This window comes from Cibotium barometz, chromosome 3 (genome assembly GCF_041138505.1).
Source record: "Cibotium barometz isolate CiBa-2024 chromosome 3, ASM4113850v1, whole genome shotgun sequence".
Lineage (NCBI taxonomy): Eukaryota > Viridiplantae > Streptophyta > Polypodiopsida > Cyatheales > Cibotiaceae > Cibotium > Cibotium barometz.
This window is the reverse complement of record NC_141048.1, coordinates 35,700,105-35,772,193: the sequence shown is the minus strand read 5'-3', so window position 1 is coordinate 35,772,193 and position 72,089 is coordinate 35,700,105. Positions and strand designations below refer to the sequence as shown.

The 72,089-nt window shown below is 42.5% G+C and overlaps 1 protein-coding gene across 1 annotated transcript; it reads left to right on the top strand.

The window, feature by feature from the left end:
- Nucleotides 1-24,498: 24,498 nt before the first annotated feature.
- On the top strand, nucleotides 24,499-67,001 carry LOC147640006 (ELF3-like protein 2). Its single transcript, XM_086776229.1, has 5 exons — nucleotides 24,499-25,268; nucleotides 26,461-27,395; nucleotides 64,992-65,043; nucleotides 65,152-66,398; nucleotides 66,741-67,001. Exons 1-4 carry the CDS (start codon nucleotides 25,086-25,088, stop codon nucleotides 66,394-66,396), a joined length of 2,415 nt encoding a protein of 804 aa, XP_086632355.1. The 5' UTR covers nucleotides 24,499-25,085; the 3' UTR covers nucleotides 66,397-66,398; nucleotides 66,741-67,001.
- Nucleotides 67,002-72,089: the final 5,088 nt, after the last annotated feature.

Genomic DNA, 72,089 nt, shown 5'->3' with positions numbered 1-72,089 from the left:
GCAGAAGTAGCACTTCTTGCGCGGGACAAGGTCCCACACTCGAGGCCTCACCCACGGATATTCGGACAAGAGACTAATCCATCACTACTTCCAAATCCGAATCCAGAAAAACTTCCCTTGCCCGGAAAGCACGGGCGATTCCTCTAGGATAACTTGTCTCTAACGTACTCAAAAGCCTGAACTAACTGAACTGATCTGACCAAACCCGTAAGTCCCATAGTCAGATCAGGGAAAAGATTGTACTTGGATCATAGAGACCAACGCTTTTTTCCTCATTGAGAGGCACAGTCATTGATTCTTTTCCATAGAATAATTTTTATCCAGGATTTACCTCATCTATCGTACTATACAAAAATTGAGTCTCGTTTTATGGATCCATTAACCCCATCCAGTCCCATGGGTTAGCCAACCGCCCAACCACTGTAGTGATGGGATCCAATTAGGAATTTGGTTAGGTTTTGTCCCGGCTACCAGGGAGGAAAAGAGTTCCTAGGACCCCTAGCCGGATATTCATACAAACATAAAACTAGTCACACCACTTACACACCCAATATGAACTTGCCTTTTTCACAGATTCAACAATCTTTAAAACAATCATTTAATAAAACCATAGTGTCACTGATCATAATCCTTTAATTATCCAATTGAATCCTTATTTCCAAACATTCCTTCATCGGTGTACCTATCGCATCATTGGCAACCAGAACGCTCACCACCTATTCACTCAGGGGATAGTTCCTAGCTCATAGTAACCGACAATATATTCATATATCAAAATGGAATCTTCGTTGAAGATTAGCAAGATCAACTAACGGATCCATATAAAAGAGCCATGGACTCATCCGTTGAGGACCAGCAAGGTCAACCAACCAGATCCATGCCCGAATTCAGAAAACAACTCTTACTCCTTGTTCCAAAATCTTCCCCGACGTACGTGTGGGTATCTTCGAGGACCCAGAGCCCGAGCACCATATGGTCAGCACCCTCTAGAATCTGGTCAAGACCTCTGCTGACAATGCTACACGAGTCATCCTCCAGTGACTCTCCGTTCACAGCAGTTGCAACTTTAACAGATAGGTCTCCACGACCTTATTCACAAGACGGTCAAAATGCTTCCCCAGCATTCTTGACATAAAACAGTCATTTAAAAACAGATTTCACATACAAATACAGTTCCAACAATATTTCCATCTTTTCTCATTCCTCCATCCTTTCACATTAGTCCCCATCCTTTCTCATCTTCCCACAATTTTTATTTCTTCATTGATCCCTATCACATCACATCATTCCCACATCAAATCACATCCAATTGCATCATCCACGCATCAGTCCACATCATCCATATATCCATCCACATCATCCACATCAACCCACATCAATCCACATCATCCATGCATCTATCTACATCAATCCACATTATCCACACATCGATCCACATCATCCATACATCCATCCACATCAATCCACATTATCCACACATCAATCCACATCATCCATACATCCATCTACATCAATCCACATTATCCACATCATCCACATCATCCATACATCCATCTACATCAATCCACATTATTTACTCATTTTTGGGGGGGATTTTCTTTATTTCTTCAATTTATCTCCTCCCTACATTTGGATGAATCTGATTGGTCCCTCAGAACCTTAATTTAAAATTTTTCAAAAATCTGGACCCTTAGGATAAGGCCTTTTGAACAGATTATAATTGATTTCTAATGCACCTTCTGAAAATCTTTTTGAACTTCTGTTTTTGGGGAATTTATTTTAATAAGAAGAGATATATTTTCATCCAAAAATATCTAAAAATTGAATAACCTCTCTCTAGGCCAAAACAGGATAAAACAGGATCTTTCTTTTATTTCAGAGAGAGGAATAATAAACACGACATGTCCTCATTTTGCAAAATTAGAGGAGAACTCTTTTCCTTAAGATCCAACTCATTTTGGGGTTCCTTATAGTCTGGTGAACCCAACAGAATCCTGGGATAAAGATCCCTTATATAAAATTCATCTCATCAGATAATAATTCACTCACATCGTAACATTCAAATCCTTATCACAATAATGGTCCATTAGACCGAATTTTCTATCTGAATAGTCCTTCATGGAAATTTTCAATTTTACAAATTTTTAATTTGACACCCCTTAACTTGATCCACTGGGTCAAGTGTTAACAGTAGCAATCTGCCAGCACAATCCACTAATCTCATAGTGATTTACTGAAGTCATTAACGTCATTCCAGCTACGAACATTATCACAGGGACTCGTCCCATTCATCCTCATTGTGGTTTTGCTTAGTTTATTACATTTCAACCAAAATTCAGGAATCTTCATTTTTCAATCAGAATCCAAATCAACTCATCAGTTCTCAACCAGAATTTAAAATCATATCAACCACATTCGAATTCATCATCTGGATAGTATTAATGCTTATAATTTCAAGTCTTAGATTTACTCGTATATACTGCCAGTAAAGTGATGCAGTTATATCCTTGGTATATACCGGTAGTTCACAATCCTTGGAACTATAAGGTAAATACCATCATGTCTAGGCTTCAAGCAAGTCAGGGATTCCATAAAATTGCGGTACTTCCATACGAAGACCCACTTACCGATTTATGAATTTCAGTTTGAATATCAATTTGTATGAATTTTATCACACAATTACAACCTTTTACTGCTTCTTCATAAATTTTTAACATTTTCGGCTTCTCGGTTGATCCTCATTAGCCAATTTGCTCTGATACCAGCTGTAAGATCCATCCCCACCGCGCAACGAATTCAGGGGTGCTAGTAGCAAAAGTAGCACTTCTTGCACGGGGCAGGGTCCCACACTCCGGACCTCGCCTACTACGGATATCTGGACAAGAGACTAATCCATCGATTCTTCCAAATCCGAATCCGGAAAAACTTTCCTTGCCCGGAAAGCACGGGCAATTCCTCTAGGATAACTTTTCTCTAACGTAGTTAAAAGCCTGAACTAACTGAACTGATCTAACCGAACCCGTAAGTCCCATAGTCAGATCATGGAAAAGATTATACTTGGATCATAGAGACCAACGCTTTTTTCCTCATTGAGATGCACATCCGTTGATTCTTTTCCATAGAACAATTTTTATCCAGGATTTACCTCATCTATCGTACTATAAAGAAATTGAGTCTCGTTTTACGGATCCATCAGTCCAGCCTAACTCCATCTAGTCCCATGGGTTAGCCAACTGCCCAACCACTAGAGTGATGGGATCCAATTAGGAATTTGGTTAGGTTTTGTCCCGGGTACCAGGGAAAAGAGTTCCCAGGCCCCCTAGCTGGATATTCATACAGACATAAAACTAATCACACCACTTACACACCTAATATGAACTTGCCTTTTTCACAGATTCAACCATCTTTAAAACAATCATTTAATGAAACCAAGGTGTCGCTGATCATAATCCTTTAATTATCCAGTTGAATCCTTATTTGCAAACATTCCTTGATCGGTGTACCTATGGCATCATTGGCAACCAGAACGTTCACCACTTGTTCACTCAGGGGCCTTTTCGATAGTTCCTAGCTCATAGTAACCGGCAATATATTCACATATCAAAATAGAATCTCCGTTGAAGATTAGCAAGATCAACTAACGGATCCATATAAAAGAGCCATGGACTCATCCGTTGAGGACCAGCAAGGTCCAACTCTTACTCCTTGTTCCAAAATCTTCCCCGACGTACATGTGGGTATCTTTGGTGACCCAAAGCCTGAGCACCATATGGTCAACACCCTCTAGGATCCTTCGCACGTCACCTAACACTTCACTCATAGGTTGCTTCCTTGGTCCCTCATCCACTGTACCGGAAGCTCACCATTTAAATCAAACCGAGGCGGAGGCTGGTCAAGTCGGCCGACCTTGCTACACGAGACGTCCTCCGATGACTCTGTTAGCATTTGCAACTTTAACAGATAGGTCTCCACGACCTTATTCACAAGACAGTCAAAATGCTTCCTCAGCATTCTTGACATAAAACAGTTATTTAAAAATAGATTTCACATACAAATATAGTTCCAACAATATTTCCATCTTTTCTCATTACTCCACATCCTTTCACATTAGTCTCCATCTTTTCTCATCTTCCCACAATTTTATTTTCTTCATCGATCCCTATCACATCACATCATTCCCACATCAAATCACATCCAATCGCATCATCCACGCATCAGTCCACATCATCCATACATCCATCCACATCATCCACATCATCCATACATCTACATCAATCCACATTATCCACACATCGATCCACATCGTCCATACATCCATCCACATCAATCCATATTATATCCACACATCAATCCACATCATCCATACATCCATCCACATCAATCCATATTATATCCACACATCAATCCACATCATCCATACATCCATCTACATCAATCCACATTATCCACATCATCCACATCATCCATACATCCATCTACATCAATCCACATTATCCACACATCGATCCACATCATCCATACATCCATCCACATCAATCCACATTATCCACAATCCACATCATCCATACATCCATCTACATCAATCCACATTATCCACACATCGATCCACATCATCCATACATCCATCCACATTATCCACACATCAATCCACATCATCCATACATCCATCTACATCAATCCACATTATCCACACAACACATCAATCCACATTCATTTCATAAGTATTCCCATTCTCTTCTAATCACATCTTTTTCTATCTCATCACTTATTTTCTCATTTATCTCATCACTTATTTCCTCATTCATTTCATAAGTATTCCCATTCTCTTCTAATCACATCTTTTTCTATCTCATCACTTATTTCCTCATTTATCCTCATCAGATATCTCATCCACTTGCATCTACCCATATATCTCATCACTTCACATACATTAACATCTATCCAGTTTACATCGCATCTTATCACATTCATTTCACATCACATCTCATTCATTTTCACATCCCGATTCACAAGCTAACACATTCATTTACGTCTCTTATCGTTCGTTCACATCTTGATTCACATCACATCACATCTATTCACATCCCTTATCATTCATTCACATCCCGATTCACATGCTATCACATTTATTTATGTCCCTTATCGTTCATTCACATCCCAATTCACATCACATCACATCTATTCACATCCCTTATCATTCATTCACATCCCGATTCTTCACATGCTATCACATTTATTCACATCCTGATTCACATGCTAACACATTCATTCACATCCTATATCATTCATTCACATCCTGATTCACATGCTAACACATTCATTCACATCCTGATTCACATGCTAACACATTCATCCACATCCTATATCATTCATTCACATTTATCTGATTCACATCACATCTCATCACATCCTATATCATTCATTCACATTTATCTGATTCACATCACATCTCATCACATCTATTTACCTCTCATCCTCATCACATCTATTCTCATCACATCCATTCTCTTTTTATTCCCATCTATTTGATTTGCATCCCATCTCATCACACCTATTTACCTCTCATTCTCATCACTTCTATTCCCATCACATCCATTCTCTATTTATTCTCGTCTATCTGATTTATATCACATATCATCACATCTATCTACCCCTCATTCTCATTACTTCTTTTCTCATCACATCCATTCTCTATTCATTCTCATCTATCTGATTCATATCACATATCACCACATCTATTTACCTCTCATTCTCATTACTTCGATTCTCATCACATCCATTTATAGAGTATAAGAGGATTCTTATTTTTGATATAAAGATTCTTTACACATCTATTTATGCATAAGAACAACTTCAGTGGGAAATAACACTTGTATAAAAATTTGTTTATGCATCGAATTATGCATAAATTCAATTTTAAGGAGAATAACACTTTCGAGATAAAAATACATCTTTTATGCATCTTTCTATGCATAAATTCAATTTTAATGACAATAACTCTTTTGAAATAAAAATAGATTTCTTTATGCATCTTTCTATGCATTAAATCAAAATTGATGAGAATAACTCTTTTGAAATAAAAATAAATTTCTTTATGCATCTTTCTATGTTTTAAATCAAAATTGATGAGAATAACTCTTTTGAAATAAAAATAAATTTCTTTATGCATCTTTCTATGCATAAAATCAAAGTTGATGAGAATAACTCTTTTGAAACAAAAAATAAATTTCTTTATGCATCTTTCTATGCATAAAATCAAAATTGATGAGAATAACTCTTTTGAAATAAAAATAAATTTCTTTATGCATCTTTCTATGCATAAATCAGAATTAGATGAACGGAATGCTTTTGTAATTTTTTAAAAAAATTCTTTTATGCATCTTTTTATGCATAAATTTAATTTTAATGAAAGCAACACTTTTATAATTTAAAAAAATATTTTATGCATCTATTTATGTATAAAAATCAATTTTGATGAAAGTAACACTTTTATAATCGAAATATTCCCAATATGCATCTTTCTATGCATAGAAATTAATTTTAATGGAAATAACACTTTTATAATAAAAATATTTCTACTATGCATTTTTCTATGCATAGAATGAAAATAACACTTTTAGAATACACAAACGGTGGGGATTACTCTTTTTGAATAATAAAAGATAAAACTTATTTTATAAAATTTAAGAAAATTTTGCCATAACCTCCTTTGTATGGCTGACCATTTTTCAATTTTTCCTATCCTTAAGTTACTTAAAAATTATCCCCAAATGGTTTAAAGCATTCTAAACTAATCAAATTCCACTTTTAAAAGAGAAATAATATGAAAAATTTAATTCCAACAATTAGATTACTTATCTAGGATAAAGAAGGATGAATTTCAGAAAGAAGAGAGGGGGAAAGCCTTTCCAACAAGGCATAGCATCATTAAGGCAACTGATCATGTCATTAAGAATTGCCCTAAGCTAAAGGCTAAAGAGGCAAAGAAGAAAAAGTCAAACGCAGCCACAATAGCGGATGCTTCTACAAATGCAGATTTTGCAAATGTTGTGCAGGATACAGAATGGGTGTTTAGCGTGTATTGCCAATATAACCCATCTGTACATGATGCATGTTTGGCAGTTTCTGTTGACTCTGATGTATGGTATTTTGATAGTGGAATTACAAAGCACATTACCTCGCATCGTGATATATTCACTTGTCTTGAGGCTGTCCCTAATGGGAATACTGTCACATGTGCCAATAATGCTTCTTACCCAGTGAAGGGCATTGGTAAAATTATGCTTACTGCTACAAATGACAGCGCTTTCACACTTTCAGATGCTTTGTATGTGCCAGGGATAAAGAAAAACCTATTGTCTGTCTCTGCGCTTGCTAGACTTGGACTTGTAGTCAAATTTGTGGATGACAGATGTACTGTTCATGATTTGACTTCTGGTGATACGATTATTGTATCTGGCACCTTGTTTCATGGGCTATATAGGCTCAATTCTTATGACAAGTGTGTGGAAGATTCAGCAAATGCAGTTTCTGATGAAAACGTAAATTTTAGATGGGCATGCTCGTTTTGGTCATCTGAACTTTACTAGTTTGCCGCGTTTGCAGAAATTTGATATGGTTGCTTTATTGCCCCCTCTTGAGGCACCATTGAAACATGTTTGTGAAGGCTGTATTTTGGGCAAAATGCAGCGTTCTGCATTTCCAAAGGATGGTTCTATGCGGGCCACTTGCAAGGGCCACTCGCAAATTGCAACTTGTACATAGTGATGTATGTGGGCCTATGCAAACTCTGTCATTTGGTAAACACTTGTACTTCGTGAATTTCATTGATGATTACTCAAGGCATACATGAGTATATCCACTGAAGGCAAAGTCCAAAGTGTTTTTGTGCTTCAAACAATTTTTGCTTATGGTTGAAAATGTATCCAATTATACTGTGGGCACCCTCCGTTCTGATCGAGGGGAGGGGGGGAGTACATGTCTAAAGAGTTTAATGCATTTCTGGCTAGTCGTGGGATAAAACACCAATGTACAGTGCCGTATACCCCTCAGCAAAATGGTGTTGCTGAGAGGAAAAACAGGTCACTTATGGAGATGGCACAATGTATGGTCAAGAGCCAAGCTTTGCCACATGCGTTTTGGCTTGAAGCTATCATGTGTGCTGCATATGTACTCAACAGGTGTCCCACTAAGGCCTTGCAGTCTATTACTCCATACGAAGCTTGGTATGGCAGGAAGCCTTCTATTGGTCACTTGCGTGTCTTTGGTTGCTTGGCCTATGCTTTTGTGCCTGTGCAACAACATAGAAAATTGGATGATAAGGCTGTCAAATGCATTTTTGTTGGTTACAGTGCTGAGAGCAAGGGTTGCAGATTGTATCATCCGTAGTCAAAGTGTATCTTGATTAGTCGAGATGTTGTTTTTGTGAAAGATGCTGTGCACCCTTTGTTATCATGTACCAAAGAGACAGGTGTGAGCTCACTAGATATATTTGATACGTTGTTGCCTTTGTTTACAGGTGGGAATTCAAATGTAAGTCCTAATGAGGCAAATATTCAGCCTATGCAGATTTCAAACGACATCATAGATCAGCCTATTTCTGATGCGGATTTACAGGATGTAATTTATGAGGATAGGGCTGAAAATGAGCAGGCTAGAGGTATGCCTAAATGGTTGGTGCAAACCTTGCGTGATAGTAAAATTGATGCACCTATGTCTAGTCGTACTCGTTCAGGTTTTCAGCATGCCTCTTATGCATCAGATTGTTATGCTTTAGCTGTGTCTAGTATGTATAAAGAGGAAGAACCTCTTTCATTTGATGAGACACAAAAATCAAAAAATTGATTGGCTGCAATGCAAAGTGAATATGATGCTATTATGTCAAACAAAGTATATTGAGACATTGTTGCGGAGATTTGGCCTTGAAGACTGCAAGCCTATTGCTAGAGACAGGTTTGAAGTTGTTGAGTCTTCATGATGCTGGAGATCACTTTGATGTTTAGATAGCTGTTGGTTGCCTCATTTATGTATACATTACGAGGCCGAACATTCAGTTTGCAGTCTCACAGGTGAGCAGGTTTATGCATAGCCCAGGGTCTCAGCATTGGAAGGCAGTTAAACGCATCTTTCACTACTTGAGTGGCACCATACATCTTGGGTTGTTTTATCCCAAGGGGGGATCGTTGCCGCCAAATTTACATGCTTTTTCAGACTCAGATTGGGCTGGTTGCTATGACACAAGAGTGTCCACAAGTGGTTTTTGTTTCATGCTCGGTAGCTCATACATATCTTGGTTGAGTAAGAAGCAACCTACTGTGGCCACTTCTAGTTGTGAAGCTGAGTACAGGGCAGCTTTCACAGCTACAGTTGAGTGTGTGTGGCTCAGACGGCTTATGGCTGACTTGGGTGTTGACAGGAGTCTGCCACCTCTATCTACAACACTGACAGTCAGAGCGCATTGGCAGTTGCGAGAAACCCAATTTTTCATACTCGCACAAAGCACATTGAGGTGCATTATCACTATGTTAGGGAGAGACTCTCAGCAGGAGAGATCAGCTTGGCCTACTGTGGCCACTTCTAGTTGTGAAGCTGAGTACAGGGCAGATTTCACAGCTACGGTTGAGTGTGTGTGGCTCAGACAGCTTATGGCTGACTTGGGTGTTGGACAAGAGTCTGCCACCTCTATCTACACTGACAGTCAGAGTGCATTGGCAGTTGCGAGAAACCTAGTTTTTCATGCTCGCACAAAGCACATTGAGGTGCATTATCACTATGTCATGGAGAGACTCTCAGCAGGAGAGATCAGCTTGGTCTATGTGCCAACACAGGACAACCTCGCCGATCTTTTCACAAAGGCGCTTCCTCGTGAGAAGTTCGAAGCCTTCCGCAAAGCTTTGGGCTTGCTCCCCTTTGTGGATTGATTTACTTAGGGCATGGCACTTCCCTATACATGAGTGCCAGCTCTCGTTCACACCATCACTCCCAGGGGAGATTTGTTGCCATATATATAGGCAGTGATGTGTGTGAACACACTTAGCACCGCCGGGGCACTTTTTCTCTCTTTAGGAGGTTTTTTCCCCCGGCTTGTATATACGCCCATCACTCTAGGGCTATCTTTATCTTTTGTACATTGACACAATCTAATACACTTTGTGTTGTGTGCATTCTTGTTTCTTCTTCTCCAAGCTTTGTGTGCTTTTCTACAACCCTAATTCCAATGCAGTGATGTGTATGAACACACTTAGGACCGTCGGGGCACTTTTTTCCTCTTTAGGAGGATTTTTCCCCCGGCTTGTATATACGCTCATCACTCTAGGGCTATCTTTATCTTTTGTACATTAACACAATCTAATACACTTTGTGTTGTGTGCATTCTTGCTTCTTCTTCTCCAAGCTTTGTGTGCTTTTCTGCAACCCTAATTCCAACAATTATAGGATCATAAGGGGAGGTTCTTACACCTGCACACCTCAAAAGCTGGAGGGAGGAATCTTACAAATGCAAGGCTAGAGCAAGCAAAGGAGTAGATACAAAAGGAGATAGCTCACACACAGGGCCTAACAACAAGGCATGCTAAGGAAATGCAAGAATACCAAGAGAGCACATAGCTATGCTTCGACAACAAATAGAGCTCCTCACAGCCAACCTCAAAGAAGAACAAGAAAGAGTACAAGGACTACAATAGGAAATGAGAGCAAGTTAGCAAAGCGCATGCAGAAAGACTCAAGGCTCTCAATGAAATAATCATCACCAACCAAACAGAGGTGCAAAAAGAAGCCAAGAGACAATATCACAACTAGAAAACCAATTACATGATGCACAAAGACTGGCAACACAACATGTAACTCAAATTACTGAAGCCAATCAAAGAGAAGCTACTGCGAGAAGAGCACAAGAAGTGGCAACAAGAAGATTCGAAGCGTTGGATGCTGAGCGCGGATGATCAGAGAAACAACCATTTCTATAGAGCTCAGCAACGCTAATATCCGCATGCAAGAACTGGCCCGCCAACTTGTTGAGAGATGTAATCGCGGTGTTGTGTGTATGTGGGAAAGCACCCTAAAGGTGCAAGATATTGTGGCAAGATAAGAATGCCACATGTAATATTGAATGGTGTGTGAGTGTTGACCAAAAGAAGTGAAAAAGGGAGTGCCACATGGATGGTGACATGTAAAGTGGGATAAGGCTAAAGAGCCTATATTATTGTATGGTTCATTTGAGATATGCAATAGAATTGAGTGTTGAGTGTGCAATCTCTCTCTCTCTCTTATGGAGTTCTTAGTGTGGTTTAATCCACTTTAATTATGTTGCTTAATCTATGTCCTTCACCATGATCAATCCCATTTTTGGATTGATCATTTTTTAATGAGACGAGGCAACTAGAGCAGAAGCTAAGAAAAATTGTTAAGATGTCCTCTATGTACCTCAAATCAAGAGGGATTAATCTGCTATATCAATTTACTGCAAGATGAGATGATAGATCGTAGGCTAAAAGTACACTAAAAACTAAAACAAAAATTCTAAATGATGCCAAAAAGTTATTCGAAAAAGGAGTAAGGTGTAATAATGTGTATAAGTTGAGTGCCAACCAGCTGTGGATAAGTTGAGTGCCAACCAGCTGTGGATAAGAGCACGAGCAGGCTTTAGCATGAGCGATTTAGTCACATCGGATTTGCATTACTGAGGGAGGTGTAGAAAAAGGGAATGGTGAGCTATTCTTCTACATTTTTTGAATTGTAGAAACCATATGAGGCTTGCATATGATAGGCAAGCAACACAACACAAGGCATTTCCACACGAGAGTAGCATAGCAAAGACTCCTCTAGAACTCGTACATGCTGATCTCTGTGGTAAGATGTCTAGTACTGCATTGGGGGGATCTTCTTAATTTATGTTGTTAGTTGATGATTTGGCAAGTTTAAACAGTGGCATAATCTTATGGAGAATGGGACAAGAAAGAAGGTGAAAAATTTTTGTACTACAAATTGAGAAGAAGAATTTCTTCTAATAAAATTTAATAACTACCACAAGGAGAATGGCATCAACTCACCACACCACTACTACACACCTCAGCAAAGCAATGTTGTAGAATGTCATAATCAGACCATCGTGGAGATGGCTTGATGTATGCTAAAAGAGAAAAGGTTACAAGGCACTTTCTAGGCTAAAACAGTAAGCACAGTATTAGTTTACGTCCTTAATCAGAGCTACACAAAGGTGCTCAAAAGTATCACACCCACAAGAGACCTACTCTGCTAAAAGAAACCTTTAGTGTCTTATTTGAGAACATTTGGCTGTGAATATTATGTGCATATATCAGATACATCTAGGAAGAAACTTGAAACAAAAAGCAAGAGGTGTATCTTTCTTGGATATAGTCAAGAGTCAAAGCCTTTTATCAACTCTATGATCCAAAGGTGAAGAAGATAATCACTTCAATTCCAATAACAGACCAGTTGTCCCTTACCCAGCTCCTTAAGAACTCAACAAGGGGCCTAGGACCAAACAACAATCCTACCAAACATCTAGCTGAGTAATCCTTTTCCAAATAATGTACCATGTCTGGGGGCAAGTAGACATGGTATGTTGGAAGGAGGATTACCTGATGGGGGGGGGGCTTTTGACCTTTGGGGGCACCATATTGAAAGCCTCATTCTTATCATCCATTTGTTTCTGTAGTAGTAGCAACAAGTTCAACTCCTCGACTTTGGCTCGAGTCCTCCAACTGCTTCTTCGTTTCCATGAAGTCCTCGACCATTTTGACGTACCTCGTTAGTGCATATCTTGGGTTCCATTGCTGGAAGCCATAGAGGGACCTGTTGGTGAGAGGGTAGGTGCTCACTTCTGAAACCCTGGGGATCTACACTATTGCGGCGTTGGGGCTAGCGCCTTTTGCCAACAACAGTGTTGGGGTACCCCTCCACTTGTTGCCCATGCACCTAGAGGGGGCGGGGGGTGTTGCTTGCTTGATTAGACAGGTGAAAACCCTAAAGAGAGATATAGAGAGAGGAGGAGGATAGAACTTCTCCTAAACCCTAGTCGCCATAGCAGGAACCAAAACGGCAACTATTTTTGTTCGTTGTCTCCTCTTACCCAACGTAAACCTGTATCTTCTCTGCGTTGAATTTATTTCATTTTTGTTTACTCCCACGCAATAGGATTTCATTGATATGTCTCTTTTATAAAAAGTGTTGTCCTATGTTAATTCAATGACAATGAATAAACTTAGTCCAAAGATTGCGAGATGTGGTGTTTGTGGAGAGCAGCCACACTCAATGGAGGAGATACGTCCATCCACTTTATCATTATCCAGAGAAATAATCCCCAACCCACCAGCTAGATTTTCCCTTATGGAGGAGCAAGAGTTTTCAAAGGAGGAAGACTCTCACACATCACACGAGCCTACTACACCACATGAAAAGCCACTTCCAAAGTGGGCACAATAGCTCTTTGATGAGCGCAACCCAATACTTGAGATGCCAAAATTTTCACTGAATGGACCATGCATATTAAGGAGAATGGAGATGCAAAGAAGAGCATATGATCTCATTGTCGACATGGTCTTAATGGGCTTAGATAATGGGAATAGTGAAGGAGCCATCCACCTTGGACGAAACCTTAGCACATCCAAGGTGGAAAGCTGTGATGCAATCTATCATCATAAAAAATAACAACTAGGAGCTAGTTGACTGACCACCAACAAAGAAAAAGGTAATTGGTACCAAAGGGTTCGGGAAGCTAAGTATAAGGGTGATGGCTCACTTGAAAATTACAAATCTAGGTTAGTTACATAGGGAATTTCATAGGTGGAGAGTTTTGACTTTGTCAAAACCTTTGTTCCTACAACTATAATGACAACTATTAGGGTGGTACTTACCTTGGCTACTCATAAACAGTGGCCAATTCTTTGCATAGATGTTAAATCAACATTTCTAAATGGACATCTTAAGGAGGAGGTATATGTGTAGCTAAGCCACTAGGTTTTGAGATGCCTAGATCAGAAAACAAAGTTTGCAAGATGAAGAAGGCATTAGATGGACTGAAACAAAACCCAAGGGCATGGTATCATAGGATAGACCAATTTTTCAAAAATATTAGGTTTACTAAAAGTTCTTCTGATGCTAGTTTATATGTTTGAAAAGGCATGACATGATTTCTTTGGTTTTTATGTATGTAGATGACTTCAACATCATAGGTGAAGAAATGATCCGGCACAATAAATAATCGATAATATGTTGAGCCGTGAGTTTGAAATGACAAACTTGGATCTTATGCATTTCTGTTTGGGGAGTGAGGTCGAGTAGAAGTCAGGCAAGATCTTTTATATCATAGCAGCAAAGCTTGGGCGATTCACATAGCATTTGGGATGACTAACTATAAACTTGTGTCAATGTCTATGAAGGTGAAAGTGAAGCTTTCTGATTCTTCACCATTACTAGACATCAAGAAGTACAGGAAGCTAAAGCTAGTGGAGTTTAACTATTCTCACTAACACGACTTGATATCAGCTTCATTTTCCAACAAGCCATGGGAGGGTCATTAGAAGCAAGGGATGTGAGTACTTAGGTACATCAAAGGTACTCTTGAGTACAGCATCACTTACAGTGTGGGTGACACTCTTATGGGTTACTATGATTCAGATTGGGCAGGAGATTGTGATTCTAAGAAATCAATTTCTGGGTATTGTTTTTTGCTTAGTTTTGGTGTTTTCTCTTGGATGAGCTCTACAGTGGCACTTTCTTCTATAGATGCTAAGTACAAGGTAGCTTGTTTTGCTGCTTGTGAAGTAGTATGGTTGAGGAGCATTTTAGTAAACATGAGAATTCATATTAATGGGGCTACATCCTTGTAATGCGACAAGAAGAGTTACATGGCGATTTCCAAGAACCCTATGTTTCATGCTCGCACAAAGCACATTAAGATTCAGCATCATTATGTGCGAGCACTAATTGAGGATGAAATAGTGGAGCTGAAGTACTATTCTATGAACCAGAACTGCACCAACATCTTCACCAAGGCTCTTGGAAAGGATTAACTCACTTGGAATATTTATTGACTTGGCATTAGGCCAAGAACATAATCTATCTTTGGATAAACATTAAGGGGGGGTGTTAGTATACACTCCCAATGCCCACCTTTCAACATGTATCCTGACATCTATGTTTGGTGCACATTTGTAAAGGCTCCCATTATGAGGAAAAGCCATTAGCACACGTGTTTGAATAGGTGATTATGATACACGACAATCCACATCCAGAAATGACTTCTTTATTGGTAACTCATGCATCTCCTAACTAAGCAAAGCAACCAATTATGGCAACGTCATCCTATGAAGATGAATACATAGCAACATTTCACTATTACAATTGAATGTGTATGGTTGAGAAGATTGATAAAAGATCTTTGTGTCCCTTTATTCACACCTACTCCAATTTGCGCTGCCAATCAAAGTGTAATGGTGGAAGTAGCCAAGAATCTTGTCTTTCATGCTAGGGACAAGCACATTAAAGTGCACTACCACTATATGTTAGAGAGAGACTCCATGCAAGTGAGATCAACCTGATCTAGTGCACATTGAAGTGCAGTCTACTACACATTGAAGTGTACTGCCACTATGTCAGAGAGAGACTCCATGTAGGTGAGATCAACCTAATCTACTGCAATACACATGACAATGTGGTAGATCTTTTGCAAAGATTTGGGCCTCCCTTTTAGAGACTAACCTACAATCTCTGTAAACCTCATATTCAAGTGATATAACCGTGTGGTCTAACCAGTAGTAATATGATTCCTTGTTAGAAAGCAAGAAGTTTTTTATATGAACAAATGGCACTATTATCGTGGGGTATCAAGCTCGTCTTGGTGGAGGTAAGGAAGTAGAGTTATCTTTCTATTCAAAAATCTTCTAATTTTTCCTACTCTATCTTTCCCTTGGATGAAATTCCTTGGTTAATTATTGAGGAAACATTTTTTAATGTAGGCTTGGAGTTGCATACTAGAGTGATTGGTTGTGTGGTTGGAGTGATTAGGTGTGGATTTGTGTGATTAGAATTAGTTTTGAAGATTTCATCATGACTATGAGCATTAGCTAAGAATTAGCCTTAGATTAACTGTACGGCATTAGTGTACATTCATTCTAGATTAGCTCAATCAAGGCATTAACCTTAGTAAGTGTTGTTTTGAATTCAATTAAGTTGTTAAAGATGACATTAAAGTGTTGCTTGCTGTGCAACCATATCATGTCAAAAAACCTTTAAAAAAACATTCATAAAAAGCCTGAAAAATAAAAAAACTATAAAAAATACATATTTTGCTCTCTAGAATTTTTAGATCGCCTATCAAGATCCAAATCATCTCGCATAAGAATAAAAACCATGAAAAATAACAAATCTACAAAAATTTGCAATTTTTGCTCTCTTGAATTGTTAGATCATCCTAATCTGAGTCACCACGCATAAGCCTACAAATCACGGTGAGAGCCTAAAAATATTTAATTTGTGGTACTCTATGGTAAATTGCCTTCAATGCCACATGTTTGAGCATAAGTTCTGGGAACTGACAAAGTAATTGATATATTCTCTCTTATAAGAGGGAATAAAGGTGAGTAAAGGTACCAACATAACTGAAAACGATGTTGAAGTTGGAGCCAATTGCCATCTTTAGTGTGCTTTTTGGATGGTCAATCTCAAATTCAAATCGTGATCCAATTTTAAATCACTAGATCGCAATTGCCCCAGTCTTCGATCATGAGAGTTCACTCTCTTCAATCACGATCAGCCCGATTTTCGATCATCAAGATTGCCCAGTGACCAATCATCAGGATCGCAATTCTCTGACTTCTGATCATGGTGAGGATCACCCAAAATCTGATCGTTGCCAGGATCGTGGTCGTCTAGATTCAATCGTCGTCAAACTTATTTTTGATCTCACCAGGCCTAGTTTTTTATATGTCAGGATCATGGTCTCGCCTAGTTTTTGATCATCATGGTCACCCAAAGCCTAATCACCAGTATCATGATTGTCCAGTGTCATTAGACAGGTCTAGACATTGCTGAATGTCATAAGGGGAGGATGTGAAAAACAAGTATCTAGGAAATTCAAATTCATTAAAGCATCCTATTATTGATTGTGAAATTGGTATGTTTAGAGGGAAAAAGTTTGGTGAATTTAGAAATTACTACACACACACCCCATCTTTACAAGACATCACCTCAAGCAGCCAACATCAAGGTTTAAACTTGCAACCTCATGCATGGATTTCAAACACCCTAACAACTAGGCTATGCGCTTAGTGGCAACTCTCATGTTTCATTTTCTATATTGGATGGAAAATTTGTTTACTATTTACAAGGGAAATTTCATATGTCTTTGAGAAAATAGTAGTATAGAAACCATTTTCTTTCACTATAAATGGATTTAACTTTTACATGCCATTTCCAAGTGCCATATTTAATTTTCTTAAGTAAATGGAAATTTTGATTATCAAACTTCAAAAAGAAGAAGAAGGATTCAAGACATTTGTAACCAAGCTTATTTGAGAAACAACAATTTTACTGGTAGTTTCCGAAGTTGTCATTTCTTTTCCTCTTAAAGCATATAAACATTTAAATACCACATCCAAGTCTCATTTCTCATTCTTTCATGTGAACATAAATTATAGTTGTTATTTCCTTCTATGATGATGAAAGAAAACACATTTTAATCATGATTTCTATCTCTAAGTGGGCTATAAAGCAAATGGATGTATTCATATGTGGGGAATGGCAATTTGGGAGACTAGGTACCATTTACCGCTACAACTTTATACGACGATAATAGTGAAAAACAACTTCTAGTGCATTCCAAAGGGGTAGAGAGTAGTAACTTGAGAAAGGAAATAATTTGCTAATGTAGAACTCTCATCAAGCTTAGATGATATATGTTTTATGTAGTTTTTTCACATGTCCAATTTTACACAAAAAAATAATAACAAACTATTGGAAGCATAATTGTACCATTAGTAAAAGAACATGGTTTCTTTTCTTTTTTCCAAACTTGTAATCATCAAAATTATCATCCTAATAGTTATTTTATTTTAATTTCTTTTCATTAAAAGATTAGTTTGGGATCTCAGATCTCTTTTTATCTGCATACTGCTTTTGCCTGTCTTGGGCTGCCTTTATATCTTTACGGATTGATTGCATCTGCTGGTCCATGTCATCTTTGATTAATTAATGTCTTAATTTTGTCTCTTAGCAATGATGATACTACTCTTATAGTTTCAATTTGTTACAAAATCCACATCTTTGAAATTGTGTCGAAAGGCACACCTACTATTATAGAGAATTTTTTCTTAAATTCGATAGTAAGGCTAAAATAAGTAGAATGCTGAAAGAGCATGTCGCAAGTTCTAGTTGAGAACAATAGTAGTACTCCAAGCTTCCTATATTTTTTGGTTTATTTGAAACCCATTGCAACAAAGGAGATACACTGGGGATAGATTCAATCCCATCCTCTATCCTCCCCCCTCTCTCCACATTGCAACCTTGATGGTTGTTTTGATATGTTTTGCGCGACTCTCATCAGCCCCGCCATCGCTTAGATGATAAGATTCAGGAGAGGGATAGCGTGGCGATGTTTAATTTTCTTAAAGTTTGATTCTCTAATCTATTGTACATGTGCGAAGGTGTTAAAAGCATAAGGTTTCACCTTAATTAATTAAATGTTTTTAAATTTATTGATCGTTGCCTCCTATTGACAATAACTAAACGTTGACAAAAAAAGCCATACATGTGTAAGAGAGTATTTGTACATATTTAGGCCTATCAACCCCGTCCATGTCCTCCACCCACATGCTTGTACCAAGAAGAGAGGGAGGAAGAGGAGCAACATAGTGATGTGCTAAAAGGGGCAACATGGTGATGCGGTAAAAGGGGCAAGGAGAGGGGGCCTCTAGATGCCTTATTAAAGTAAGGTTTCATAAGGTTGAATTCTAAGTAGGGTGTATGCTTTTTTATAAGAAAATTGCCATGATTTTACCTAGCACACTCTTTATTCCACATGCTTCGTTAGAGTGTAGGGGATGAGTGAGTCAAGAAGTGTAGAAAAATATTACAGGTATATATTTATTCATATTTTTGATGAATTAATAATTTTTTAAAAATATGTTTAATTTAATTTGTGCAGGATTCAATTTAATGGAATATGCAAGTGGGCACAAGATTAATGTATAGGTGTAAATGTGCACATAGTCATTTTATGTAACAAGGCCCACTAGCAATTTTATTTGGGCAAAGGTTTTTATATGTATAAACCTTAGGAGACTTCATATAGTTAAAAATGTGTAAAGCAATACACCAAAAATGGGAAAAGGAAGCCCAATTTGTACGCTCACCTATTCTTAGCTCCTTGGGCTATTTTTATGAAATAAAATTCTCTAAATACTCATGTCGTGGAAGTGGGAGATTGCACCCAATCTTGTCTTGATGGTGATGTTATTTTCTTTCCTTTGTATTTGTCTCTTCACCTCTTTGTCCACAAGTTTTTGACCACCTTCAAGAAGATTAAATTAAACCAAAGTTCTGATACCACTGTCATACGGGACCCTTTAATCTTCTTGAAGAAATAATTAAATACTCACAAAATACATTTAAAAATTTAAAACAAACACTTGAATTAAATTAAAATTAATTAACATAGCATAACACAAAAACAAAGGAAAGAAAATAACATCACCCCATCAAGACAAGATTGGGTGTAATCTCCTCCTCTATGCCGTGTAGCTTCACTTCCACGACATGAGTATTTAGAGAATTTTATTTCATAAAAATAGCCCAAGGAGCTAAGAATAGGTGAGTGTGCAAATTGGGCTTCCTTTTTCCACTTTTGGGGTATTGCTTTATACATTTTTAACCATATGAAGTCTCCTAAGTTTTATACATATAAAAACCTTTGCCCAAATAAATTTGCTAGTGGGCCTTGTTACATAAAATGACTATGTGCACATTTACACCTTATGCCCCCTTGCATATTCCAATCTTGCACAAATTAAATTAAACATATTTTTATAAGATTATTAATTCATAAAAAATATGAATAAATATATACCTTTTGGTAAAATTTTTGAATTTAAACTGAAGACGAACATGTTTATGGATTTATGTTTATGCATGGTTGAAAGAAGGCTTGTTTTTAACCATTGGATAACCAATCTCCATCAATCTATTGTCCAAAAGGTAAAACTAAGTGGAAACCATTAGTGGGTTTCCCAAAACCACATAACCACCTTCCTCAACATTAATCCTCCTGATAATCTGTTCAGATTGATTGAAAGAGGGAGGAGAGAAGCATGGAGAGCCATAGCCAAGTTGCCAAACCGTTGAGGGAGGAAGGAACCTAAAATGGACGATGTACAAGTCTCTAAGAGTCAATTTATGGAGAATATACATTGTGGGAAAAAATTTAGAAATTAGACTTTTGACTAATTATAATATTTTTCTATCTTATTTTCCTTTTCCACTCACGGCTATGAATTATCAAATTCAAGGGTTTTTTTTCTTCTCTCCTCAACTCCACGATGGCCGACTGCTGCTGGCGCTACACGTTCAGAGAAGAAGAAGGTGGGTGTAAACAGCGTTGTGAATTCAGGAAGAGACGGGCCGGGCCGTACGCCAATTGCTTCTTCTAAGCTTTTATTAAGCTTGTGAGATTAAGCTGCGTTTTGACTAACTCATAATCTTAATTTAGTAAGCTTAATTAAAATCTTTAATTAATAAAGCTTACAAATTCTTTATTAATTAAAAGCTTAATTAAAAGCTTTATAAGCTTTAATGAATAAAGCTCTGCTTTATTAAAGCAAGGGGTTGCGCACAGGGCTATTTCTTTTTCCAAAAGCCTATTAAGCTTTGATTAAATCTACATTTTCAAAGCTTTACTAAAGCATTATAAGCTTTAGTAAAAGAGCTTTCTAAAGCTTTGATAAACCCCTTTTATATATATATATATATATACACACACTTTATCCCATTACCATTTACCTCTCTCTCTCCTTTTGGATGCATTCTTGTGTCCAAAAATTCGAAGAGAGAAAACCCATAACCTCTTTAAAGCAATTTTTTGCTAAAGGACTTCAGAATTTTTCTAAAGCCTATTCTTATTCCTTCAAAAGAAAAACTTATGAGAAAAACTCATCTCCCCACAAAAGGCAACAATTCAACAAGAAATTCAGAACTCTCAAATCTTTTAGAGACGAAAGTGAACCCATCATTTCGTTGACTGATTTATAAGCTAAAACTATCTGTCTTAATTTAGTTGCGAATGACTGCTTTACCCATTTCACCACGGTTCAAGAACAAATCTTAGCGCTTCAAGAACAAATTGCCAATGAATGAGAACTCCGATGCAAATTAGAGTGTCAAGTCAAGCGTAACAAACGCAAACGCGATGCTTCTAATTCTTCCGACTCAGATGAAGAGGAAAGCGATCAAGTTAGACGCACTGTTAAAGCTACATTGCGTGTTCAAAATTATAAGAAAGACTCACGAGTCAGTTGAAAGGCATTAACTTTCTAAAATTATGATGGCAAGAAGGATGCACAAGTTCTCATTGCTTGGATTAGCCAACTAGATGATTATTTCTCTGACAAAAAATTCTCAAAAAAGGATAAAATTAAATGTGATCGAAAGTGCCGCCTTATGGGTGGAATGTGATCAAACAAGGTGAACATAGACCTTCAACATGGAAAAAGTTTCAAAAACTTTTAAAGAAACATTTTCTACCTTCATAATACAAAGCTAAGACTTGACAATGATGGTCTACCTTTAGACAGCTTAACACAGAAAATGTATCAACTTATGTGGATAGGTTTTAGCAAACTTTATTACAAATGCAGGTAATCAAGAAGGTTCGCACCAAGGATCAAAGAAGCTACAATTCAATTTGAGGTAAATATGTTTCCACCACATTCTCTTAGCTCAGCTATTTCTCTAGCTTTGAGTTATGAAAAGAAAAATGTTTTTTCTAAGAAAACAATGAATCCTCAAACCTCAGCATCAGCATCTTTGAACCCTAAAACCTCTCCAAAATCATTTGACACATCTCTTAATGACCATAACATAGATATTAACACTAAGATAGATAATTCACAAAAAGCTAATAAACATGATTCCAGGAAGTGATACAGGTGTAATGAAATTGGACACATCGCATCAAATTGTCCATGGAAGTCAAAGTTTATTTCATTAGGACTCAATATGATCAATGAAGATGAAGAAGAAGAATACCACGACGACTACTTAGACTCTTAGGTAACATATTTATTGCATTTGATTACTTAACACTTTTTGGTAAACTCAAGGAGAGTTTATATGCATCAAAAGTAGAACTTCTTGAAGGAATTGGCCCTTTTATCTTGAATTATACTTTATGAATTTTTCACTATGTATTAATCTTGTGGTATGGGACACGAGATTAATCCTGTGTGAAGGATTCCAATGCATACTTATCTCTACATTTGTGTGGGATAATTTTTGGTGGTATGGGACACTAGAATTTATTACACATACAAGTCCTTGATATAATGTATTTTGTTAGGGTTGTACGAGGACGTCGGCAGACACTAGTGTGCCATCGTAGTGAATTGGTATCGTGGGTGAATCCACATTAAATATTGATCTAGTGGTATTGGCATAGCTTGAGACCATGCTTGACATGAGTATGTTGTTAAAGTGTAACAAGTAGTGCCATGCTTGACAACTATACTGTGGTCAAGTGAAACAAGTGGACTATGCTTGACAACTGCACACGGTCGAAGTGAAACAAGTGGTTTATGCAACTGATGTGCCATGCTCATTGGAGTGTAACAAGTGGCAGCTCACACCATGCTACATGATGTGTACATATGATGTGTACATAGTGATACTCTCATCATAGTGAAACAAGTGGGGATATATGGTATGTTTGTGCTTATCAATGTATCATATTGGGATTAATTGTACACTGGACAATTAATTGGGATATGTTTACAGAAATAGGTGATGAGCAATGTGTGTGTGTCACACATAAGGAATCTTGTCTATATCATATTATTTTTTATTATTTGTGATTTGATGATGGTGCGAGCATCACCAATTTTGGTGTCGCACGAGATTTTTCAGTTTAATGGAATATGCAAGTGGGCACAAGATTAATATATAGGTGTAAATGTGCACATAGTCATTTTATGTAACAAGGCCCACTAGCAATTTTATTTGGGCAAAGGTTTTTAAATGTATAAACCTTAGGAGACTTTCTATGGTTAAAAATGTGTAAAAAGCAATACCCCAAAAGTGGGAAAAGGAAGCCCAATTTGTACGCTCACCTATTCTTAGCTCCTCGGGCTATTTTTATGAAATAAAATTCTTCTAAATACTCATGTCGTGAAAGTGGAGGTACACGGCATGGGGGGGCGAGATTGCACCCAATCTTGTCTTTATGGTGATGTTATTTTCTTTCTTTTGTTTTTGTGTTATGCTATGTTAATTAATTTCATTTTAATTCAAGTGTTTGTTTTAATTTTTTTGATGTATTTTGTGAGTATTTAATTATTTTGATATATTTTGTGAGTATTTAATTATTTCTTCTCAAGAAGATTAAAGGGTCGCATGACAAAAAATCTCTGGCCTCCCCTTACTTATCCCTCTTACGCATCCATACCAAATCTTCCTCTTGTTCCTCTTCCTCCGCTCCCGTCTCTAGCCTACTACCCTCGACCTTTCTCTTGTGTTGGACTCGTGTGTGTGTGTGTGTGTGTGAGAGAGAGAGAGAGAGAGAGAGAGAGAGAGAGGTACTCGCCCTTGCTTGCAAGTTGCTGTCATCTTTGAGAGAAAGAAAAAGTAACCCCTTATCCTCTGCTTGTGCAAGACAGAGAGAGACATCGAGAATTGTATTTAACACTATGTTAAGACCCTAAGGTATATAGTGACAAACCAGAGAAAGATGGATCAAACCACCCCTTGATCTTTAAAGGCCTACACATGAAGGTTGCCACGCATCCTTCTCTTTCCATTTAGGGGATTTTCAAAGACATCCTTAGTACAAAACCTTGTCTTTATTAATTGGGTATAATATTTTAGGGGTTGAAACTTAGAAATGTATCCTGTAGATCTTAATATATTGATAAATTATTGTTCCCAAAAAAGAAATGTATCCTTCATATATTATCGTCGTGTATATATATATATATATATATATAATAAAGCACCCCTGACCCTGGTAAGGGTCGTATGGTATTAAATAATAAATGGTAAAAACTTGGGTCATATACATACGGAAAGGGACGGCTGCGATGCGACTTGGCACGATCCTGAAATTTTAAAATGGACACGTGGACTACGGTGACCATCGAATTGGATCGAGGTATAATTGTATACGATGCAGGTTGATCCAAAGCTAGCATCTTATTGGAGGACTGGACTATGGTCACGTGGCCGGCTGGGCCACAGTGCTGAAGCACACTTCAAAGTTCCAAACGGGTGACGTCACTTATAGTGAAATGATACCTTTAGGCTTTTGCTGTCGTGGATACATCCGTACAGAAAGACGTACAACTTTGCCAGCGTGGCGTAAGCACACTGCGTACATAGTACACAGTACACTACTACACGCTTGACGAGTAATGCCTTTGCCTTTGAAGTTTGCCTTTGCCTTGCCTTACAAAAGCCAAGTCTTTTTGTTTTGCTTGCGAGTAATGCCTACTCAAATGCCTTCGTGGTGTTAGCCCCGTAGCGGCCACATCATAAGCATGCTCCCACGTGGTGCTACTTGGTACCCATTTAGACGATCTACATGGATACGTGGCGTCATCTCGTTGGTGATTTCACCTGCCATGTTGGCATGACTCCATGGTTGTGCTGTGCCACGATGTCATTCCTTTTTGGCGTCTCTCTTTCGTCTCGAATCAAACCTGAGCGCAAGCGTTCGCGGTTTGTTTTTCGATTCTCGGATATCAAACGTCTAGGTTGTGCAAACTTTCACTGGGCTCACCCACCTGAACAAACCCTAGCAGCCATGGAGTCCTTCACTACGGAAAAACACAGAAATGGGTACATGAAGGCATGACTGTGCGGACAGGATGATGCAAATTCAAGCAGAGGCTGAGAGCCACGGTGGAGCTCTCTTTCCCCGGGTCCATGTGAGTGAAACTAGGGTTTCTGGTCCACGAGCCCCTCCCCGCAACAAGATGGCTTTGTTCGAACAGTTCACCATAACCCCTCATCGGTTCGTACCACCCCCTGCGCAGCACATTTCTCATCAGGTGTGTTTTCTTCGTAGGGGTAAAAGGGGGTTTGGGGGGGAGCAGCATTTTTGGAACCCTAGATTAAGTATCAGTAAACCTTTTTTTTTCTGGCATTTGTGTTATAGCCACCAGCATTTAGGGGCTAAATTGTGAATTTTGGGCATATATGTTTATTTCTTATGAAATTTACCGGCTAATACCTAGCTTGCTACGGTTGTTATTCTTGAAAAGCAAACTATGAAGGCATTTGTTAGACCATTATGAACTTGGTCCTTATGTTGAGACCTCATGCCCTACCCTAAATTGTTTAAGATCCCGTCATGGTTATGGGAAAGGGAAATAGAAACAGGAAGTTTGGGGCGAACTTTAACAAGGAAATACCACATCACCAAGGGAGATGCAAAATAAGGGGGAGGGAGCAGAAGGAGGAGACACGACACACACACAGATGTAAGAAAATAGGAGAGGATATGAAGGGAAAACTAGGGGAAAGGAGATTGGTGCGATGAAGAGAAACTAATATTAGCTGGAAATTGGGGTTTTCTAGGGGAAAGGGCAGCTGTTGTTGGGGAAATGGATGAAATGGCGGGGGTAGGAAATGGAAACGACAAAAACAGCTGAGATTTCATTTTGGACCTTTGGAAACGGCAAAACACAAGAATGGCCTAAAAATCCGGTGTATCAGATGATATGGATTCTTTACATCAGCAAGCATGTGAGTATATGTCACATTGCAATATATAATGCCCCTAGTGAATGGTTCAATGTTTCATGCATTAATGCCAGAGAGGTGACATGGGGAGGCATGATGCACTTGTGAAGTAGTTCAATGGCTCGCTTACTACCAAGAATGTGAATCATGATTACAGATAGGTTTGACGTTGACCAACAAGCAAGCACAGCAGAGGTTTTGTGCTATTTTGTTATCATTGACAGCTTCTCCTTCCCTGAATACTTATTCTCTGAACTACTAACTGATGCCATGCCGTCTTTGAGCCACAGTTGCAAGCAATATCTCCATTGCATGTTATGGGCCCACAAATTGATTGCCATTAAATTAGTCTGTTTCGTCTTTTACATATTTCTAATTCCAGTCTCTTAACGCTTGTGCTCTGGCTAGGAAACTTGCTATCAAAAATTTCTGCAAGCTTTACTTTGGGGGATTTTGTTTGCTTTTGATCAACTTTGAAAGACTGTTTAATGTGTACAGGAATTCTCAAGTGGCGGAAGATTCGACACCACCTCACACTACGTCAAGCCAACAACAGGCTCTAATGTCCAGCATCAGAAGGCAGGGCAGGTGAAACGGAGACAGCTGAGTGCTGCTAAAAGCAGTGGCAGTGATGAAAAACATGAAGCTTCCAGTGGGTCTGTTATCAAAGCAAAACTTTGTTTCTCTGGTGTAACCTCAAATAGTACAGCAGCTCTTGCTTTCGGTAGCAGGGATTGTGATCCAGAGATTGTCGATGATTCCATACCAGCTAATTTATTGAAGAAAAAGTGTTGCCAAGGCTCTGCATTAGTGTCTGCTGAAATTAATCCTGTTCATCAATGGCACCCTTGGACAGACATTCGAACACCACACTGCAAGGTTGAGAGTAGACAAACCTTCACATTTCCTTCATCTAAGGACACGATGACCAACTTGAGCAGTGGCCATATAGAGGTGGAGGAGGCTTCTAATGCTGGATTGCAATCTGCTTTGACTGATGCAGTTGTGGAGAAGTGCTGGAACAGTTCACCTGGAGCATCTAATGGCAATGGAGTTAAAGATTTTGAAGTGTTTGTGAGCTCAGCAGCTTCAAGTGATTGGTCTGTCGAAAGATCACCAGGGATTGAGGCCTGTGGAAGAAAAACCGTGTTGCCAGTAGAAAGGGGTTCACATGAGCATGAAGGGGCAAATGATACAACTGATTGTGTGCCAGAGAAGCCATGCAGTGAACATATTGACAACACACAATATCTTAGTGACAGGAGCTCTGAAATAGCTGGGAGTATTGTATCAGAGAAGCACCACTGCACACCTATTCAAAACTCTGATCTGGTCAGTAAGAGTCCAGTTTTTTCGCGAAAAATCATTCCCAAACATGTGATTGGTGTCATTGGTCAGCGAGAGTTTTGGGAGGCTCGGAAAACAATTGTGCAGTATGTTCTCTTACTTTTTTCTTCCATCCCTAGTTGCACACTTTACTTGCCTGCTGTGTTGAAAGTCCCACGGCATTGGAATTTGTATGAACTCTGCATGGAGATTGCATGTGTGCATGAGAAAGAAAGAAAGAAACTTATATTAACATCTATAGAGAAGACCCCAAGGGCCCATGAGACCAAAAGTAGTACAATGGTACCATGGATATATTGAGCATGAAAGAAAAAACATCTGACAGTACATGTGATCAACAGATGATCCGGTGTAGAGTTAGATATGGTGTGATCAGCTAATGATGATACCCACCTAGGCCAGAACCGATCTGATGGTGGAGTGAATGTCGGCCTCTTTGATGGGAGCGTGTCATGTCGGCGGAGAACCTCACGAATCTGTCTCTGTGTGGTGGAGGGACCTGATGCTTTGGGTCAGGGATGTCTGGCTCGCAGAATGGATCGAGCTCTCATGCTAAGAACTCTGGGGCGTAGAGCTGGAGCGTGGGTACGGGTGGTGGGCTCTGATGTTGTAGTAGAGGAATTGTTGTGGGCAGTGGATTCCGATGTGGATGTGTGTACCACAAAGAAATATCTGATGGATCTATGTGAGGTGTCCTGTTGGAGCCGGGGCTATCTCTCAGCATGCTGCATGCTGCCTCAACACTACATCCTTGTGTCGTTTGAGCTCCATCAAGTTCATGCCCAAGCACCTTTGATCCTCAAACTGTATCACCCGTGTGAGTGGTCCGAATCCCTCTCAGAAGAGGCTATGGAATCTCCCCCGTATCTTGTAGTAAGCCGGGCAACTGAACATATAATGGGTCTCATGCTCTACTGCTCCTATGGTGCATACTGTGCACGTCCTCTCCTCATGTGGGATATCCTCAGCTCTTCGAGTCTCTACTTTGAGGCGGTGGGAGGATACCTTGAGCTGGCTGATCGTGATATGCATAGCATGTGACATGTGTATCTGTATGTGTCCCGAGATCTCAAAGAATCCATCCTCGTAGAGTCTCAAGAAGTGATATTTGTAGAACTCACACTTCTTACCAATCTCTGATGGAGACACCCATGTTTGGTCAATGTGTAGCCCGAGTAGATCTAACGGGATGATCCAGGTGATCTCCTATCGTGAGAGATCAAGGTAGGGGGAATCGAGGCTATATTGAAACGCGGGGAGACGGTCCATTTGTATGCCATGTGCATGAAACCACTCGACTACCTCAGAGTACCATGCATTTGTCGGTAATGGTGGTGGCCGTGCTAGTGCTAGTCATGGGAGGCCTCAGGCGATCTCTGTCAATCGTGTGTATACATGCTGAATGTAAGTGAGTCTGAAAAAGGACATCTGTAACAAGTGGGGCCACCAAAAACTCTGCATGTAGAATGTCATGTGGTACAGATGGCTTACTCCTGATCATGTGTGACACCATCATCACCTGTAGCCTCTCTATGCTCCTCCAGTGATCCTTCCCTAGGCTTGTCCCCAAAAGGCTGCACCATACATAGCCGTTGGCCGTACTAGAGTATCAAAGAGCCAGCACTTAAGTGCGAGGTTCTTGGAAATGTGCCTGGAAACATGGTCTCCCCATACGGGCTAGGGAGGCATGCCCCCTCGCAAGCCGGTCGCCTCTGTGATGGGAGCATGACATGTCGGCGGAGAACCTCACGAATCCGTCTCTGTGTGGTGGAGGGTCTTGATGCTCTGGGTCGGGGACGTCTAGCTCGCAGAATGGATAAAGCTCTCTCACGAAGAACTCCTCTAGGGCGTGGGTACAGGTGTGGTGGGCTCTGATGTCGTAGTAGAGGAACTGTTGTGGGCCGTAGATTCCGATGTGGATGTATATACCACAAAGAAATCTGTGATGGCTCTCTATGAGGTGTCCTGTCGGAACCGGGGCTGTCTCTTAGCATGCTGCCTCAACACTACATCCGTATGTCGTCTGAGCTCCATCAAGTACATGCCCAAGCACCTCTGATCCTCAAACTGTATCACCCGTGTGAGTGGTTTGAATCCCTCTCGGAAGAGGCAATGGAATCTCCCCCGTATCTCATAGTAAGCTGGGCAATTGAGCATATAATGGGCCTCGTCCTCTACTTCTCCTGTGATGCATACTGTGTAACATGCAGCGGAAGTATTTGTATTGGAGGATCCTGTCACACAAATGCTCACACCGTCTTCTGTATCCCGAGTTTCGTGAGTTTAGCAATCCACTTTAATACTTCAAATTTATAGAGATATGAGAGAGAGAGATGAGAACTGCACACCGTATGGGGTCCCGAATTACCCACTGAAGTGTTAGACATCATCCCCTACTTGTTGGCTTCCTATTTGGTGTCCTATTTTAGTCTCTAGGACTGACCATGTTAGTTTGAGGGGCTGGTCACCCCTCACATATATTTTCCCATATTTTTCTCCATTTATTGTCCTGGGTATTTTCCCCAGTCGTGGAGGTCTTTTGCTCTAGTCGGCTGCCTACATGTAGGCACAGCGGAAGACTAACGCACGTAGGAGACGCACCACCATCGAGCACCATGAACACCCCCAACGGGCACTGCAGCATCCCTCCACCGGGCTCCCATCTCCCGGTGAGCTGCCTCCCAAAACACCGGCCGGAGGAGATGATTATGACAATGTGCCACTCTAGCCTATATATGGCTCTTCAACTTCCAAGTTCCCATGCTTCCACTTATGGGATAATCCAAGGCACCTTCTAGCCATAGATCACACGCTCGAAATCGCCAACCTTCCAACACCCTCCCTCGATTCGAGCTCCGCAAGCCACCGAGGCGCGAGGGGTCGCCCAGGACTACACACGCCTGACCCGCCACCGGGCTCCCATCTCCCGGTGAACTACCTCCCAAAACACCGGCCGGAGGAGATGATCATGACAAGGTGCCACTCTAGCCTATATATGGCTCTTCAACTTCCCATGCTTCCACTTATGGGATAATCCAAGGCACCTTCTAGCCATAGATCACACGCTTGAAATCGCCAACCTTCCAATAGTAGTATATATAGCCAGCATGCCTCCCTCATATTTCCACTTTCCCTTCTTCCGCTGCACATTCTATCTATCAGAGCGCCGGTGATCTTCAGTGTTGGATGCTCCCTCCTCTCCCTCCTGCGCTTTTGTGTTTTCAGCAAGGTGGACAGATCTGCGTTTTTTTTCTCAGAAGTGCTGCTGGCCGCCTGCTTCTTCTAGGCATTTCTTCTCAGCAGCCCGTGGTCCTTCTTCATCAGTTTGACCTCTGGAACACCTATTTTCTGCACTGTTTTCAGGGCAGCAACACATAGGTTGCTGCGTTTTTCTACAGGTGGCTGTCTACAGCAGTTTTGCAGCAGTTTTCAGATTCATCTACCCTTGTAGTGCAGGCGGCCTGTTCTGTGCAGGACAGCAGCCATACATGTGCTGCGTTTTCTTCTCCTACAGGTTTTCTAATGCTGTTTGCTGATCTGAGGGTTGGTGGTGCCCTATTTCGTCTACATTTCTAGATTCAGCCCTTTCTACTGCCCCGAATACCTCTGCGTTTTCAGATTTGCAGCCATAGTTGCTGCGTTTTTCTGAATAGATCGTGCTGGTAGCTCTCCCTTCACTTAGGCTTCATCTATTGGACCCGAAGGTACCCTCTCTTCAACGTTTTTCCTCATAGGAGGTGTGGACACTGTTTGACCTGAATTTTCAGGTTTGTAGCCCTTGTTTGGCTGCGTTTTCTTCTCCAGTGGACACAGATCACTTGTAGAGGGGGTTTCTTGTTTGGATTGTGGCTTTGGAGGTAGTTTGGTACTTGAGGAGGATTTTGAATTTCTGATTTCAGTCAACGTTTTGCTGATTTTGGAGCATCTATACCTGTGTTTTGTTCCTGGCCTACACGGTTTCCCAGTTTCTTCCCATAGGAGTTTTCTACACTCAGAGCGGGCCTTTCACTAGCTACTTCACTTGAGGACCAGTTTCGGGAGCTGTGTTGTATCTATGGAGACTTTCTTCTTTGACAGGAGTTTACAGTTATTTGGAGGAGAGCAGTGATCTTTTCAGAGATCCTGAGCAGAGTTTATTTTGTCCGAGCTTGTGTTCTTTGCAGTATTTGCAGAACAAGGAGGGTGTTTTGTCCTTTTGCTGTGTGATCCTTTCACATGGATCCTTTATTTGTTGCAGATTCTTGGGATCTGGTTCTACTTCTGGAACAGTCTTGTGCTATCTGTGATGCTTTTGAGGACTTCTGTCACCATTTGGCCACCCAATTGGTCCACCCGTGCTTTCTTATCATGTATGTACATTGGACTGGTGTCCATGGCAGTTGTTTATGCCGGGGATTGATGCTACTCATGTGATACTGTAGACTTGGCTTTCCGTGGGACTTGTGCCTCCGTGTACATGCCCGGAAATGCTTGGTGGATTGGTGTTCCATTGGGTCTGGTACCTCGTGTACTTGCCTGGAGCACATCTATTTTGGTATAGTCTCATGAACGGGGATTGTCCATACCAATGCTACATTGCATAGCATCTTTTTGTGCTTGCTTGCAATTGAAATTGCATTGCATGCTGTTTTCATGCTTGATTGACCAATGTGTAGTTCCGGGTAAGGGGATGCCTGCCCGTGAACCGTGCGTGTGAAACTGTCTGCTAACATGGTTGTGTGGCATGTGAACAGGTGGTAAGTATTACCCAATCTAGGCTCAAATAGCCCTTAGGACTTAGCCAATATTTATAAGTGAGTGCGTTTCCACTTCATTAAAGTTTGGGCTCCCAAAAGTCACTTATAAATTATGACCGCTTCCAAGTTTACACTCACTGAAGTCCCGAGGCGGACAAGACTCAATGTCCAGGACCTGATCCTCCCCTTTTACTCATAAATGGGCATCTCCCCATGTCCCTTCACCTGGTTGGACCCCAATTCACTTACTTATTAAGAGAAAATTCGTGTTTTCTCTTTATGAAGATTTTTGGAGGTTGAAAACTTTGTTTTTCAACCATTTCTCTTCATTTTCAAGCTCTCCATAGCCATACCCAACTTGCTAGGGTGTTTTCCAAGCTTTCAAGAGTGTTTCCAAGTGCTAATGACTCTCCTACGCACTCCCAATGACTGAAATTCAGCAAAACAACTCTCATTTTTGCTGAAAATCCTAAGTTCTTTCTCAAGTTGAATCATAGGGGAAGCTTTCCCAAGGTTCCCTTCATCCTCTTGGAGACTTTCAATCTTTCTTTCTCAAGTTGAATCATAGGGGAAGCTTTTCCAAGGTTCCCTTCATCCTCTTGGAGACTTTTGTCGCGAAGAAAGGCGACAAATTAAAGATCTCAACACTCCAAAGACTTCCATCACGAAGACTTCCGTTGCCATCGACTCTACTTGCTATTGGTAAGCTTTTATGCTTAAATTTGGGAGCAAGTAGCAGGAGGGAGGAACCGGATTACAAGATCACATACCCTGTGTAGTGTTCTCTTGTCCTACGTGCTCTCTTGCAGATTGTTGCTACCTTGTGTTGGTGGAACAATAGAGAGCAGATGTAAGGGAACATGGGCACTTGAGAGGGTAGTGTGGGTTGCAAGTCTACATCGACAACCACTTGTTTGCAATACTGTATTCATATGCATTGGTATGGAAATCTGGTCAGAAATGCCCATGACACTATGTACTTGATTCTCCCAAGATCAATATACTTTATTTGAGGGAGGGATCATCCGTTCTGGCTCATTGTGTGTCTCTTGTCAAATTCAGCAATTTACTTCTTGTATTTTGAGCAAGTGTCCATTAAATCTTAGTGTATTTAAGTGTATTGATTAGCATTGTGTTTAACCAAGTTACATTGGTATCAGAGCATACGGTTCTCTTTCACTTCTATCGTGAGAGACGATCACCGTGAACACTAGCTATCTCTATACTTAGAACATTATGAACAGCCATACAATGAATGTTGAAGAACAATGAAATGCTCCAATGCTTTATAGGATGAGCAACCTCATGTGGTGCACAATAGGGAACATGAATATGTGGGACAGCCATCTCGTGGCAAAGAGAAGATGCAGGAAGAAGAGTCCATAGTCTTGAGGGCTGAACTTACTCGTATGCAGGCTCTTCTCCATGCACAACAAGAAGAATTGAATCTCTACCGCGACGAGGATCAATTGGTACATGACCGTTTGAAGTCCAAGAAAGCTGAATCTTATATGGATCATGCAATGGCAATGATTGCTCAAGAGTTGCACATGCAACCGAGGTATGCAACACGTGCATACTTGGCTCGTACCGAGGATGCCTATGCAGAAAAGGCAACTATCCCACATGTCTTGGAATCCCCACAAGTGCCCGAACAAGAACTTATGTCTAAGAGGATGAATCTCCATGCTATGGGAGAGGAATAATCAGTGACTTTACGCCATGCAGGAATACCTTATGTAGTCCGTGAAGGATACAATGTTTATGGCAGTGGTCAAAATGTATGTCAAATGCCATTGCCGGCTGAAAATGTGCATGCACAACACATGCAACATGGGCTGCAATTTTCTGTTGGTGCAGGTATTCCGCGTATCTCTCATGCCACTCATGCCTTCGAGCGTGCTCGTGAGGGAGAAGTTATGGCTGAAAATGTATCAATGCATGTTGAGGGACCAGCCATGCCTCATGCTTACAGGGCATATGTATCTATGCCTTATGCATCACCTTTTGGTCCAAAAATGATGCCAGTCCTCACAGGGGCTGTCCCAATGGATAAACATGGGGGAAAACATGTTGAGATGCACACACATGCATCAAAGTCTCGTGACTTCAAAGCCGGAGACAAATCTGTGAAGTTTGACACATATCATGGGGAATATGATGCATCAAAGGCACTTGCTTTTATTGCCCAGTTTGATATTGCTTTCAGTGATGAGGATTTCACTCAGAAATCCATGATCCGGCATGTAAGCATGTTCATGAAAGGCACTGCTGCCCATTGGTGGCTCACGGAGAAGCTCTTACCGAATCCTGTTAGATCATGGGAAGAGTTCAAGGAGAGGTTCTATGCTCAATTCTTGCCTCCCAATGCATTGAATGAGATAACAATGAAGTGGGATTGGGTAAAGCAAAAGGAGGGGGAATCGGTAAATGCATATGTACAAAAGTTTTGGAAAGTGCTTTTGGAGGTGTCTCCATTTATGCATGTCACCGAGGCGGAAAGGAAGAGAAGGTTTCAATCGGGATTGCAACCCGTGTACAAAGCGGGACTACAAATGTATCCTGGTCATACCTTACATCAATTAATCGTAGACGCCACTGCCACCAAGCAATTGGAACTCAAATTGAGTCGATCCAATAAGGCTAAACCCTCATTTCAAGGCAAAGAGAGGGCTGTCCAAAACCTGCAAAATGATGGACAGCCACCTAAAAAGGACCAAAACCAAGATAAAAATGGTCCAAAGGCTCAAAATAACACTATCAAGAAGCGTCCCTTCAAACTGAGAGACTATGGTCTCAGTCCGGAACAGAAAAAGCAATATATGAGTGAGGGGAAATGCTTTACTTGTGGTAGCACCAAGCATATTGCAAAGGCATGCCCAAACAAGAAGCGTGATAATGCAAATGCATCAAAGCCTAATGTGCATATGGTTCAGGATGTGCAGGGCAACTGTGACTGCTTCTAGCAGGAGGCCTATAGATCGGAAGACAATATATACATGTTTAGAACACTTAATTTAACTGTTATTAAACAATGGAAACAACATCAGCAACACAGAAACTGGAAATATTGAAATTACAAATGACACCAGTACTGGGGCGGAAAGGGCCAGCCCCTCCCTCAATACTTTTTGTATTTCTTGGAGTATTTATATTTGTACAAGTGTCACGGGCAAGACATGCTAGATTTCTCCCCAAGGGAGTGAAAACAACCAAAAAGAACGGGTTAAAGTCGATGAAGAGGTGTTGGGTAGAGTAGCCCCAGATCACAGGCTCATTCCCACCTTCACTGGGTGGACACCTGCCTTTCACTGGTCTTCTGGGACCGTGCACCAACAGGCATGCCCGTATTGACGCACACCATGGAGGGAACGTGGCCTGGTTCTCTCCAATGAGCTTTGCTCTCAAATTCCCTGGTGAGTTTAACCTTCACTGGCTCTCAGAAGCTCTGAGAGCACGGTTAACAACACCACACAGGGAAATATTCTAGCCACATCAGGAAGAATTTTCGTGAACATGGCGAGCATATACATGCCATGCTTCTGCACTACACAACTTAAAGCATTTCCTGAATTTAAATTAGCAATTTTCAGATTTATTCAAATGAGAAAAAGAATAAGAGAGCACCTGGTACGGTGAGTGCAATCCAGATACAACCGGTACTATTTGTAGCAGGTACAATCAAGCACTTTAGTAGGTTCTTCACAAGTGTGCAAGCCAGGTACTATGCAGATACCTGTACTTGCAGTAGGTACACCAAGGCATCCAGCAGGTACCGTAGGTACACCAGGGGCAGCCACTAGGTATTGTAGGTACTCCAGGGGCAGCCAGTAAGCGTGGACAACAAGTACACAAGGAACTGGTACAGTTGTGGACAGCAGGTACACTTGAGTTGGTACAGCCGTGGACAAGTACAGTCGATGAACAACAGGTACATGAGATGGAGAGTAGGCGGGCACAACCAGCTATCTTCAGGCGTGGGCAGCCGTGAGGAGGCAAAGGAGAAAGAAGAACCACCAACCCACCACGTGGGGAAATTTCAAGAAATGTTCCATGCAAAAGAAAGGCTTATCCAAGGTTATAATACCTTAATACAAAATTTATACTTATGGACACCCACACTAGGAAATAAATGTCCAGCCCAACTTTAAGTGTGTGTGAACACATTAGCTTATAACAAATTAAGGTTTACTCTAGTTTATGGATTTCACCTTTTAAAAAGGGAAAATGAATATACTTACTACCTGTTCACACGCCACACCACTAAGTCAGCAAACAGCATTCCACGGTACACTGAGGGCGTCCCCGTCCAGTGTACTGGCACGGCATAACAGGGGCAGACACACGCAAACAAGTCATGCAAAAACAAATTTATGCATGCAGGCATAAATGCATGTGCACAAATAGTGGATGAAATCTCCCTTTCATGAAACTTGTACAAGAGGTTCCTGTCGGGCATAAAACTGGTACGACAAATATAAATAAATATGTCCTGGTCTTCCTATGGAGTAACAATCTTGGCACGGCAAATATAAATAAATATGTCCTGGTCTTCCTATGGAGTAAAAATCCCATAGGTAAGACACTATCCTGGCTATACACGGGTGGCACCAACAGGCTCCCGTCCATACAGCACGAAGCAAATCACACACAGGTGGCACGAAACTGGTTCCCATCCATGTGACGCAGCAGTGGTCGCACATGGGTGGCAGTGATCTGGCTCCCGTCCATGTGACACCATAAAACTGGCCCTTTCACATGGGACACTAGCCTGGCCCCACGTGAACATGACACAAATCTGGCCGTTCTATGGAGTGATAGTCCCATAGAAGTGGCTCCAAAAATGGAGATGGACGAAATGGTGACAGCAACACTTCACATGATAGCAAAGATAGGGTTGTATGTAAAGCTTGGGGACAGCTCAAAGATCGGCCCGCTTTGTTCATGTTTGATGATTGTGTATCTGAAAATTTCATATCCACACAGATGGCAGCTGCTTTGGGTATTGAAGTGGAGGACATGGGTTCTCAAATTGAAGTAGGGGTTGCCTTTGTTGGTAGAGAAGTGCAGGTCATGCCTATTTTTGGCAAGTTACGCATACACATTCAAGGCTATGTGGATCATGAGGATTTTCTTGTGACATCTTTGAATGGTTGTGATGTATTGCTTGGAAAGCCTTGGCATACACGTTTTGATCCGTGCAAGGCTTACAAGACCAACAGGATCACCTTCATGCATAAAGGCCGAGAGCATGTAATTGATGCTGGTGAAGAGGGTGATACCATTCCCCTTGTATCTCATGTACAAATTAAGAAAGTAATGAAAAAGAGTGTTTTTGTGTACTTGATTTTTGTACGAGATCATGTTGAGAAAAATAATGTACATGTAAACACTCTTAGTAATGATAGGCTGAAATTTTTGCAAGAGCACAATGATTGTTTTGTTGATGAGTTACCAAATGAGTTACCACCTGTACAACCGGAAGATCATCGCATTGATCTTGTGCCGGGTAGCTCACCACCTAATAGGCCAGCCTATCGTGTAAGTGCATCCCAAAAAGAGGAGATCATGAAGCAAGTGAATGAGTTTCTTGAAAAGGGTTTGGTTCAGCCAAGCTCTTCCCCATATTGTTCACCCGTCCTCTTGGTTCAAAAGAAGGATGGATCCTTTCGTATGTGTGTGGATTATAGAGCTTTGAATAAGCTTACCATCAAGAATCGGTTTCCGATTCCACGCATAGACGACATCCTTGACAAGTTGGATGGATTGACATGCTTTAGCCGAATTGATCTCAAGAGTGGATATCATCAAGTGTGTATAGTGTCTGAAGATGTACACAAAATTGCTTTCAGGACAACATTTGGGCTTTATGAGTATCTTGTTATGCCTTTTGGTCTTACAAACGCCTCGGCTACATTCAATAGAATGATGGATCACATATTCCGTAGGTACAGGAAATTTACAGGTGTCTTCTTTGATGACATCCTAGTCTTCTCGAAGACCGAAGAAGAGCATAAAGCTCATTTGGCTATTGTTTTTGAAGAGCTCCATAAGCATAAACTCTTCATAAATGCAAAGAAGAGTGAGTTCTTCTTGTCAGAGATACATTATCTTGGACATATTGTGTCCAAAGATGGAGTGCGGATGGATCCTACAAAGATTGATGCAATCAACTACTCATGGTCCAGTGTTGACCATTTCGGATTTGCAAAAGCCTTTTTGTGTGGAATGTGATGCATCTGGAAATTGCATAGGAGCTGTCCTCTGTCCTTCGTTGCCAATGAGAGGTTCTGCCTCAGCATTGCACGCCGGTCGCAAGAGGCATGGATATACTGCCCTGCAAACCACTTATGCTGTCGTCTCTCCGCTAGGTCAGGAAAATATAAATCCTCGTAATGGCGTGCGAGTCTTGCTCGGCTCGTTCGAGTTGAAGCGGAAGAGATGAGAACGGAGTCATATCTTGAGACTAGGTGAGGTTAGGAATACTAGATAAATAGGGAACTTCCATCTATAGAAACAATTTCTTTGATTAAAAATTCTTCATTAAAGAAACTTACGGAATGAAAATACATTATGAAAAATGCTTTTTCTGAGTTTTTATTATCAATTTCTGATAAGAATTTGTTTATCCTTATTAGCTTTCAACAATGCTCTGATACCAGCTGTGGGGTCCCCGCCCACCCGCTCCGGGGCTCCTGCCGCCGGCGGTGGTGGAAGCGGCGTAGTATTACAATGGATTTCATTATGGACTTGCCATGTACCCAACAGGGTAATGATACAATTTGAACAATTGTGGACAGGTTTAGCAAGCAAGCTCATTTCTTGCCGGTCAAAAAGACCATCATAGCTGAGCATATGGTTAAAATATATCTTGCACAAGTGTTCAAACATCATGGAATGCCGAAGTCCATTGTGGGGGATAGAGATCCCAGGACTACAAGTCTCTTTTGGCGGGCCTTATTTGATAATATGGGCACCAAATTGGACTTCTCATCAGCTTATCACCCTCAAACGGATGGGCAAAGTGAGGCTGCAAATTCAGCTGTGTTGGATCTCTTGAAATGTTATGTGGCGGATCAGAAGTCTTCTTGGAAGAAGTACTTACCGCTTGTGGAATTTGCATACAACAACACGGTGCATGCATCTACAGGAAAGGCCCCGTTTGAGATTGTTTATGGTAAGGTGGTTTTGCCACCCATCCTTCGCACAAAGGATGAGATATTTGCAGCTGATGAGTATGTAAGAGACTTGGATATTGCTTTTGCTTAGGTGCGGACAGCCATTGCAATGTCACAAGACAAGCATAAAAAGGCTGCCGACAAGCATAGAAGGCAATTGGATGTTAAAGAGAATGATTGGGTATTGCTGAAATTTGACAAAGCAAGACTTGCAAAGAGGCCTGGCAAAGAGGGTGCATATCCTAACCTTGCAACCAGGTACTATGGGTCTTTTCGATCGATCGAGAAGATCAATGAAGTGGCTTTCAGATTGGCATTACCTAGTCATTGGCACATACACAATGCTTTTCATGTGAGTCTCCTTCGCAAGTATGTAGGGCCGGAGCCCAGTGAAATGGTCATTGAGGATCCACCAGAAGTGGATGAGCTTGAGGAGATCTTGCAGCTAGAGCAGATTGTGTATCACAAGGAACACAAGGAAGTTGTCAGGCGTTACCTTGTGAAGTTTAGGAACTATCTTCCCATTGATGCTAAATGGGTAGATGAAGAGTTCTTCAAAGATTGCCCGCATGTGCTTCAAACATATTTGGATGCTTTTCAATTGCGGACAACTGTTTAGAAGCCGGGGGGATGTCACCATTTGGCCACCCAATTGGTCCACCCGTGCTTTCTTATCATGTATGTACATTGGATTGGTGTCCATGGCAGTTGTTTATGCCGGGGATTGATGCCACTCATGTGATACTGTAGACTTGGCTTTCCGTTGGGACTTGTGCCTCCGTGTATATGCCCCGGAAATGCTTGGTGGATTGGTGTTCCATTGGGTCTGGTACCTCGTGTACTTGCCTGGAGCACGTCTATTTTGGTATAGTCTCATGAACGGGGATTGTCCATACCAATGCTGCATTGCATAGCATCTTTATGTGCTTGCTTGCAATTGAAATTGCATGCTGTTTTCATGCTTGATTGACCAATGTGTAGTTCCAGGTAAGGGGACGCCCGCCCGTGAACCGTGCGTGTGAAACTGTCTGCTAACATGGTTGTGTGGCATGTGAACAGGTGGTAAGTATTACCCAATCTAGGCTCAAATAGCCCTTAGGACTTAGCCAATATTTATAAGTGAGTGCGTTCCCACTTCATTAAAGTTTGGGCGCCCAAAAGTCACTTATAAATTATGACCGCTTCCAAGAGCATGTTCTTGAAGGGGACAGCCGCACATTGGTGGATCACCGAAAAGACCACCAAAGATCCCATTTGCACTTGGAAAGAGTTCAAGGAGAGGTTTTATGCCCAGTTTTTGCCTCCAAATGCGGAGCAAGCTCTCACACAGAAGTGGGATAGACTTCAGCAGAAAGACAATGAGAGTGTGCAACAATATGTGAACAAGTTTTGGAAGGTCTTGCTTGAGGTTACTCTCTTCGTGTATCTCTCCGAAGATGAGAAGAGAAGGAAGTTTTGCTTCGAGTTGCAACCAGCCTATCGTTCGGGCATTGAATTGCAACCGAAACACATCCTTCAGAAGTAGTTCATAGCATTTGCTCTTGCTATGGAGCAATTGGTGCTTAAAATTAAGCAAGATAATGGGGTTCCAAGGGCAAAGAGAGGGCTGTCCCAAACCTGCAAAAAGGTGGACAACCACCTAAAAAGGACTTTCGGGAAGCCCAAAAGGGACGTAAGCTGAAAATACCTCATCTAAGGACAATGAAGTAAAGAAGAACAAGTTTGGCTTGACTCCCGAGTAAAGGGAGCAATATGCGAAAGAGGGGCAATGCTTATGATTATGGTTAAAATTATGATTAAAATTCATAGTTTAGATTTAAGCTAAAAAAATAGATCTTCATATGCGTCCAAAAGTTATGGAGGAATGTCGCGCTCCACCTTGTGTTGGTCACAGAGGTATTTTACCTTCGACACGCATGATTGAGAGATATTTCTTTTGGCCAAGCATGCATAAGGACATTGAAGCTTATGTACGCGCATGTATCACTTGTCAAAAGGTGAAATTTGATAGGCAAAAGTCTCCAGGTTTGCTTCAGCCTTTGCCTATTTCCTCGCAGCCATGGGAAAGCATTACTATGGACTTCATTATGGACTTGCCTAGATCCCCGCAAGGGAATGATGCTATTTGGACCATTGTGGACAGGTTTAGCAAGCAAGCTCACTTCTTGCCAGTCAAGAAAACCATTAAAGCAGATCATATGGTGAAGCTTTTTCTTGCTCAGATATTTTAGCATCATGGTATGCCAAAGTTCATCGTTGGGGATAGAAATCCTAGGACTACGAGCCTCTTTTGGAGGGTTCTATTTGACAACATGGACACTACGCTTAAATTTTCATCGGCCTATCACCCGCAAACGAATGGTCAGAGTGAGGTTGCAAATTCAGCTATGTTGGATTTGTTAATGTGTTACGTGGCAGATCAAAAGAGTACTTGGGAGAAGTATCTTCCACTTGTAGAGTTTGCCTACGGGAAAAGCTCCATTTGAGATTATTTATGGAAGAGTGGTCTTGCCACCCATTCTTCGCACAAAGGATGAGATTTTTGCAGTTGATGAGTATGTGTGTGATTTGGATGTAGCCTTTGCTCAGGTGCGGACAACCATTGCAAGGTCTCAAGACAAGCATAAGAGGGCTACCGACAAGCATAGAAGGGACATGCAAGTCAAAGAACGTGATTGGGTATTGCTGAAATTTGAGAAAGCTAGGCTTTGGAAGAGGCCAGGACGAGAGCGATCATATCCTAAGCTTTCTACTCGGTATTATGGACCCTTCAAGGTGATAGAGAAGATCAATGAATTGGCTTTACATAGTCATTGGAAGATTCACAATGCAATTTGAATTGAGGGGGGGTCGGCCCTTTCCGGCCCCAGTGGTGGTGTCAAGTTGTGTATTTTCATTTTCAACTTTGTGGTTGCTTATGTTGTTCATTAATATCAAAGTTAAGTGATCTAAGATTGTGAATTTGTTTTCCGATTGTGGTTGGTCTCTCGTGGGGAGCAGTTACAACATCACTCACTTGTTCATCCGCCATTGGTACCCCATAGGAAGTTTGCCAAGGACAATAACATCAGACAGGGATCCCAAGTTTACTTCAATTTTTTGGAGAGCATTTTTTGACCATAGTGCATTCCATCCGCAGACAGAAAATTTACAATCAGTGGGCTTTTGATGTTCTCAAATCGTATTGCCATAATAGGCGGTCAAAGTGGGAGCATTATCTTCCTTTGGTTCATCTAGCATTGGTTGGACTGCGTACGAGCAGCATTTGGTCAACGTTTCTCGTCGCTTCTTACGAGGATGGTGTCACCTTCCTTAGAGACCAACAAGACCATCGAAACTTTTTCAGAGATCATTGAGTTTGTCAAGAAATGCCTTGCCAAAGCATAGGAAGCATACACTAGGCAAGCCAACAAATCAAGACGAGATGTCAACTTTAAAGAAGGGGATTGGGTATATCTCCGGATAATGAAGCAGAGATTGAAGCAAGTGGGCAAACATTGTCCAAAACTCTCCTTTCACAGCTTTAGACCCTTTCCTATCATTAAAAATTTAAATGATGTCTCTATGAAGCTTAAGCTTCCAGATAGTTGGAGTATGCATAATGTTTTCCATGTTTCTTGGTTGAAGCTCTACATTAGTCCAGCTTTGCAGGATATTGTAGACGAGCAACAACCGGACATGGTAGATGAAGCCGAAGTAATTGAGTCTGAATAGATCTCCTCCAAAGATAGAAGCATGGATGTGGTCGAAAAAAAAGACAATTCTACTGGAAGTTCAAGGACCGAGGTACCCATGAAGCAGTTTGGCTCATCGAAGAGTTCTTTCTAGAGCACCCCAACTCCTGGCGGACTACTTGGAAGCGATGAACTTGCTGCCAAGCTAAGCAGGAGAGAATGTCACATGCACCCTACACTGGAGTGCTACATGACACACTGGATCTCCATCAGCGCAACATTCCTACAGTAGGATTTACCTTTTTTAAGGAATATTTGTTGTATACTGTGACTCCATTGTGAGCCCTAGTTCGGGACATGTCAGGCATAAGCTAGCAATACATCACATCGTTGCATTGGTGCAACCAAGAAATTCTCATGATCAAGATACCTCTGGATGTGTATGCAACTGTCCCCTACATCAATGTTCAATGGGGATGCCATCTTCATAGAAATGAAGTTATCTGTGGCATAGTCATCAAACATAAAGAGTGGGGGCTGATCCTTGAGATGTCTCAAGCTTTGCAAAACATCCTCTCTGTCTTCATTTCATGTATTCCCTTGCACATCAAGATTGGCATACACATTTGCCTTTTGCTGCTTCTGAGTGTCCTTATTCTTACGCTTAGGACACTCACGATGTTACCATATTATAGTAGTGATGTGTGTGAACACACTTAGGACCGCCGGGGCACTTTTTCCCTCACTAGGAGGTTTTTTCCCCCGTGCATTGTATATACGCCCATTATCTTCTAGGGCTTGTTATCTTTCATTTTTGGCACTCATAATACACTACTGTGTTGTGCTCAAGCTTCCTCATCTTCTTGAAGTTGTGTGTGCATACCTGCAACCCTAATTCCAACAATTGGTATCAGAGCAGGCTTCCTCCTCCCGCGCAGCATCACCGGCACCTGCCGCTTCATCTCCTCCGATTGCGACGAGGTTTCACGAGCGTCTGCAGGTTAGTATATGCTTTGGGTGAGCCCGTAGGGCTCGGTCGTTTCAGAATTTTGATCTGAGGTCATTTCGCCCTCCGTTTTTGCATTCCAAGTACTGCGCAGGCAATATCGTCCTACTGTGCAGATTATCTGTCAAGATTGAAATCTGCAGGACAGGTGCCCATTCGTCTGTTTTGGGCTGTGCTACATAGCACAGGTCGATTTTATACAGGTTTACCTCTTACAGACAGCATTTACATCTAGTGGTACAGTCATTGGCCATGGCTGACAACAATGATGTATTCCGCATGTTGGCTGCTGAGGATAAGTTGGATGGCACCAACTATCCATTGTGGGCATATATGATGCGACATGTATTGGTAGCAAAGGGGTTATGGAACATTGTGCAGGGTATTGATGCACGTCCTATTGTGGCTGGGAATGCTGCAAACACATCAGAAACAGGTACTGTTGATGATGGTGCAGGCACAAGTGCTGTAGCAGCTGTTCGAGAACCACCACTTTCAGCAGAGCAGATTCGTTGGGATGGTAGAGATGCGCAGGCTCATGCCTTGATTGCGCTGTCTGTCAAACGTACCATTATCCCACATATTCGCTCCTGCAGGACTTCTAAGGATGCTTGGGATGTACTTGCCACATTGTATCAGGCAAGAAATGAGGCTCGTGTTGCTTATCTCCGAAAACAGTTGGAGAGTGAGCATATGAACGAAGGTGATTCTATGGATAGCTTTTTGACAAAGATCAAGGATTTCAAAGAGCAGCTCATTTCTGCAGATGAAATCCTGTCAGACAGTTCACTTGTGCAGACTGTTTTGAATGGTCTACCAGATTCTTATCAGGGTTTTGCTTCCACTCTTCGCTTGATGATGAAAGGCAATCCCAATGCCTTATCATTTGAGGAGTTAGTTTCTGTTTTGCTGCAAGAAGACCAGTCAAGGCAAAACAGGAATATTATGCGTGTCGCAGATCAAGCTTTCGTTGCTAGTCAGAGAAGCGGGAAAGGTAAAGCTGGCTTTTCTTCTAGTAAGCAGAAATCTGCAAATGCTGTGCAACCAAAGAAGGAAGACAAAGATGAGAAGAAGGGTGACAAACAGAAGACATTTTGCAAGTACTGTAAGGGAAATGATCATGTCATCAAAGCGTGTCCTAAGCTAGCTGCGAAAGAGGCTAAGAAGAAAGAGGCTGGTATGGCTGTTGCAGATGCCTCTCCTTCTAACAATGAATCTGCTAATGTTGTGCTAGATACAGAATGGGCATTCAATGCGCAGTGCAGTTATGACCCATCTTTGCATGACACATGTATGTCTGCAGTAGATTCAGATGTATGGTACTTTGACAGTGGTGCCACTAAGCATATCACCTCGCAGCGCAGTTTATTCACTTTCCTTGAGTCTGCTCCCACAGGGAATACTGTCACTTGTGCCAATAACTCCTCTTATCCCGTTAAAGGAGTTGGACAGATTGTGCTGAATGTTGCAAATGGCAACACCTTTACACTTTTTGATGCATTGTATGTGCCAGGGATCAAAAAGAATCTGCTGTCAGTCTCCGCATTTGCCAAAACAGGTTTGGTTGTAAAATTTGTGGATGACAGATGTACTGTTCATGATCTCTCTTGTGGTGACATCATTGTAGCATCTGGTTCATTATGTCGAGGGCTGTATAAGCTCAATATGAATGGCAAATGTGTAGAGGATTCAGCATGTGCTATTATGGATACGCAGGCTATTTCAAATGCAAAACTGTGGCATGCACGTTTTGGTCATCTGAATTTTGCAAGTTTGCTGCGCCTGCAGAAATCTGAAATGGTGTCTTCTTTGCCTAAGCTTGAGGCACCTGTCAAGCATGTTTGTGAGGGCTGCATATTGGGTAAAATGCAGCGTGCTTCCTTTCCCAAAGATGGATCAGTGAGAGCTGAACGCAGATTGCAGCTTGTTCACAGTGATGTTTGTGGTCCCATGCAAACTCCATCATTTGGAAACTACCTTTACTTCGTGACTTTCATTGATGATTTTACCAGGCATGCATGGGTATATCCTTTGAAGGCAAAGTCAGAAGTGTTTTTGTGCTTCAAACAGTTTTTGGTTATGGCTGAAAATGTGTCAGAAAGTAAGATGGGCACCCTCCGTTCAGATCGAGGGGGGGAGTATATGTCTTCAGAATTTAATGCATTTCTGGCTGAGCGTGGGATAAAACACCAATGTACAGTGCCGTATACACCACAGCAAAATGGTGTGGCTGAGAGAAAAAACAGGTCTCTCATGGAAATGGCAAGATGTATGGTTAAGAGTCAAAGTCTACCACATGGTTTTTGGCTTGAGGCTGTCATGTGTGCCACTTATGTACTAAACAGGTGTCCCACCAAAGCATTACAGGTTGTCACTCCATATGAGGCTTGGCATGGCCGCAAGCCATCTGTTGGCCATTTACGTGTTTTTGGTTGCCTGGCATATGCATTAGTGCCTGTGCAACATCGCAGAAAATTGGACGACAAAGCTGTCAAATGTATTTTTGTTGGATATAGTGCTGAGAGCAAAGGCTATCGTTTGTATCATCCACAGACAAAGCGCATTTTGGTTAGCCGTGATGTTGTATTTGTGGAAGATGCAGTTCAGCCCTTGGTTTCATGTACTAAGGAGACAGATATCAGCTCACGTGATGTCTATGATACATTGTTGCCTCTTTTCAGTGGTGCACAGTCAAGTGCAATACCTCATGAGGCAGTTTTTCAGCCTATGCAGGTTTTAAATGATGGCACGGATCAGCCTATATCTGATGCAGATGTGCATGATGCACTTGAGGATGAGAGACAAGAGATTGAGGGCTCTAGGAATATGCCTAGATGGCTGGTGCAGACTTTGCGTGACAGCAAGTTGGATGCCCCTTTGTCTAGTCGCACTCGTTCTGGCTCTCATGGTGCCTCTTATGCATCAGATTGTTATGCATTGGCTGTTTCTAGTATGTGCGATGAAAGTGAGCCTGTTTCATTTGATGAGGCACAAAGTTCAGAAAATTGGATGGCTGCTATGCAAGCAGAATACGATGCTATTATGAAGAATGGTACATGGTCTTTATGTGACTTGCCCCCTGGCAAGAAGGCCATTGGCACTAAGTGGGTATACAAATTGAAGCGTAAGCCTGATGGCACAGTGGATCGCCATAAGGCTAGGCTTGTTGCAAAAGGTTATGCTCAAGAGAAGGGCATTGATTTTGATGAGACTTTTGCTCCCACATGTCGTATGACCACTGTTCGTAGCATCTGTGCATTAGCAGCTCATAATGGTTGGAATGTACATCAGCTGGACATAAAGACTGCGTTCTTAAATGGAGATTTGCATGAGGAGGTGTATGTATCGCAGCCTCGTGGTTTTGTTCAAAGAGGGCAGGAAAACAAAGTGTGCAGGTTAAAAAAGGCTTTATATGGTTTAAAGCAAGCTCCACGAGCTTGGTATGAAAAAATACATGCATATTTGACTGCACATGGGTTTCAGAATAGTCCAACAGAAAGCACTTTGTATGTTAAACGTGTGGATGGTGTACATCTAATCATTGCTCTCTATGTCGATGACATGCTGCTCACAGGACCAAATGAGAGTCATATTGCTGATTTTAAGGCTGATTTGAATGCCTCTTTTGAGATGTCAGATTTGGGGCATTTGCATCATTATTTGGGGATACAATTTAAGCAGTGTGATGGAGGTATTGCTTTGTGTCAGACAAAGTATATTGAAACATTGTTGCGGAGATTTGGCCTTGAAGACTGTAAGCCTATTGCTACTCCAATGGAGACAGGTTTGAAGTTGAGTCTTCATGATGCTGGAGATCACTTTGATGTCACACTCTATCAAACAGCTGTTGGTTGCCTCATTTATGTATGCATTACGAGGCCAGACATTCAGTTTGCAGTCTCACAGGTGAGCAGATTTATGCATAGCCCAGGCATTAAGCATTGGCAGGCAGTGAAGCGTATCTTTCGCTATTTGAGTGGTACTCGGCATCTTGGGTTGTTTTATCCCAAGGGGGGATCATTGCCGCCAGATTTACATGTTTTTTCAGATTCTGACTGGGCTGGTTGTTATGACACACGCGTGTCCACGAGTGGTTTTTGCTTCATGCTTGGAAGCTCATGCATATCATGGTTGAGCAAGAAGCAGCCTACTGTGGCCACTTCTAGTTGTGAAGCTGAGTACAGGGCAGCTTTCACAGCTACGGTTGAGTGTGTGTGGCTCAGACGCCTTATGGCTGATTTGGGTGTTGGGCAGCCATCTGCCACCACCATCTTCACTGACAGTCAGAGCGCATTGGCAGTTGCGCGGAACCCAGTGTTCCATGCTCGTACGAAGCACATTGAGGTGCACTACCATTATGTCAGGGAGAGACTCTCTGCAGGAGAGATCAGTTTGGCTTATGTGCCAACACAGGATAACCTTGCAGACCTTTTCACAAAGGCTCTGCCTCGTGAGAAGTTCGAAGCTTTTCGCAAAGCTTTGGGCTTACTCCCTTTTGTGGATTCGTCCACATAGCTAGACACTTCCCTATACATGAGTGCTAGCTCTTGTTCACCGCATCACTCCAGGGGGGATTTGTTACCATATTATAGTAGTGATGTGTGTGAACACACTTAGGACCGCCGGGGCACTTTTTCCCTCACTAGGAGGTTTTTTCCCCCGTGCATTGTATATACGCCCATTATCTTCTAGGGCTTGTTATCTTTCATTTTTGGCACTCATAATACACTACTGTGTTGTGCTCAAGCTTCCTCATCTTCTTGAAGTTGTGTGTGCATACCTGCAACCCTAATTCCAACACACGAAACATGTGATCTTTGCTGCCGTGTGAGAAGCATTTACCCTCCTTGGCATATTGTTCCCTTTGCTCAAGAGTGAGGCTAAACTTGTGCTTTTTCTAAGAGGCATCCTTGGGTTGCATATTTTCAGCCTTCCCACCACTCTTTACATCTTTCACAAAAGGTTTAGCATGATGTTCACTCTTTTGCTGGTTATGACTAGCTCTCTCGTTGCCCTTTGCTAGAGCGCTGCAATTTATGCTCCAATTGCTTGGTGGCAAGAGCGGCTGCTATATAGTCCTATGAGGTAGCATTGCGGTGAGTATCAATACCAGACTTATAGACCGGTTGAAGTCCAGACTTGAACTTCCTTTTCTTCTCGGGTTCACTCACTGACAAGAATGGCAAGACCTCCAAGTAGATCTTCTAAAACTTGTTTACATATGTTTGCATGGACTCCTTGTCTTTTTGCTCAATCCTATCCCACTTGCCCATGATCTTCTCCATGGCATTGGGAGGCAAGAATTGTGCATAAAATCTCTCTTTAAAGTCCTCCCATGTTTGAATGGGGCTGCTAGAGATCTTTTTCGTGATCCACCAATGGGTAGAGCTGAGCCCTTTAGAAACATGCTTACATGGCGAATCTTGGATTTTTTAGAGAATTTCTCATCATTGAAGGCAATATCAAATTGGGCTATAAAAGCCATTGTAACATGCGTTGCGGAAGTGTGTTCATGATTAACGCGAAGCAAAGAAGATTAACGTTAATCCTATGTTTAGCAAAGACACAAAAGAGAAGGAGAGAGAGACCTAATCTACTGTATATTGCCAAAACATGCTATATATACAATGATCTTGCTGATTGACAGCTTCATGATGCATACCGAAGATCCTTGCAGCCCTCTACTTGAAATCAGACAAGAGAAGCTCCTCTTGATCCACCATTGTATCCTTGCTTCCTTGTAGACTCTGACAAATGGATCCTCTTGATCTTTGAATGATGATTCTAATGAATGCCTAATGACCCTATTTATAGGGAAAAGGTATGAATTTGTAATCAAGTCGGTTTTGCCTATTTTCCCACAAAACATTGTCCAAAAAGTCATATTTTGTGTCCAAACTATGCCTAAAAGGTGTCATGTCTTGGGCACTTCCAGGAGCTTGTAGGGCTGCAAAATCCACTCTAAATCTGCTCCTAAATCTGTCCATATATTTGCTAATGAGAATATACATGTGGCTATGAGCATCGGGATTAATGGATGCACATGATAGCCATTGCCTTGCTTGCATCATATTCACCATGATAGGCTTCAAACCTTACAGATTTTTCACCTGCTTTAAATTCTTTGAATCCCTTGGCATGGTAACCCTCATCTTCCATCTTTCTCTTCCCCTTATCCAATGGGGCAGTAGTTACTAGTAGGTGCATGCGTATGACCTTGGCGAGAAACATGCGGTACGGAGGTATGTGCTCTATGCAATGGTGACCTGTGCAAGGGCGGCCTCCCCCAACACTTGCATTTACATAAGGATCCCTACATGACTCATTCACCATGTGCATACTTGGTGACATGAGTAGCAAGTGTTACATAATCAGCTTTGGCTGTCCCAACATTTTGCACAACTTTCAACCCATGACGAGGGTCGTCTCTAGCCAATTCCATAGGCAAAGCACGGCGGTTGACATGCCTATCCATGGGAAGCATGCATCACATGTACATTAACATCCTGTTTGCCACCCTCTTTGACATGTACATCCCTTTCTTTTTTGGATCCATGCAGGGTGGAGGCTTGCTTGGAAGTCACTGAAGCCTCGTCCTTGTGCACATAAGACTTTATCTTGCGAGACATAGCATTACTTGTCTCCCCATGCAGGGGTTCGTTCACACAAAGTTCCCGTGCATCGCCCTTCACAAAGTCTCTCGTGCGTATAAGGTAGTTAAGGGCTACCTCTTGGGGATTCAAATTTCATACCCAATTCCTTCGCCATGAAATCCATGGTGTGTGCCACCATAGACTCGGCCTTTGTGGCCTCCATAAGTTTGTGAACTTGCGGGTTATCATAGAGCATCTTGAGCTCTTCTTCCCTGGCATACAATTGCCTTTTGACACGCTCAATCTTTGCTTTCAATACATTTGGGTCATCCTCTTGCATCTTCTCTTTACCTTGAGAAGGTTGTCTCACATGTATTTGCTCCTCTAGATAACCTACATGTATATGCTTATTGCCCAAAGCTTCAGAAGCATAAGTACCACTTGCTTGGACATGTGAACTAAGCCCCTTGACCACTTTGTACATAACTGTGTCCATAGTGTTTGACGGCTATTCACATGGAGCCCAATGCCGAGACAATCATTTGCCCACTAAGAAGAGGGAAACAACTGTGCTCTGATACCACTGTAACTACGCCGGATAGGTGTAGGTGTGAGCATCCTTGGGCACTGTCTCGTGAGCAATACGTGCGTTAACAATTAAAATGTAATAGCCACAATGCACAAAACAATTGAAAGATACTTCAGATCCACATCACATCTCATCCATTCAGATCCACATCACATCACATCTCATCACATCCATCTACATCCATTCAGATCCACATCACATCTCATCACATCCTACATCCATTCAGATCCAAATCACATCTCATCACATCACACTCACATCTTATCACATCACATTCACATCTCATCACATCACACTCACATCCATTTACATCCATTCACATCTCATCACATCACACTCACATCCATTTACATCACATCACATTCACATTTCATCACATCACACTCACATCCATTTACATCCATTCACATATCATCACATCACACTCACATCCATTCACATCTCATCACATCCATTCACATCTCATCACATCACACTCACATCCATTCACATCTCATCACATACATTCACATCACTGCACAAGATAATCTGTCAGAGACAAGTACTACATAGTACACCACCACTAGGGCCACGAACGGGCTGAACCCCCCCTAAATACTGAAGTATATTATTGGAGTATTTTATCTCGACAATGTTCCTAGGGCTTGCACCGAGAATCCAATGCAAATGCAAATATGACGACAAGTTACCCAAACAAAAGTGTGTCAGAGTAGATTGTTGATGCTGGACTCGTTAAATGAGTCAAAGTAGCCTAGCCACCAATCTCATACACCTGGAGAGGAGTGAATGTAAAACTGTCGTTTTGAGACCACGCACGAACATGCGCTCATGTTCTAGAGCGTGGCTCACACCCTCGCAGAGCGCGTGGTTGAGGCCTCCCTGGTGCATGTACACAAACAGGTACGTGCACACAAATAGGTACAAGTACACGGACAGGTACTAGTACGCAGTTTCCAATAGCAGGTACTCAAACAGGTACACTTGGTGCTGGTTCACACCACATGCATCTGGTGCAGCAGGTACTACTGTAAGTACAATAGGTACAGTAGGGTTTCCAACAGGCGTACTTGCAGGTACAGTAGGATTTCCATCCTGTTCTGCAGGTACAATAGGTTTTTCAGCAGGTGTATTTGCAGGTACAGTAGGGTTTTCCATCAAAGTACAGCAGTCAGGTACAGTAGTTGCAGTCGGGTATAAAAGCTACAGCACCAGTACAGTTCAGTTCAGCAGTTGGGTACAACAGGTACAGTACTGTTCACAAGTCGGGTACAATAGTGCTGCAACAAGTACAACAGGTGGTACAGAAGGTGCTGTCGGGTACAGCAGTACAGCAAGTACAGAAGGTACAGCTGTACGGCAGCAATGGGAGGTCTTTGTCAGAATATGCAGCGGAGATGATGACCAAATCTGGGAACACAAGAGCAAAAACGCAGGCAGAAAAACAGCACAAGAGAGAGAGAGATGTAGCCGTGTAACTTTGCTCTATATACACAAGAAGATCCCGAGGAATGATACAAATGAGGTATGGGGACTGGGGTCCTATATATACCTCCCTAGGGCAGTCGGCCAGCATAAAGAAAAGCCCACGACTGATAAAAGATCCCACGACTACATAAATGCAGTCGGCCAGCAAACTGGTGCCCACGACTGATCAAAAACAGTCGGCCAGCAGCAAGAGTGCCCACGACTGATAAACACCCAGTCGGCCAGCACTGTACTGCTCTTGACACCCTCTGGCAGCCCTCCCAAGCCTCAGAAAAAATGGGAAAAATAGGGGAAAAATATGGAGAGTGGGGAAAAATGGGAAAACACCTCATAAGGGCGGGCACACCCACAACAAAGGCCCTGGTGTATAAATCTAGACAGGAGATGACTTCTAACACCCCCTCTCAGCTCCTGGCTGTGTGACCAACCACTGGGAGCTGGGGTGCCGCCTGAGCAAGTCCTGAGAGAGCGACTTCGTGAAGAGGTCCACCGTACTGTCCTCCGTCGAACAGAACTCCAGCAAGATGTCATCAGCAACGATCTGTTCACGAACAAAGTGCCTCTGGATGACCATGGGTTCTTCCAGTGGAAGCCCAAACTTGCAATGTAACCTCATGCTGCTTCGTAAAACTGCTCCTGGGCCATAAGTAGATCTCCTCGTGTCCGGATCTCCTCCCCAAACCGAGTCACTCCAACCGTGGAGTCGGACTCCATCCAACAATCCCCCTCCTGTGTACAAGAGTCCATGATCCTTCGCATGCCGCAGAAACCACAGGAAACGCAATCTTGCCTCACAAAGAGACATCTGCAACCATGAGCTCAACCGCCTCATCAGGAAGCTCCCGTCCAATCTGGTGTCCATCAACCAGATCAAAATACAGCTTCTGAGTCACAGAGACATCACACTGCTCACAAGGATCAACACGTGTTACGGTGCACAAGCAAGTCCTGGAAACCTGATGAAACCTGTCAACCACCCCCTCTGAATCCGGAACCACAAAGCCTGGAGAAACCACCTCCTTCTGCAAGTAAGCACTTGCTACCTGCCTGGCTTTCCGAAAGGTCCCCGTGGAAAGAACATCCTCAACTACCGGAAGTTCTAAGTCCCGAACACTACGAGACATCAGAGCATAAGTGACCTGTTCAGCTTCCTCTGACTCACGAACACAAGAACTACCAACCTCAGTACTGGAAAGTTCCTGCCAACTGCTGCCATCTACTGGTACGCTATCCACCATCTGGTCTCGGAAAGCCTGTACCTGTAGCGTATCCACACTTGAGTAGCCATTACCAGACTGCCACTCATCACAATCCTGAGGACCTGGGAGAGAGAGTGATGAAAGCCTGTAGACTCCATTCTCCACTCCACCTTCCCAAACCACTTGGCCTGTTGCTTTGTCCCGGAGAGCAACAAAATGCTCATCAAACTCCACCCGTACGCCAGTCTTGCAAACCTGATGCACTGACAACAGATGAAAACCAAGTGCCGGAACATACAACACCTAGGAGGAATGCTTCCCCCCTCTGCCATCGGGAACTATCTCCATCCTGCCCTCACTGTGAACTGGGATAGTGGACGTATCCCCAGTAAGAATATGACCAGAAAGCCTGCAGAGATCCTGTAAACCGGAACGGGAAGGAGTCATGTGCCTGGAAGCACCACTATCGAGAATCCACTCCCGAGTATCCGTTGCGGAGAGTCCTCCAATCTCCTCCCTGCCTGAAGAAAATGAAACATCGGTGTCCATCACCTCCAGGTGCACAAAAGCCGGAGTCTTCATGATTGCTACCGAGGAATCTTCACCCTTCTCGGTCTTCCGCTTGGGACACTGCCTCCAGTAGTGGCCTTTCTCGCCACAATCATTACAGGTCCTCTCTGCCTTCAGTTTCTCGCGGTCAGCGTCGAACTTCTTCTCAGAAGACTTCTCCGATGAAGCCTTCCCTTTGTCCGAGTTACGGCCTTTCGACCGTTGGCCAGTTAAGGCCTCCGAACCTCCACCCTGAGGAGGGTTCGTGAATCGTTCCTCCTGGTCCAGGACCATGGGCACAAGCTCCTCCCACGTGATGGTGCTGAGCCTGCCACTGGTAATCAAAGAGGAGTAAAATGCTGAATATTGACCAGGCAAGTTGGAAAGTAACGTGATGGCCATATCTTCGGATGATATCTCTTTCCCAGCTTGAAGGACTTCCTCCTGAAGGGCCTGTAGCTTGTTAATGTGTTCCCGCATCGTCGAAGACTTTGCAGGGTTCATAACCCGCATCTGCACTTCCAAGGATATCCGCTTCATGGGTGACACCCTGTTATACAAAGAAGCCAAGTGCTCCCATATGCCTCTCGCCAGCGTCATGTGCTTCACATGGTTGATCACCTGTGGTGTGCAATTGAGGAAAATAAACGACCGGACCCTGGCGTTGACACGATCCCACATGTGTGCCTGTGCCTCTCGGTCCTTCCTCATCCTCGATAATAACTCCCCTTCCTCAGCTTCCGGCCGTGGCACCCCTTTGATAATAAAATCAGCAAGATCATATGACTCCAGAACTGACTCCATCATGACCTTCCAGATGCCGTAATTGGACCCGTCCAACTGACGATCCACTGGGAACGTGGGGAGAGTCGGAATCTTCACGATCTGCCATCGCGGAGAGTAACCTGAAAGGGTGGGTGGGTGGGAAAAAAAATCTGAAAATCTGAAAATCTGCAAGTGGCTGTCCAGCACCTTTGCCCGCCTTCCTCTTGCACCTTCTCTTCCCGTTCAGCCCGAAACAGTCCACCAATCAGCAACATGTTGCTCCCCCTCTTGCTCAGAAAAACGCCCAAGATCTCCTAGAGCCTAGGGCTCTGATACCATGTCAGAATATGCAGCGGAGATGATGACCAAATCTGGGAACACGAGCAAAAACGCAGGCAGAAAAACAGCACAAGAGAGAGAGAGATGTAGGCGTGTAACTCTGCTCTATATACACAAGAAGATCCCGAGGAATGATACAAATGAAGTATGGGGGCTGGGGTCCTATATATACCTCCCTAGAGGGCAGTCGGCCAGCATAAAGAAAAGCCCACGACGACTGATAAAAGATCCCACGACTGCATAAATGCAGTCGGCCAGCAAACTGGTGCCCACGACTGATCAAAAACAGTCGGCCAGCAGCAAGAGTGCCCACGACTGATAAACACCCAGTCGGCCAGCACTGTACTGCTCTTGGCACCCTCTGGCAGCCCTCCCAAGCCTCAGAAAAAATGGGGAAAATAGGGGAAAAATACGGAGAGTGGGGAAAAATGGGAAAACACCTCATAAGGGCGGGCACACCCACAACAAAGGCCCTGGTGTATAAATCTAGACAGGAGATGACTTCTAACAGTCTTAGGTGATGGTCGACTTGCAGATTTTTGAGAAAGATGATTTGCCAACTTCCAAACTTGTGGGAGAAAGAGAGAGCAATCGTGGGGGGTTTGTACTAATCACTTGTGTTTAATGTTTAGGAGATGTGTGGGGTTGTAACACAAGCATCACACTCACAATGAGCACAAAACTATTGTTGTCTTAGCCTTAACAAAGGGCACTCCGTGTATGTTTAGTTTTAGTGGCAAATTGTCCCACGAAAGGTTTTAATGGAGAGAGAGAGAGAGAGAGAGAGAGAGAGAGAGAGAGAGAGAGAGAGGGAGTGAAATGAAATGAAATGATATATTAACGTCTCTAAGAGGCCATAGTGGCCTATGAGACCAAAACTGAGAGTACATCTGAAGTTGGTGTCTCATCAAAGAGAACAAGACTAAAAAGTACATCTGAAGTTGGTGTCTCATCAAAGAGAGAGAGAGAGAGAGAGAGAGAGAGAGAGAGAGAGAGAGCAATGGTAATGGCGAATCTTCGTTCCCTGTACATGTTTTAGGGTTTCGTTTGCAACAGAGCTGCTGTTTTAGGGTTTCGTCTGCAACAGAGCTGCTGATTTAGCGTTTCGTCTGCACAACAGAACTGCTGTTTTAGGGTTTTGTCTGTAAGAGAGCTGCTGTTTTAGGGTTTCGTCTGCAACATAGCTGCTGTTTTAGGTTTTCGTCTGCAACAAAGATGCTATTTTAGGGTTTCAATCAGAAATTTTGCTGCTGTTTTAGGGTTTACACGTGCTGTTTTAGGGTTTTTCCTGCAGCAAAACAGCTTTTTTAGGGTTTTGAACAGAGGTTTTGTTGCTGTCTGGGGTTTACAACTGCTGTTTTAGGGTTTCGCCTACAGCAAAGCTACTGTTTTAGGGTTTTCCTTGCAGCACAGAGAGAGAGAGAGAGAGAGAGAGAGAGAGAGAGAGAGGGTTTTCTTTGCTTTTGTACATGGATTTGGATGACCAGGCTACTGCTGTTGGTGGCATGGCTGCCAATAGCCTTAACATGGATCTTATTGAGGAGATGATCAAGAAGGATGTGGGTTATGCTTCAGATGCCTCGGAGCAACAAAAACGTCAAAGGCTTGATGTTGATGCAAGCTACACTCCGGTGAATGTTGGAGAGAATGCAGAGGAAAGTTCTCAGGTACCTTCTCCGGAGTTTGCACGTTTGCTGCAGATCACTGGTGAGCATCTGCACGAATATGTGAACACAAATAGCGTGCAAATGGCTGCAGTAGATAATGGTGGTGTGGCTGATGTATGCATGGAGACTCCTTTGTTGCTACAACAGCTAGCAGATTTTCATGATCGTGCTGTTATCTTCTTTTTTATTGGGCGTATTCCGTTGTTGCCTCGTCTTAGAGCATGGTTGGGCCACTTGATGTCGCCTGAGGCACTTAAGGAGATTTATGATAGTCCGAGAGGCTTTTATGAAATACTTTTTCGCACTTCGGAAGCCCGTAGGGCAGTCTTGGAGCAGGTGCCACTATTTTTGGATGGGCAGTTGGTTCATGTGGTTCCGTGGAAGCCTATGGCAGAGTACCAAGATATGTTGCGCCAGGCTTGCCCAATTTGGGTTGAAGTGAAACAATTCCCACAAATGTTTTGGCGTGTTTTACCAGGTCTCATGTGAGGTATCGGTGATGTCTTGGTGGTGCCTCGAATGACATCTAGAAACCGAAATCGTCTATGCATGTTGTGGGATACTGGGAGACCTAGGCCGACACATTTGTGTGTCAATATGGCTAGGCTGTAATCTTTAATGTATGAATTGAGGTGGGATACATTTGCTGGCCATGTGGTGAGATGGGCCACTTTGTCTCCGAATGTCCTAAGAAAGAACAAGTCGTTGCTACCAAGGATATGGTTGATGTTGCCCGTGGAAGATGAGCATGATGCTCCTTTACATGATGCCCAGCACATGGATGTTGGATGTTCAGAATAAGGTTGAGCAGCCATGGGTGGAAGTACGTGGTAAAAAAGACACGATTTGTTGCCCCGCGGGGGGATTTCTCAGATGCTGTTTGGCGGGGGCCTTTGCGTACTCATCAGAGGCCCTTACATACATATGCTCATCGCCCTTTGGGTTCAGGTGCCCAGCAATAGACCAAGATTGAGAGGCCGGGAGGCCAACTTTCTCAGGGTACAGGGGCTCTTGGAGTGGATAGAGTAGAACGCTATCCTATTAGAAGTCGCCTAACAAAAGAAGCACAACAACAATTGTCTCTTGTGTTTGGTTCGAAGGGTGAGGTCATCTCGCCATGGGATGGTCATTACCCTTCGGCACGTGCTCGGGAACTCCAAGGGCAGTCTGAGATCACAAATACCATGTCTAAAAATGCAATGCTTCAAAAGGTTCGTGATTTGGCAGATTGTCCTGGGCCTAGTACACGGCCTTGTTGATTCCTTTTCTGGGAAGGCTTATGAAAATTGTACAATGGAATGTAAAGGGTATTTCTTCACGCCAAAAGCAGTTCAGGCTTTGGCGTACAACTTTTTGTCATGGTTGGGATATTTTGTGTGCAGTTGAACATAAGCAGCATAAGTTGGCTGGCAAAGCCTATGTATATAAGGGGTTTCATGTTTTCTGCACAGCGGACATCCTGCTTCGCAGTCAGGTGTTATGTTTGATGTTCGTTCGCAGTTTCAGCCTTCTCTTGTGATTCAAGATGTTCATGGAAGATTTCTAGTGATACAGATTGTTTGGGATGATACGCCTTTATGGTTGTTAGGGGTGTATGCGCTCCAAATAATGCTCGTGCACGCCGTTTGCTGTGTGCTCTTTCAATCTCTCATCCTGGCTTTGTGATGGGAGACTTTAATATGTGTGTCTCCAGGGAGCAAGCCACGTCGCCTCATTCTGTAATGGATGGCCCGGAGAGAATGGCGTGGGAAGCTTTTGTAGCAAGGTCGCTAAAACAAGACATGTGGTCTTGGTTGCATCCTCACAACAGTTTCGGGACACTTATGCTTTTGTAGCAAGGTCGCTAAAACAAGACATGTGGTCTTGGTTGCATCCAGATGAAAGGGGTTACACTTATGCCTCACAACAGTTTCGGGACACTTATGCTAGATTGGATAGGATGTATGTTTTACATCAAGATCTCTTTTTGCCAGAGGTTCTTACTATGATGGTTGATCAGCAACAACAGGTTTTCTCGGATCATTGGCTGCTTGTGTTTGAAATGGTCTATCATCCTGTGGATGCATATAAAGGCTTGTTGGGACGCTTGCCTTTGCGCTTAAATCACACTTTTTTGGAGCATGAAGTTTTTGATGTTTATATGCGTCAGTTGATACGACATTTCTCCACAAGAATGTCCATGGCTGATTATCATGCTTGGCCAGTGTTCCTTACCCCTAACACTCGGAAATTAGCGCGGCATTATGGTCTTGCTAATGCCTCTATACAAAAACAGCATGTGGCTCTTCTTGAGTCACATTTAAAGGGCTTGCAGGCGTTCATGTTTACTGACTCTATGGATGCTGAAGTTGTGGATGCCATAGAATGGCTGAAAAAGGAGCTATCTAGGGTGCAGGAAGCACAATATGTTCGCTTTAAACTACTTGCACGTCTTGATGCTTTGCGGGATGCTAACTGTCAATCTCATCGCTTCTATGATAAGTTGCATCAAAAACATATGCGTGAGAATATTGTTAGGTTGATGGATGCCCAAGGCAACCTTGTTACTCAACCTTCTGAGGTTATTCAGCATTGCATCAGGTTTTATGAAGATTTGCTTGCCCCTCGAGAGAGGATGTCTCGCCGGCTGTCCTGGCTGCAAGGGAGTCAGTGTTTGTTGAAGCACGATATCAAGTTGACCCTGATGTGGCGGTTGAGCTTGATGCTCCTGTTACTCAAGGGGAAGTGGAAGCTGTTCTCTCCAAACTTCCCATGGGAAAGAGCCCTGGTTAGGATGGTTTGACAAACGAGTTTTTCCGAAAATATGCTGATCAGCTTGCAAAGCCTTTGACACTTATTTGTCAAAGGGTTTGGGATGAGGGATATATGCCTGCCGATTGGAAGTTGGGCATACTTCGTTTGTTGCCCAAAGTCCCTTCGCCTACTTCTTTGGCTCAATGGCGCCCGATCTCACTAATGGGTATTATGTATAAAATCTTTACAAAGATTTTTGCCAATTGCTTGCAGAAGGTGCTTCCTACTCTTATTCATCCATATCAATATGGATTTGTGCGTGGCAGGAATATTTTGCATAATATTCTGAATGTTCAAATTGGAGTGGATTATGCCAAGGCAAAGAAGCAAGAGATTGTGATGGTGCAGCTGGATCTTGAAAAAGCTTTTGATCATGTCAGCTGCTCTTTCCTTTCTCAGTTAATGACAGCCATGGGCTTTGGTCCCAAAATGGCTAATTTGGTGCATTTACTTGGCTTTGGCTCTATCACGCGGATTATGCTCAATGGAGGACTTTCGGATGGTATTTCTCTCACCCGTTCTCTCCGGCAGGGCTGTCCTCTTAGCCCTCTTTTCTTTGCCATTGCCACTCATCCTATGTTATCTCGCCTAGATGCTATGGCATCGCATGGTGAAGTGGTTGGTTTGCATCTCCCTCATGGCAAGCAATTGGTTGCTCAAGCCCTTGCGGATGACACTTTTATGTTTCTTAGGGCCGAAAAAGCCAATATAGATCGAGCAATGGAAGCTTGGAATAATTTTGCATTGGCTTCTGGGTTGAAAATAAATTCAACAAAATCAGCTCTCATTGTATGCACGGAATTTGATCTTGAGGCATTAGGGTGGCAAGGCCGTGTGGTGCATATTGGAGACATTGTTCGTCATCTTGGGTATCCGGTGGGTGTGGATGTGGACCCCCAAGCGCTTCTTGCTTGGATTTCTGCTCGGATCTCGAATAAATTTGTGTATTGGAAAGCTCAAGGGTGGCCTATGCACGTGAGGGTTAAGGTAGGTCAGGTTATTATGCTTAGCATGATTTCCTATTTTTTGCCTTTGCTACCTTGGACGCACAAATCTCTTCTCCGTTTGGTTGCTCCCATTCGGTTTATGCTGTGGAAGAGGCAAGGAAATATTATGGGTCAAACATGGATAGCTAGGAATCACATTACAACGTCCAAAAGAATGAGTGGGGCTGCTTTACTGGATGTCTGCTTGCATATGGTGGCGCGTAGGTGGGTTGCTTTTTCAGGATATGTGTTTGCAGGAGCAGCCTTGGGTAATCATGGCTCGTGACTTGATTGAGTTGGAGGGATTGTCACATGGACGGACACGTGTGCAGGCTTCATGGTGGGACATTGTGAATGCGGCTCATCCTGTCCGTATTCGCTCATCTCACATTTTATCGCATATTCTCCTTTCTTGGCATGAAGTTCTACTATTGACTCGGTGGGATCCTGGTCATGATAGACTACTTTTGAACTCTTTGTAGTTCGAAACATTTGTGGAGTCGCGTGTCATTGTTTGGCCAGACAGAGATGCTTCACGCATACGACTCAACCGCATGGTCAGGTTAGGCTTGGTTAGAATCCGAGATGCTGTGATACTTGGTTGTGACAGGCCATATTCGTTTCGTCGTATTCGGCAGCACTTTAGGGTTCCTTGGACATTTCAGCCACCATGGGTTGACATCATGCATGCAGTTGAGCCTTTTACTCCATTGCCTCGGCCATTTGCAGATTAGCCTTGGCTTGATTGGGCACTATGTAAATCTGGTGACTTGATATCACTTTCAGCTAACCAGGTCTATCATAAGCTCGTATCGGAGAAAGATTGGGTTTCAGCCAAGGCCAATAAGGTGTGGCGATTGCACAAGTCTAAATCATGGTGGCAGAAAACTCTTATGCGTGGTTGGCAGTCTAAACTCCCTTACCAAGGTAAGGTTTTCATTTGGAGGATGTTGGTGGGAGGGTTACCTACACGGGATCAGCTCAGCCGTCGTAAAATTACATTGGCCTCTTGCTTCTTTCCTTGCACAACATGCACTGAAACAGTTATGCATCTGTTCATGAGTTGTCCAGTGGCCCGTCAGATTTGGTCTTTTGTCTCTCGCGTTTGGGAGGCAGTAGAGAGGTCTACTGTTTCGGCTCATCAGTGGATATTTGGGATTTGTCCTCAAGTCATTACTTCGGACAGTCACCTTGTGATATTCCATTTCCTTAGATGGACAGGACTTTGGCATATTTGAACTACATGGAATGGGTTCATCTTTAATTCGAATACATGGGCACATTCTACGTATCCGCGGTTTGCTGCTTTGGCAGTTTTCTTCTCTTCTCTCAACTCAGCTGGATGCAGATGTTATTTCGTTATGGTCTACGGTGGCTCGGCTGGCTCATCTTTGATGCTTTTATCTGGGATGCTTATTTGGCTAGGAGGCTTTCTTATTAGTGTATAGGTTTGCATGGTCATGATCCTTTAGAGGATCTTTTGTGGGGGTTTTTTTTGGGGCCATAGGTTCTGTGTGAACCATGTGGCTGATGTACATTTTTACATATAATATAAAACACCATTTCACGAAAAAAAAAAGAGTCATATTAACATCCACGGAATGCCTTGAAGGCATATGGGACCAAAAACCGGTACCTCACAGTCATTAAAATCCACTTCGGGGTGCACTTAGGCACAAGCAAAAGATTAATGAAAACCCTAGGATGATAAACAACTATCTGTGATACAAAAAATGCAGATGGCACATTAGAATGCTAGTCAATTGGGTTTAGGCTTACGGAAGTCCTCGATTATTGCCCTTCCGTCACAGTAGACTGCCCACTTTCCAACTTGACGGGCTGCTCGGACTTTGGCGAGTTCTGCACTTTTGTTTTTAAGCTGTAGGGGAGTGAGTTCATCAGCTAACCAGAGCCTGTGCCTTGTAATGATTTAGACTGTGGGAGAACTTGGATCTTGTCCTGTTTATTGTGATATTTCGCAATGGCATGCTTTCCTTTCTCTTGACAATGGTCCATGGGTTGCCTATATCAATGAGGGGGCGGGCCTTACTGAGTCGCCTCCTCATAATCTCCGTGTCTGAGATGCATTCATCTTCATCAATTTTCGTTTGCTCTCTGACTTCTTGCTTGTCCCAACCCTCCGGGAGTCCACCTACTCGGAGATGCTCAGCAATGCTTTCTCGGAGTTCTTCTTCCTTGATGGTTGACATGATGTGTGCGGTAAGATGCTGCTCCATACCTTTTGTAGCTTCAAAGCTTCGGTGAGAGAGAGAGAGAGAGAGAGAGAGAGAGAGAGATTAAGCGTCTACTAAAGACCCAATGGGCCTATGAGACCAAAGTGGTACAATAATGTCCATGGCATATCTCATCATGGAATGGAAAATAAAATAGAATGAAAACATAAATATAGCTATCTCACTGGGGTGATACAAAACTGTCCATGGAAACTCGTCATGGAATACTAAGAACATAAAAACATGGGAGCAACATCAGCTCCGAGTAGATGGTATACCACTCTCTAAAATGTCAAGCATGGGGTTGACAAGTATGGCCGAGAGGTCTCCCTCAGCTATGTCACGTGGAAAGGTAGCTCGATGGCGGTGGAGCATGTCCTGGATCTGGAGCTGATGAGGTGAAGCTTGCAGTAGGATTCGTTAACTCGTCTAGAATGAAGAATGGACCAACATGTGGGCTGGTGGCGACCATTGCCACATGTACAGCTGTCTGTACACTCCACAGCTGTACAGATTGTACATGGTGGACACTCTGGCTTTGTGCTGCGCTGATATGTGCTGCACTCAGCGTGTACGAAAAACATGGAAGCACCTTTCCAGCCACTAAAAGCCAAAAATGACTCTCTTTTTTGAAAAGCCAGCTGACTGTTCTTCTTTCTCATCACGATCTTCTCTACCACAGCTGTACAGATTGTACAGCTAGTACAATCTGCCACATGGACATTCTGGCTTTGTGATATGTGCGGCACTCAGTGTGTACGAAAAACATGGAAGCACCTGTCCAGCCACTAAAAGCAAAAAACAACTCTCTTTTTTGAAAAGCCAGCCGACTGTTCTTCTTGCTCATCACGATCTTCTCTTCCACCTAAACTAATTGGGGACCCGTGCTTCACACGTCTTTTGAGGCTTCCAAAATCAAATGCTACCCAAACCTCCTCCCCTTCCTGAACCTCTAAATTCTTGCCACGTGGCAGCTTTGTGAAACTCTTCCTTAAGATAATATAGAGAAGAGATGAGACTCATGCATGATTCAGTTCCTGCGGAAGTTTCTGGAGATATCCTGTGATGTGATAGAAGGCAGTAACCAAAAATCACTTCCCACAATAGCAAGTGTGCCTCAAAAGCGCTCAGCCAAACAGGCTCAGCTTTGATACTAATGTTAGGATTGCACATATTTGGAACCCTCCTTCAGGAAAGAAAGATGGTTTGGAATCCGGCTAGCGGCTCACCTCTGAGCCATAGGTTCTTGTCGTGAAACCACACTTGAGCCCAAGCTCCAAATTTCCCTGAGTCAGCCTTGCCACGGCCAAGGCCTTGGCGTCCCATACCACCAAGAAACACCCCGTGCACAAGTTACTCCTGGCCTTGAGGATCTACTCTCATGTCGAACGTCTCCGCCCGTGGGTTCCTCCATAATAATTATAATTTAGCCCTCGTTACTCTTTACAGACCAGCCTTTAGGTTTTTTTTTTTCCATTTTTAGTCACTGTTCTGCCTTTAACTTAACCCAACATTGGCCCCTAGCTTCTTGCTGAGGGTCTAAGACTAGTTAATTTGTAACCCGTATCTTGGGTTAGTTTTTAACCCTAACCCTCAGCTTAGCCCATCCTCTTAATTGTATGTCATCTAACCTGGCGTTAACACTTGTCTCAGTTCAGTTCAGGATGTAATGGGGGAGAGAGAGAGAGAGAGGTTTAACCTTGTAAAATTGTGGAAGACGACTAGAGTTTTTCCTAAAGAGCTGAAATTAACATTAAGGTATGGCTAGGCAGATATCGAACTATACTTTGAAGTACTAGTACCTTTGGTAGCTTGTTTTCTATGACCACGTAAGAGCCTTTTTTGTAGCTCCTCTCCAGACAGTTAAGATCTCGATGCATGAACTGCAGGCAGCAGAACACATTATCATTGCAAGTTTTCGAGCTACATCGGCTGGTTAAGGTGAAAAAATCTAACATTTTTTCCAACCTTTTTCAAAACATGTGTAGGTGTAGGTTCAAATGTTTGCCCTTGAAACTTCATGACGTGCCTTTCACTGGTGCATGGCAGGTCCAACAGCTTATTGCTGGCATGCCAGGTCTCTTTCTAGAAAAAAATGACAAGTGTACAGTTTTGAAGAGCTTAACAGAGAGTGGAAAAGGACTGGATGACAAAGAGGCAGCAGGTAAAGCGATGTATTGCAGGGGACAGACACCAGCAGCTGTGAAACAACCCAAGAAACTTACAAAGGTGTCACGTCATCATGACAGTACTAAAGTTTACAAGCAGTGTGATAAGCAGCCTCCACAGTTGCATCGTCTTAGCTCACCACATGTTTCGTTTGGCCAGAGCAGGGTGTCTTCTTGGGGTCTCCCATCCACTCCGTTTGTTGATCAGTGGCCGAAAGCAGCAAGTGACAAATATGGGTCCTTCGGGACTCACTTTCCTAATGACACTTGTCTAGACAATGTTTCTTCCAGCTTAGTAAGTGGATCAGTTTATACAGCTTTGCAAACTCCCATGCCATATTCCATCTCATGTCAGTGGTATAATGACCTGGCGGCCAGTCCCAATGTATTCATGGGCTGGTATGGGCCATGCAATCCTAAGGATCTTCCTGGAGTTATTACTTCTCTTCAAGTATCTCAGAAGCCTTCATCAAATTGTGGCATTTCTCATCTCAAGGTTCCACAGTTTGATTGTGCTCTAGGTACACAAACAGTTGATAGTGTGTCACTGCTGAGCAGGCCCAGGTCTTCGTTGAGGAAGTCATCATCTTCTTCCTCAAGACCTCTGCTGTCTACCCGCGTTGACATGCCCATCAGCACTGTTCAACAGGTGGATAGGACAAGTCAAGGAAGACAGTCTTCGGATATCAACAAGCTTGGATCTCAAGTATCTGAATCCACTCAAGACTTGCTTGCGATGGATAGAACAGGATCTAGTAGCTTACCAGGCTCATGTGGAATCCAGAATGAGAGTGGACTGAGTTTCGGAAAAATTGATTCTAGATATTTTTGTATCGGCCGTGAGAACACAAGATCTACACGAAGTGATGGCTGTGTCAAAATTGTGCAACCTGCAAGTGCAGCAGGTGTATTCTGCCTGAAAGAAAGTTCTGGAGATCCTAGAAATAGTACTTTGCCCGTATTTTCTCTTGCACCCGTATCGAATGTAGGAAAGGAAACCAACGTCTTCATATCAGAATCTCCCCCGACTTCGAAAGTGATCAGAGCTGTCCCCCATTCAGGTACAGCGGCAGCCCAATCAGCAGCTAATATCTTGAAATCAATTCAGCAAGAATGGCACCAGTAAAGGTATGGCAACCTTACATTGACTTGTAGAATTCTTTGGGTGGTCATTGTTTTCTAGGAGTCATGAAGTGTATATTGTGGAAAAGAAGATTTTAAAGCAAGTAATGAATGCCAATGAAGAATGTGTGTTGTTCTAAGTGGGTACACAACCAACCCTTGCCTGTTAGCTGGGGCTCATCCAGGCCACGGAAGGGGTGCATGGATGGGCAAATTTTCCAGGCCCGTGCTATCCAATGGGTAGCGAATGTTGTGTTTGAACTTTGCAGCCTTAGGGTCTTAATGTCCCTGAGTGGTGCATGGTCCTTTTGTTTTACTGATGTCACCTTATTCAATGCATGCTTGTAGGCAAAGAGTTTCGTGATCGTGATGTAATGAGGTGTCATTGACATTGGAGGGGTCATGCTGCAGACATTGGAATTTGGTTACTTCTTCACACTTCTACCCTCCACTGAACAATAAATTAACAAGGGTGTTTTTGGAAGGTTCGCTGTACCTAATGACCATCTTCTGTAATCTTTTGGTTTGCCTTGCAAAGATAGACGTAATGTGAAAGCTTTTGGGCCTTGCTTGGCCCTGGTCATAATCAAAAAGAAACATACACATTTTTATAATGTCTTCCTAAGTAGCTCTCTCTATTCTCACTGTCCAGTCTCTTCTTTTCACTCCCTTCTAAGCAAGCCATGCAACCTTTGGCTCTAACCTAGCCCTCCCTTCCCAGCGTATGATCTTCTTCTGTGCCTTCATGATCTTGCAAATTTAATTTAGACTCATGCAGTTTTACCACATTGTTTCATTTGTGATGAATAGGTGAATGACATCTAGCTTTTCAAGGTCTTTCCATCTTCGAGCCAATCATGAAGCCTTGCACTACAGATCTTTAGCATGACATCGTGAATTCAACCAACATTGCTTTTGTATCTCACAATTCTTGAAGGTTGTTGATCGATGATATTTTAATAGGTAGCTTAGTATGCCCACAAATTGGCATGATGCTAGTAGGTTTCTACTATATTTGTTATGTTTTTTCACATCACCTCAGTGGGTCTTCTTCGAGTGATTTCATTCAAATAAATATTGTGTGAGATCTTTTGTGTACAACCATCACGATATTGATTATGGCAACAGAAAGTGTGCCACAATCATAAGAGGTTAACCAAGCATTTCATGAAGGACTTCAAAGTTTAGACATAATGCCTTGTATCCACCTGATTACCTACCTTGGCTTTAGTCCACTCAACAGAGGAAGTTCATTTACTTGATTGACTACCATGGCTTCAGTCTTCAAAACAAAATAAGCACCCAAGGCTAGTCTACACAATACAATAACCAATATGTGTCTATCAAGATGCTAATTATAGCTGTAAGAGAGCATGTTGTCCAACCTAGCATTTTCTTGTTAGGAGTTAGCTCTACACCTTATATTTTGCGTAGTTCTATCCATCTTGGTTTTAGCCCACTGAATAGAATGGTCAATCGCCATGCCTTGGCTACATTCATTATATGATTGGGCAGCCAAGCAGTTTGTAGCCATGAAACAAAATATTGCCGTAATGATGTTTCTACTTCTAGGGCACGCCACGGCATTTTGTAGGCTTACTAGACAAAACAATCATTTGCCATGATCGTGTGTTTACTTGACTGGCTACCTTGGCTTCATTCGTGGTGTGATGATAGGGCTGCTAATCCAAAGCATTTTCTTGCCATGGGCAACTAAACAATCAAATGCCATACGATGCCGCCATACCAATCGTTTTCTAGCCTTACTACTTGGTAGGTTTGCATACATATCATCCTACTAGATGATTGGTTTATAAAAATTAACATCTCAGTAAGACCTTGGAGGAGCATGGTTATCATCTAAGAATTATAATGGCAACTGATAGAGCTTGAGCTAAAGTCCTGTTTTCAAAAAGAGAGCAAGTGTAGCTTTTTAAAATAACAGTACGTAACTACCATCACCTAAGTCAGAAAAAAAATGTTGAATTTATAAACTTTTTTGATATATCTACATGGGCAAAGAGCGCTTTGCTTCTTCCAAACCTTTCAAAATGCAAGTACAATAAGTATATGAAAGAAAGTGAAGCAAATAGAAAACACAGATGTAGGCCCAGGTACAAGACTTGTAAATGTTGGAAACTGATGTTTATTGTTGAAAACTGAGCACGAGGGAAGCCCGTAGATGTACAATGGTAAGAAGTAGAAGCAGTTGCTAATGACATGTATTGATACTCGGAGGTCTACATCTGGATATTGCTTCATGCTTGGTTTTGGATTGGTTTCTTGGAAGTCTCAAAAGTAGAGGACTGTTTTTTGCTTCTTCCACTAAGGCTGAGTATAAATCTTACCTTCTCTCCTCCACTGAGGCACTTTGGACTCATCAGATTTTGGAGCATTTGTGCTGTGTCAATACTTCCCCGGTTACTATCTTCTCGGATTCTTAGAGTGCTATTGCTCTAGCTCAGAATCCTGTGATACGGGGACGATCCAAACATATTGAAGTGCATTATCATTTTGTATGTGACTGGATTGAGTTGGGACTTCCTCGATTGGCCTAGTGTTCTACCAAGGACAATGTGGCTGATCTCTTCACCAAACCACTTCCGAGAGCTACTCTAGAGGTGTTACTTCAGTGTGCTGGTATTGGACCACTCCTTTGGCGCTGACGAGGAGGTGTTGGATTATATCATCTCCAGATGGTCTACATCACCGTTTTCATGCTCGTATTGGCCATTTATGAGGGCACATTGGCATATCTTAGCAGATACTCTTCAACATTTTTCTACAAATTTTAAGGTATTTTCTAGCATTTTATCCTACTGTCCTATTGCCGGCTTGCTACAGTTGGCCGACCAACACTCTGGCGCCCAATCAGAATCTGTGAAGCCAACCAAATGAGCACCACAAGAGTAGGTGATGCCATAATATGAAGTACCTCGAAGATAACGAAGAACTCTCAAAATTGCCTGCCAATGAGACCGTCGAGTGGTTGATGAGAACTGGGCCACTGGCTGAGGACACTCATAGCATAGAAGATGTCTGGAGGATGGGTGTTCACAAGGTAAAGCAATGAGCCAACAATCTGCCGGTACTCTGTAGAATCCACCAAGGGTGTATCCTCCTCCTTGGATAACTTGGCATTAGGATCCATGGAACAAGAGAGAGGTGTATAATTTGACAACCCATAAAGTGAGAGCAGCTTCTTTACATACTTTTGTTGAGAAATGAAGATATAATCATCTTTCTACCGAACATCCAACCCAAGAAAATAATGTAGAAGGTCAAGATCAGTCATCTCAAATGTCTCTGAAAGCTTGGACTGAACCTGTGTGACCAACCCAATATCTGAGCCAGAAAGAATGAGGTCATCAACATACAAAACAATGACACAAATACCTCCATCAGAAAGAAGCACATAGAGATTGTTGTCAGCATATGCCCTCTCAAAGCCAAGAGATAATAAGAAGGCATCAATCTTCTGATACCAGGCATATCTTAGCAGATACTATTCAGCATTTTTCTACAAATTTTAAGGTATTTTATAGCATTTTATGCTATTGTCCTACTGCCGGCTTGCTACAACTGGTCGACCAGCATTCTGGCGCCCAATCAGAATCTGTGAAGCCAACCAAACCAGAGTCAAATCAGGACTCATAGAGGCACTGGGAGCTGTAGAAGCTAATGCAATGGGAACGGGTGACTATGAAGTAGCATCTGGCACCAGGATTGTAGCAGGGGGAGGAGGAGGAGGAGCTAGATGTGGAAGAGGTTTAAGATCACTAGCATCTGCCGAGAATGGATCATCCAGAAGGTCAGTAGATGCATAAGGTGGAGAGGAATCAATGCCAAACCAAGCATCATGAGAAATGATGATGTCATCAACCTATGGATCCCAATCCTTTGGATCTAAGACTATAGCTTGTGAAGATCATCCCCTTTTACTTAGGTGCGAGTGTGGTCCTTTTCTTATCTGGGACATGCACATAAGCAACACAACCAAAAACACGAAGATGAGAAACAGAAGGCTTGTGTCCTGTAAAAGCCTCCTCCGAAGTCATCCCCTCAACCACTTTTGTGAGAGAGCGGCTAATGAAATGAACTGAGGTAGCCACAGCTTCACCCCAGAAAGCAGGAGGGAGACCTGCATGATGCAACAAAGCATGACCCATCACTTTGATGGTACGGTTCTTCCATTCCACAACTCCATTCTGTTAAGGAGTGTAAAGAACTGTAGTCTATCGGTGAATGCCCTTCGAAACAAGGAAGTCATCAAATGGTACAAACTTGCCACCATTATGAGTCCAGAGAGGAATGAAACTCTACCTCCAGACTGATTTTCCACCATCGCGATCCAAGTTTTGGAACTGGCAAAAGCATCTGACTTGCAAGCCAAAAAACATACCCATACTTTGCGAGTGAAATCATCCACAAGAAGAAGAGAATATCGAGCCCTACCAAGAGACTCGACCTCCATAGGTCCTGCAAGATTTGCATTTATAAGTTCCAGTCTTCACGTTGCTCGATGAGTGGCCTCCTTTGGAAATGCAAATCGATGATGCTTGCATCATGTAGGATGAGCAGATGTGAGAGAGACTTGAGTTGAGGTAGTCCGCTGACAACCTGCTTAGAATGGAACTTCTGTAAGAAGGCAGCAATGGGTACATGACCAAAGTGAGAATGCCACAGAGAAGTATCTGCCTCAGAAACCAAAGCCATCAAGGGGGAGAAAAGCTGATGAATATGGGAATCAGTGTGAGGGATCTGGGAAGAAACATTGGTGATCTTGTAGAGACCCCTATCATGGACTCCATTGGCAACAACTGAGAGTCTTCCTACGATTACTTTGATGACCTCATCATCAAAGTACACACCAAGTCCCTTCTGAGAAGCTTTGTATACTGAAAGAAGATTTTTGGAAATCCGTGGTACATGCAGAACATCATGTAATGTGCAAAGGAACCCAAAGAAACATTACCAACACCGGTGATAGGAAGTGAAGAATTGTCGCCGATACGAACTTAAGAGGAGAGAGTCCAATATATGGGCCTGATTGGTCATGTGGGCAGAAGCACCACTATCACCAACCCATTTCATCGCTTCAGGTGTGTCACTAACCTCTTTTGATCACGCGAGGAGTGAATCATGTGAATAAGTGGATGAATCTGGCTGCCATGTATGCAACTTTGGCAGATCCCTCCTCTGAAACTTTGCCTTCATCTTTGGTGTTGTCCTTGTTAGATGCTTTAGAAGCTTCCTGGGCTTTATACTTGGCTCTGGCTACTCGAGAATCATCACGACGAGCAAAGCAGTGAGCCTCAGTATGACCTGACCTGCCACAGTAATCACATTCATTGCTTTTGTCCTTGGATTCCTTAGAATCATGTTTACCCCTGCATTTGCCTTTGTTTTTGTTGTTGTTGTTGTTGTTGGAGTTCCCTTTTTTGCCTTTGCCCTTGTCAGAGGCAACAAAGGCAGACTCTGACTTGCCTTTTCCGCGAAGCATGCACTTGTTGTGGAGATAATTCATGACTTCCTCAAAAAGGGGGAGAGGATCACGAAAATAAATATTATCTCTAAAAGAATCAAAGGAATTAGACAACTTACCAAGAAGTTCATGGATGGGATTGTTGATGCTACTCCCGTACTCCTTAAGTTGTAGCTTGATATGGGAGAATTCTCCAGTCTTCTCAATCAAGT

Bases quoted from the DNA above. Each gene is read 5' to 3' on its own strand.
- LOC147640006 (XM_086776229.1), top strand. From the start codon at position 25,086: ATGATGCAAATTCAAGCAGAGGCTGAGAGCCACGGTGGAGCTCTCTTT. The intron at 27,396-64,991 runs GTATGTTCTCTT...CATGAACTGCAG, and splicing joins GCTCGGAAAACAATTGTGCA to GCAGCAGAACACATTATCAT. The intron at 65,044-65,151 runs GTGAAAAAATCT...GGTGCATGGCAG, and splicing joins AGCTACATCGGCTGGTTAAG to GTCCAACAGCTTATTGCTGG.